Genomic DNA, 72,089 nt, shown 5'->3' on the forward strand with positions numbered 1-72,089 from the left:
ATTTTTTTTTTTTACTCTTTCTTTTTTAGAGAACCATGAGTTCTAATGAGTTTTTTTTTCTTTTCTCCTTTCTCTTTTATGTTGTTCTGTTTAACTAAAAAAGACCAGAAAGGGTTATTGAACCCTATTGCTTGATACCTCACTGAAAACATTGAATATTGAAATCTTATTTCTTTTTGAAAAATTAATCACCACTTTAAGTATCTGCTACTGTTATACTAGAGAATTCATGTATAAGATGATGTGGTTTACTTGCTAAAAGAAGATTATGTAATAATGCCTAATATAATCAGCTATTTACATTCGTTTATTATTTATATGTCATTATACTCTGGGTATGGTTTGGAATTATTGTATATATCACTAATATATTCTCAGTTATGCAGCATAGCACGCATTTTTACCATCATACTGTCTTTGGTGAAATTAATGAGATTTCAGAAATATGTAAACTTATCATTTCAGAGACTAACTTGCTGTGAACTCTGATGCAGGCCCTGGAGAGAATATATGTGCAACAAAAGGAGAGACAGGTATACGTAAGTCCATGGTTTGCTTATGATGGTGACTATGTAGAGCACAATTACTAGGCACAATCCAGTATTCATCCTCTCTCCCTCCTAATTTAACCTAATTTAACTGAACTTATTTATCTTTTTATCTCACTCTGTTGAACTCACCTGTGGCCTAGCACAATCACTGGCTGTCTCAGAACCATGAGATATGGTATGATAACCTTCCCATAACATTTTCAGGTGTCATGAACACATACTAAATTTGGCTTTGATCCAGACACATGGTGGTAAAAAGTGTTACTGATTGCAAAACTACCTCAACCCTCTATTGGAAGTCTAAGGATATAAAGAAGGGAATGTAATGGAATTTACTAATTTGATCATTGACAATGCTATGCTAAGGTTTAGTAAAAATACAGCAATTCAAACAGTTAAAGAAGAGAATCCAGCTTTCCAGACCAGAGTCCAGAATCCAGAATCCAGACCAGAGTCCAGAATCCAGTTTTCCAAACCAGAATCCAGTTTCCTCCTGATGACATCTTACCACTTCAAGAAGACAAGAGAACTCAGAGACTTTATATGAACTGTTTTGCTTTGTTAGTTTTTACTATCTCCTGTCTGTTATAATATTGTTCCGTCAAGGAAACATTTTGTTTCTTGAGGAACAAAAGGGGGGACTGTAATGATTGGAATGACGCCACCTACTGGAGACTTGCTGTGGAGAGCTCCACCATGAGGAAAATGCCTCAGAGGCATTGTGGCTTTTCCTTGGCGTCAGGAAATGACGTTTGCTCATGGGTGCTGTCTATCAAGTCTACCAGTCAATCAACTGGAGGAGCCTCCTATGGTCTGGGAGGAGACAGGAAGGAGGAAAGGGAGCCTGCGCAGAGAGCGCTGGCCTTTTTTGGCTTCCGGACTTGATGGTGGTGGCAGCAGAGGACTTCACAGGAAATTTGAGGAAAGATAGGAATGCCAGGCTGTTAGAATTCTGTTCTCAATCTTTTTCTTTCTATTTACCAATAAACCCTTAAAAACCTAAACTCGTTTTATCAGTGATTTTTAGTCAGTTTCCCCCAAACTGGGGGAACACATTAGAATCCACATTTAGAATCTTAAATTACACAATATATATATATACACACACACATACACACATATACACACACACATATATATATATACTCATGTATACACACATGAATACGTACATATACATATACATATATATGTATATAAGACCATACTATTCATACTCCTATTTATCAGTTCTTTCTCCGAAGGTAGATAGCATCTTTCTTTATAGATCCAAGTCTTTCTATGTTTTTCTAATCAACCAGCTCATCATTTCTTATAGCATAGTAGTATTCCATCACAATCATATACCATAGCTTGTTTGGCCATTCCCCAACTGAAGGGTATTTATCATTTTAGCCAATCTGATAGGTATAAGATGATATCAAAGTTGCTTTAATTTGCATTTCTCTAATCAATAATGATTTAGAGCATTTTTATATGACTATGTAGTTTTGATTTATTTAAAAACTGCCTGTTCATATCCTTTGACCATTTATAAATTGGGGAATGACTTGGATTCTAATAAATGTGACAAAGTTCTTTATATATATTGAGAAATGAGGCCGTTATTTGAGAGACTGTATGAAATTTTTCCCCAAATATTCTACTTTACTTCTAATCTTGGCTACATTGGTTTGATTTGTACATGAACTTTTAAATTTAATATAATCAAAATTATCCATTTTACACATCTCAATGTTTTCTATCTCCTGTCCATGAGTCTGATAGATGATATGTTCCATGTTCTTCTAATTTTCTTAGAATATCTCCCTTCATATTTAGGTCATGTATCCATTTTTACCTTATTTTGGTAGATGGTTTAAGATATTGGTTCATACCCAATTTCTGACAAACTGTTTTTGAGTTTTCCCAACAATTTAAACCAAATAATGAATTCTTATCCCGAAAACTTAAATATTTACATTTGTCAAACACAAGGTTACTATAATCCTTTACTACTGTGTATTATATATCTCCTCTGTTGCACTGATCTACCTTTCTATTTCTTAGCTAGTACCAAATAGTTTTGATATTTATTTCCTTATAATATAGTTTGAGGTCTAGTATTTGGGGGGTGGGTGGGCAATGAGGGTTAAGTGACTTGCCCAAGGTCTCACAGCTAGTAAGTGTCAAGTGTCTGAGGCTGGATTTGAACTCAGGTCCTCCTGAATCTAGGGCTGGTGCTCTATCCACTGCACCATATAGCTGCTAGCATTTCTTAAATAATATTGAATAGTGGCACGTAGTGTAGTTTTCCTGTTTATCTTGTTAATAAAAGACTCCTGGACCCAAAAATAGGGACTCTAAATGAAACTGAATCTGATTCCAGATTACAAAAGCATTTATTGTCTGAGAAGAAACTTCCAGGGGAGAGAAGATTCTGTAAGGGAACAGAGAGGGAGAGGGTTCTCAGCTGCTCAAAGAGGAATGGAAAAAGGGTGAGATAATATAGTTTCTAGTTGGACTGGGAGCTGGAGATGGGGGAGGTTTAAGGGAGAAAACATCTGTAGATACAATAAGCCAGGCAACAAGATGTTTAGAAAGTCCCAAGCAAGGTCTTGAGATGGCAGCTTCTTCTCTAGGTTGCCCTTGAGCTGGTCAAGGCTGGTTCTGTGTTTTCTGGCAGCTACAAACATTTATAAATTCAGCTAGAGTTTACTTGCAAAGGATCACTGTTATGCCAAGCAGCTCTGAGCCTCAGAAAGCCATCTAATTGTTGTGTAACTCCATTGTCTTGCTCTCCTGTGAAGAAGGGAAGTTCTAACCTATAACAGTCATTACAGAGCCTGTGTTAAACAATCTCTTTTAATTAAATCTATTTTAGCTTTAACTTTGAGATTTGTATGAATTGGTGTATAGTTGATTAACTTCATTCAACTCTAATTGGTTTACATGACTGGAGGTGGGTTATACTAAAATAAAGTTCAAAGTCCTTAGCTTCTGAGAACAATACCTTCTTAAGGGCTAGCCAGGTGTTCTTATAACTTGAAGCAGGCTAATCAGCAGTCAATCACTCTCACTTAATTCAATCAATTTAGATTAATCTCCAAGTGGGCCTTTGAGTATCTGCTAAATCCCATTATTTTATCACAGCTATCTAGACCATCTAAGACTTCTTTGTGAGGTTGGGTTGGGTTTGACCCAGATAAATCTTATTTTCAAGGAGAACTTAGATCTTGAGTGCGGGAGGGAGAAAGCACTAAGAAAGAAGGGGACACCTCTGGGTCCCCCAAGATATTGATTATTAATAATTATTGCTCACAATCTGTCCTTCCTGCTAGACCTTCCAGACCCTTGTCATTTGTCCTCCTGACATCTATCATCTGACCTACTGAGGTCATCAAAGGACCTTTAAGTCTTTGTATCCACTCCAAAACTTAACTTCCTTTGGATTGGAGGGAAAGAATTCTGTCTGGTTGAAATTATTATAAAAGTAAGGTCCATAATGGTAATTTAATTAGTGTAAGCATTCCAACCAAGAGTAGAAGAATTATGATACATCTAGATGAAGAAAAATGGAAATTAGAAAATGTATATTTAGGTTAATATAGAGACTAGATAGAAGGAAGAGAGTTGAAGTGAATAAGGGAGAAAGGCACTGTGCCAAGACCTTTACAAATATCTTATTTGATCATCATAACTCAGCAAGACAATTACTGTTATCCCTATTTTACAGTTCTGCAAACTAAGGCAAATACATGTAACCCCTGTCCCAAAGTCCATAGGTATGGGACTATCTCCTTATTAGTTGAGATGAATGCACTGCCTTTTGTAAGGTAAGAGGAGGAATTGATGAGAGACAAGAGAAGCAGGAGTCACCCTTTAAGACTATCCAAGTCATTCTTCCTTTGAGTCTAGCATCCAGTCATTTTCAAGAAAGAAGATAGAAGAATACAACCCCACTTCAGGGTGCTGAAGGAAAAGACTCTGGGAAGACATGTTCCTAGCTTGCTACTCTAGACTTCCAGGAGTTTCTCTTTGGATGAGATCCAACATCCTCTCCTTAGTTAAGCTGAGTTACCTCACTTTTAGAAGGAGAGCTCCTTCGTTTACTCTGTATTGTCTGGTAGATAGTCTACTATGTATACCTTCTCTGAACGGTCTAGAATCTGAGTTGGATTCCATAGGTTATTCCTTGAGCACATCCTGCATCTCACTCATGCAATGAGAACACTCCTGTCCTTTTCCTGAGTTCCAGCCTCAACCTATCCTAAACCAAGGTAATTTCCCAGGTCTCTGTTTGTTGGTAGGTCCAGAGAAGAAATGAAGAAGAAAATGGCCTTAAGAATCACTATGAATATATGGATCACCTGGATTTGATGGAGGTACCTTATTATCCAAAAGGAGTTTTATGAAATCCTGGATTAATAGGAGCAAAATGTCCTTCAACTGAACTCCAGGCTGAGCCCAGATAGAAGACCCTACCTGGTGACTTCTTTTCCCTCGGGATAGTAAATCCCTATCTTATGGTAACATCTGGGCGTCCTCATCCTTGCCAAACCCTTTTTTGGAATCCTGTAGTCTTATCATGATGCTTCTGTATTTCCTCCATACTTGTTATAATTGAAATTGTTAAACTACTTTTTGCTTCTGGGTTGATTTCTGTATCATACTATTGAAACTGACAATGCCCTGTACTCAGTGGACTAAAACCATATAAAATCTCAGAAATGGGGAGTCCTCTGAGCTTCTCTCTTAGGAGGGAAGTCTCCACATGATCGTGTGTCATGTTATCTTTCTTCTTGGGACAATAAAATATTAAATTGATATTATGCTTTTTCTGTCTGTCTCTGATCTGTTTTCGTAGGAGGACAGGTATGTTTTTTCTGTCTGGTTCTGATTTGTAGGAGAAATTAAACATTATTTCTCTGGTCTGCAGGAGACAGGCAGATATATCATGTTCTCTGATCTGGTTCATTGCAGGAGATATAGGATGTTGTAATTTCTCTGATCTGTTTATTAATTTGTAGGAGAGATTAAACATTATTTCTCTGATCTGTTTGTAGGAAGCAGGCAGATACAAAAGCTATATTTTAATATTGACAGACTCTTCCATCTTTTATCTCAAAGCCACGAGGATGCTAAGTTTGAAGAAGAGTCACTTAAAAAGTACTGAAGGGGAACTCCTACTTGAAGAGTCATCAAAGGAGAGACTCACTGAGAACTGAAGCTCTTGCCTCTCACCAGTTCCTTTGCCCCACCCCTTACAAAAGGCAGGGCACACATCTCCACTTATAAAGAGAGAGTCCCATCCCAATGGGCTTTGGGACAGGGGTTACACACAGGTTACACTCAGGATCATACACCTAATAAATGTCAGGCTGAATATGAACTCATATCTTCCTGACTCCAAGTCCAGCTCTGTACCCATTGCACTACCTAAAAGAATTTATGTTGGGCAATGAGTTACTGGAAAGATTTATTTTTATTTGAAAGAAATTGGCTCCTAAAAACAACTAACCTCCTTTCTCTGTAATTCCATGACCACCAAGTAACATTTTGCTTGGTCAGTTATCTAGCTTTCCAGGTTCTTTAATGCTGGAAAAGCAGACAATCTGGCCAGACAACCAGAGAATATTGTCATTTAGCCAATGAAATGATAGTGCCAGACACCCTCTTGTCCCTTTTTATAAATTAATAAATTGTCATTCCTGTTTACAAGTCAATTTCTTGTGGGGTTAGTTACTGTGAATCAATGAGAGGTCCTTATCTTTACTGGGTGAAAGGTCTTAACCTTCTAAAGCATCCCATTGTGTCAGAAAATGCACTGGAGTGTGAGGCAGAAGACCCAGGTTCTAATTCTCTTGTAACATTAACTCTCTCTGAGACCTTAGACAAGTCATTTTCCCTGAATGGACCTCAATTTTCTCATCAATAAAACAAAGTTTGAAATAAAGTTTAGTTGAAAGTTCTCTTTAAGTTCTAACAGTCAGTGAACCCTAAAACTTATGGACCCACATCAACAATAACTTTTGGAGGTCTCATTAAACTGACATAGAGCGATGCTAAACTAAAAGCAGAACTAGTTATATTCAATAAAGCACCTTGCTTTTTTTTAATGGCACTTTTAAAAGTAACCATTTTCACAGTCCTTGCACTGGATGAATACCAGAAACAGCAGGGAAAGAAAACCCTAAGGGCAAGTAACCTGACGGATAAATCTGGGAACAAGACTGCCGTGTCAGAATGAAGTTATGAGAACTAGTAGAGTCATAAGGAAACACTTAGTTCACTTTTCTCCTTTAACTGATTAGCTAATCACAACAGTGGAGGTTTTTGATTGGCTGAATCCAAGAGTCTGTACAGACTGGATCGTGACTTAGCCTTCAGGGACCAGCAAGTCCCAGAGGAGTTACGCGGAGGGTTTTGACTTGCGCTCTCTTCCCCTACGAGCTCACAAAATTTGCCGATTGTACCAGAGAGTATGCGGCTACGTTGAGTTTTTGCTGTCCGGCTTTTCCTGTAAGGTTTGTGTATGAGCTCCAAGTTAGTTTCTTTGTTTCCCTGTGAGAATCTAGCTCTAACCTACTCTCACCTCCTGTCTCGGTTCTCTTCTGATCCTTTCTCTGAGCTTCTTTCTGCAGTTCCCACCTGAAGGATGGGAAGATTTGGGTGCAATCCCTCAAAGGGACTGGGAGGGAGAGACTGATTGTAAAGTTGAAGACAACTCCCCACGCTATCCCCTAACTCTTCTAACTTCTAACCATCTTCTCTCCCCGTCCCCCCGCCCCCCAATTTTTTGCAGGATTCTGCCCTGGATCTTTCCCTTCTAGGGATGCCTAGGATAAATCCCACCATGTGCTTCTCCCTGAATCACACGTCACTCCTTCACCAGTACCTGAGCTGCTACGGAGCTCCGCTCCGGCCGCAGCTGCCCCTCCGCCCCTGTTTGGTTCGGCAGCCCAAGCGCCAGCACCTGAGGAAACGGGTGGTATTCGCTGACATGAAGGGGCTGGCCCTGGTTACTGTGCATAAGTTTTTTGGTGATACTAAAGAGAAACTGCAGCCCTTGAGCAGAGTGCTGCGGCTGGTGCCAGCCTGCCCTATGGAGGTGTCCAGCTATGCCCTTGGTTTCCCTCAGCCCTTGGATGACTACGGTCGCTTCTGCAAGTGCCTGGAGGCCCAGAAGGTGTGCCTGGAACAGTGTGCTGTGCAGGGGCGCTTCTTGCAAGGTACAATTCAAGTGCGCAACGTGGGATATGAGAAGATTGTGCAAATGCGCATCACTTTCAGTGCCTGGACTTCTTACTTTGATGTGCCTTGTGTTTATGTGCCTCATCTTTTCCGAGGTGAAACAGACACCTTCACTTTCCAGGTGGCATTGCCCAGTGGTCCTCCAGGCCCAGCTGGCACCATCCAGTTCTGCTTCTCTTTTCAGTGTGCTCAGCAGATTTACTGGGACAATAACCAGGGTTCTAATTATCACCTGAAGCCCTCAGACTTCCCACCTGTTCACCCTGTCAGTGAGCATAGTCCTGAGTCTCCCCTTTGAGCCTCCACAGATTGGCTGCCTATTTTCTTTGAGGCACATCTAGAGGTTTTTCCTTTGACTAGCATTGCTTGTACCTTGTTTGAAGGCATGTTTTCTTTCCAGTGGTTGCAACTTTTTCTGCTGCTAGAGTTATAGTACGACCAATAAATAGCTGAACTAAATTACTAAGTGGGCATGGAATTAAAGTGTTTTTCAGCCTTCTCCCACATAGCTGGAATTACTTTTCTGGCTTTTGTTCCAGGGTACAGGTACTGTTTCAAGAGGTGAAGCTTCTTTTAGGAAGACACTGGGAGTGCTGTCCTTTTGCAGAATTTTAAGGTTGTTTTTAAAGTGTATGTGTGTGTGGGGGGGTAGATTTCAGTTAATGTTTTAATTATCTGTATACTCTAGTAGAAGCAGCTAGGTGGCTCAATGGGTAGAGCACTGAGCCTGGAGTCAGGAAGACCTGAATTCAAATCTCCACTCAGACTTGGGGGGGAGGAGGCAGTGTACATCCTTTGTCTAGACTGCCCAAGGCTGGGATGGTCTGGGAATAAGAGGGACATAATCAGCTACATCCCTAGCCCCTCATTAGAATAGATCCACCTCATTATAATATTCATTCTCTCATTAATTGTTAACCAGAATTGATTGCCAAATGTCAGGAATACCCTCTCTTCTAGACCCATTAAGACCTGTCTTTGGTTCCCTAGAAATGGCCAAATGACTAGTTCTTTTATTAATTATTAATTATGATCAGTTACCCAGACACTATGTCTCTTGAACTTTTTTTTTTTTAGTGAGGCAACTGGGGTTAAGTGACTTGCCCAGGGTCACACAGCTAGTAAGTGTTAAGTGTCTGAGGTCAGATTTGAACTCAGGTATTCCTGAATCCAGGGCCAGTGCTCTATCCACTGCACCATCTAGCTGCCCCCTCTCTTGAACTTTTTATGTCACATTGCCAAGAAAAATCCCATGGACAGTATTGTTGTGCTATGGTCCACAGAGTCAGAAAGAGTTGGACAAAACTGAACAATAACATACTTTAGCAGAAAGTGCCTTTTGGGAGGAGGGTACTTTCTGGTCTTCATACTAACGATAGAAAAGGCAGAGAATGTAAGCATGTTGAGTTCTCTATTCCTTGTGCTATTACATTTATGGTAATTTAAGATATTTTTCTTGCCCCTAAGTATTCCTTCTCTATCTACAGGAGGATTTTTTTTTTTTTTTGCTGGGCAATGGGGGTTAAGTGCCTTGCCCAGGGTCACACAGCTAGTAAGTCAAGTGTCTAAGGCCGGATTTGAACTCAGGTATTCCTGAATCCAAGGCCGGTGCTTTATCCACTGCGCCACCTAGCCTCCCCACTACAGGAGGATTTAAAAAAAAAATTCAGCTGTTTGTGAAAGGGTAATTTAAATCTGCCTCTTACTTTCATATCTCAACTTTTTGTCTTTCTCTTGATTAAAAGATGTTATTTAAAGTGGGAAAATATATTTAATTTATTCTATTTTTAAAATAATTTATTTAGAGCAGCAATTTATATAATATTCAATAATGGACTTTATGTAATTATGTAATAATGTACTTGGCTTCATTGTGATTCTAATAAACTATCTTGGGCTATTTGAACTCTGGAAAAACTTTTTCCAAGTTTAACCAATGATGTAAGAGCTTTAATAAGTTTTTTTTTCTTATACCTGTGACAACTAAAATCTAATGTGTATGTCCTTACCTGCCCCCACAGTGTGTGTGTGTATGGGGGGAACTAGCTAGGATTTATTTATAACTTAGAAACTTCAGCAACAGTGTTTGGGCCTTAAGCATTTATTAAAGTATATCATAAGTTAGTAAAGATAGAACACATGGAGTTCAGAAAGACAGCCAAAGCCTATCTACGCTAGGGTTCAGAATTGACTCCTTCTTCTCTCAACCACCAACCCAAGGTTCCAGAAGGAGAGGCCAGAGCCAAGGAGCCAGCCTCCCTTCCTACTTCCTGTCTCCCTCCCCCAGAACGGGAGGTCCTTCAAGCTGATTGGGTGAGGGTGGTCTCCTGTTGATGTAGTAGTCCACAGCCTCTGAGAACAACACCCCACTCAGGGCCAGCCAGGTGTGGACTTGATTTAATCAACCTTAAGTAGGTTGTCAGTCAGTCTCGCCCAATTCAATCAGTTCTAAATCTATCTCCAGGTGGAGCCTTTGGGGTCTGCCAAATCCCATTATTTTCTCACATACTTTGTCTGATTACTCGATTTGTCCTATAGCTGCTTGTTTAAATGCTTCATGAATGCAGTTATTTGTAGTTCTTGGGAGTGAAAGTTATGACAATGATGAGCAAGCTGTAATGGTTTTATTTCTCTGACTAAACTGCCCCCAACAGATTTGTTTCCAGTGTTCAACAAGCAACATGCCCAATTCCCTTATTCCTTCATCTCTGCCTACAACTTTCAATTCTGACTCCACTGAAAGAAACTGTGGCAAATTTTGTGTCCAGATTCAAGTCTGAAACAATATTTCATTGTTAAAAGTAATGGAAATAAAAATGTAATCATAAGCTGTTTGCCAGGTTTGGACAGTAAATTTGCATGGCTCTCTATAGTTCTTCAAAGCACTGAGACTTCAGTAGAAACTGTATCTCTTCTGGCTAAAAGCCCTATATTTTCCATAAATTAATTACTTATATATTGAGAAACCATAGTGTGCACATAGTAAAAATAAGATATAATCCTTGACCTCTTGGAACTTTTTTCCATCAGTTTTATTTTTTAAATTAAATATTCTGTTTTCAGTTAACAAGTATTTATTTTTTCTCTTTCCCACCTCCCTTTCACTGGGGGGGCGAAACCCTTTAAATAATCATAGTCAAGTGAAACAAATACCCACATTGATTATATCTAAAAATATGTACATCTTTAGTCTATCACTTCCCTGCCAGGTGCATTCTCCATGACTTGTAGGAACTTAAATTCTAAGAGAAGACAAAACCAACCAAAAGAACTTATTTTGTTCTGCCTTAAAGAATATCCTGGGAGAATATATCATCTTTCAAAATGTAAAATAAATAAATGCACATAAATCACCTGCATTTTGTGCATTACCTACAAAAGTCAGCAGGAGGGGGCAGCTAGGTGGTGCAGTACATAAAGCACCAGCTGTGGATTCAGGAGGACCTGAGTTCAAATCCAGCCTCAGACACTTGACACTTACTGTGTGACCCTGGACAAGTCACTTAACCCTCATTGCCCTGAAAAGAAAAAAAGTCAGCAGGAAGAGATAAAAAGAGGCCCAGTGGAGAAGAGAGGTGGCAGAGGTTAGAAAAGCCCAGCAGGTTTAATGGCAGAAATATGGGGTGATACCCAGTAGGAAGTAAGGTTTAGCAAAAAAGAATAATGTAATGATACTACCACAAAATATAGGCATCTCTGCAGTGTCAGAAATATAAATTACCCCCTCCATGAATGCTATCAACATATGTAGCAGTTTTCTACAATCGTCATATATATATTTCAGTAACAGGTGTCTCCTGGATACATAATACTTTCACCATATTTCCTGAAGCACTCTTAAGGTTGGTTATTAGCTGAATATGCCTGGTACTTCTATGGTTATCCCTTAACTTCTAGATAGCGGCAGGATTATTAACTTTGTGAGTAAGGGAATGATGACTCTTTAAGAATAATTTATGAAAAAGTGGTTCTTTTTTTTTTTTTTAAGTGAGGCAACTGGGGTTAAGTGACTTGCCCAGGGTCACACAGCTAGTTAAGTGTCAAGTGTCTGAGGCCAGATTTGAACTCAAGTACTCCTGACTCCAGGGCTATTGCTCTATCCACTGCACCATCTAGCTGCCCCAAAAAAGTGGTTCTTTAGGAAGATTAATCTGGGAGCAGAACGAAGTAAGAGATATGAGGCAAAGAGGCCAGGTACCAGGCTGTTACGGCAATCTAGTAATAGTACAAACACATTAACAGTCTGAGTTAGGGTGATGACACTAACACTGGAAAAAAGGAAACAGTGAGAGGAAGTTGGGAGGGTTTGATGATGCTATTGGGAGGAAAAGAGAAGTAAAAAATGACAAAGATTTTGAGGCAAGTTTTTAAACTGGTAGTCACAGAAATAGTGAGGTCAGAAAGAGCAAATTGTTTACGTGTAATTGGGGGAAGATGATACTTTCAGGGTAAGACATGTTGAGTTTGAGATGAAAATGGGTTATCCAAGTAGATAACAATTCAGTAGGAATCTATTTGACCATGTCACTTCTTTGATCAAAAAACTTCAATTGCTAGGGCAGCTGGGTGGCACAGTGGCCCTGGATTCAGGAGGACCTGAGTTCAAATCCGGCCTCAGACACTTGACACTTACTAGCTGTGTGACCCTGGGCAAGTCACTTAACCCTCATTGCCCAGCAAAAAAAACAACCAAACAAAAAAACCCTTCAATTGATTATCAGTACCTCTAAGACAGGGTTCTCAGCATCTTTTGTGTGTCATGGACCCTTTTGGAAGTCTAATGAAGCTTTTGTGACACCTCAGAATAATGTTTTTAAGTGCACAAAGTCCACAAGATTACATAAGAAACCAATTATGTTGAAATACAGTTGTCAAACTATTTTATTTAAAGTTAATGGACACCAGGTTAAGAACCCTTGCTCTAGGATAAAATACAAATTTCTCAGCCCAGGTCTTCCAAAATCTGGCTCCAACTTCCCTTTCATGCCTCAACACTATTCCTCTTAATGAAGCCTTTGCTGTAGCCCAGAACCATAACTAGAGGTATGGTGATGAGTTCTTCCCAGCACTGAACTATCTAGCATGATAACTCTCGGAAGCCCTTCATTTCAAAGTTGGAAGAGATCTCAGTAGGCAGCTCTGAGATAGCACCGAAATCTGAAGTACTTCCTCTAGAACATACCCAACAAAGTCATTCATCCTTTGCTTGAATAAGTACCTACTAAATGCAAGACACCATGTTGTTGTTTGTCCTTTGTTCTCCATCTGGTGATGTCATCACTTGCAGTGAATTGGATTGAGGTAAGGCAGGGTCACCAACCTCACTCTCTCCTCCAGAACCATCTGGGTCCAATGGCAAGATATACATCAGGAAGACAGTCAGAGGTGAGATCTGAATTCAGTTCCTCCCAACTTCAGGGCCAGTGCTCTATCCACTATACCACCTCTTTGCCCCAGGATTTACAGGATTTATAGGATTTACAGGATAAATAGAAAATGTTCAACAGAGGGAAGGCACTAGAATTAAGGGGGGTTGGGCAAGGCTTCCTGCAGAAGGTGGGGTTTTAGCTGGAACTTGAAGGAAGTTAGCAGGTAGAGAGATAAGGAGGGAGTGTATTCAGGGCATGAGGGACAGTCAGTAATAATATCTAGAGTTGAGAGATTCAGTGCTTTACTTCAGGGACAGACAGGAGACCAGTGTCACTGGATTGAAAAGTAATGAGGTGGGCATCTAGGTGGCGCACTGGATAGGGCACTGGCCCTGGAGTCAGGAGTACTTGAGTTCAAATCCGGCCTCAGACACTTGACACTTACTAGCTGTGAGACCCTGGGCAAGTCACTTAGCCCCCATTGCCTCACTAAAAAAAAAAAAAGAAGTTGAAAAGTAATGAGGTAAGAGGTTGTAAGTTGTAAGACTGGAAAGGCAGGAGGAGGCTAGGTTATGAAGGACTTTGAATGCCAAAGGATTTTATATTTCATCCAAGAGGTGATAGGGAACCACTAGCATTTACTGAACGAACAGAGGGTGACAGCCACACCTATGCTTTAGGAAAATCATTTTGGTAGCTGAAAGAAGGTCGGACTGGAACTGGCAGGTAAGCCAACCAGTAAGCTAATGCAATAGTCCAAGCCTGAGAAGATGACTCTTGGCAGTACAAAAGGACACTTAGGAGGTGTACTGAGACATGTTGCAACGATGAAATCTACAGACCTTGGCAGCAGATTCAATTGGGAGAGAGAGAGTCAGACCAGAACGTCTGTGTGCACTACTGGAGGGATGAAAGTCTGGAAGAGGGTGGGGTGGGTGGGGAAGGATAATGATTTCTGTTTGGGGCATGCTTAATTTAAGACGTCTGGACATCAGTAGGCAGTTGAGGATGTGAGATGAGGTCAGCAGAGGGGTTACAGCTGGATAAATAGACGGAGAGTCACCAGGATAGAAATTATTAATTGAATCTATGGAAGCTTATGACATCAAGGGCAATAGTACAGAGGGGGGAGACCTGGGCCTACTACGTACAAAGCAAGATATACATGCAGAATGATTAGGGATAATTCAGAGAGAGCAGGCACTGTAAAGAAGAGGGCCCGCACAAGTTGGGATTTTGGGTGGGACTACCTTATTTTCTAGAGAAAGCCAAGGACCCGGGGAGCCAAGGTGACCCGGTCAGGCACGACTTCCTCTAGACAAGCCTGGTCTCTGATCCTTTACGAGACGTGCGGGAGGTGATCTACCTTCTGAGAAAAGGGTAAGCAGAAAGCGACACGGCCCCAAACTGATTGGGACAGGGCTGGAGGGGAAGCCAGGCCTCGCACGTCAATCGCCGCCGCCCGGGGCCGAGACAGAAGCCGGCGTGCGTCTTCCTTTTTTAGCCAATCGTTGCCCCGCAAGAGGGCGACTCCAGCCCTCTCCTCGCGCTCCACTAAGGTAACTTGAATGACGCACCCGCCCGCCGGCGGCGTTGGTGACGTCAGCACCACCCTCCCTCCCCCCGCGCGCGCCCCCCCCCCAGCTGGAAAGAAAAGGGGCGGGGGGCGGGCGGGGCGTCACGTCAAACTAGCGTAGACAAAGGGCGGGCGGGCGCGTGCGCACACATTCGCCACCTCGTCTCTGGCCGGCGGTGGGGGAGGGACTGTGAACGGAGAGCTCCTGAGGACCAGGACCTAGACCCCGGTGCCGCACAGCCGGTGAGTATAACCTGGCCCCGATCCCTGCCCTCCTAATACTGGTAACCGCCGACGGAACAGAGGACCAGACTGGGGAGAGGGAGGGTCTGGGATCCGGCGTGGGTTAAGGGCCGGGGTTAGGTTCTCGGAGGCCTCCCCTGCCCGGTTGTGGAGCTCGGGAGACACCATCGTATTCCTCCCGGGGTTCCCGGCGTGGACCATTCCGGCCTCCCCTTTCCTTCCTGGAGTGGAATATTCCTCTCCCCTGCCGGGGCTGCCGGAGCAGCCGTAGACCAGGGTTCCCTCATCCACGCTGAATGGGGAGGTGCACTCTTCCGAGGCGTCCAATGGGGAAAGGATTTCTCTTCCCCCCGCCCACCTTCTCTCTTCCCACCCTTCCTCCTCCTGATGTACTCTCCTGCTGTCTCCTCCCCATCTCTCTCGGAAATCCTACGCTGTATTGTTCCATTCTACGTGTCCTCGCCCTTCCTCCCTGCCTGCCTGCATTTTCTTTTTCCTTATTCTCTGGTTGCACTGGGGAGAGGGAGGGGGGAAAAAGAGAAAGGAGAGGACACGTTCCGTCCCTTTTCTTTCCTCTGGGCCTTCCAAAAATGATTCACTGCTTTCCACTTTGGCATTTCCTTACTGGGGAAGTCGGGAGGCCCAGTCCAAGATTCTGGGAATCCTTCCGACTGAGGGTCTTAAGTGTGTCCTCAGATTTTATGGCCTGTAGGGCTTTTGCTCTTGGAGATAGGTTTTTACAGTTTGCTATAGGGGGCATATACAGCCTGGGAACGCACTGTCAGATGCTTCACACCGCTTATTTTATTTATGATGCCTTCGTATCCTAGAGTTCCTTTTTTTCTAGCTTGGAGTAGTCATGTTTCACCTGAAGAGTTTGTCGCTGATGGTTAAAACTAAACGTGTATATGTGTTTCTAGCGACACAAATATTGACTGAATATCTTTTGGTTCCTTTTCCTTGTTTGGCACGTCATGTTTCACCTGAAGAATTTGTTTCCTTCACTGTTGAGTTTGCCAAAATTTGGAAGCCCTAAGGGTGGGTACCCTCTGCTTACTCAGTTTCATCACTCACATGAAGAAGCCCTGTTTTTAATTTGCCTATATAAACTTGGTAACAGTTTGTCTTGTAATATTGCTAAGTCTTTCGGTCTTTTCACCCTGACAGTGACATATTTCTGATTTTCCAATCCAGGTTATTCCCAGATATCCTTTTAAACTTAGATAACAGAACTGGAGAAACTAACTCCAAAGGGGAGTAACTAAATCAGAGTGATGGAGGCTTTTCATTCTGGAAAGACAGAGGCATAGAGAAATGATCAGTCTCTCTAAAATTATAAGAATGTGTGAAGAGCAGCTTCTAATGCCAGGAGGCCAGCCTTCTTGGTCTTTTGACTTCCATATAGTGGCTTTGTGACCCTGGGTAAGTCATTTAATCACTCAGTCTCCCAGAGAGAAGGTGCCAACCTTCACTGGTAGACTGGTAGCAGAAGTTCCTCCCTTAGAATCCCATACTGATGAAATCATAAATTTGGTAAAACAAAACAAAAACTTATAAAGGCGTGTTTTGCTGTTGTTTCATAGTCTTTTTACTTGTGTCAAACTGTGAATTCTTTGGGGGTTTTCTTGGCAAAGATACTGAATGAAGTGCTTTGCCATTTCCTTCTCCAACTCATTTTATAGATGAGGGGCAGCTAGGTGGTGCAGTGGATAGAGCACTGGCCCTGAAGGTGGGAGGATCCAAATTCAAATCTTACTTCAGACACATATTAGCTATGTGACCCTGGGCAAGTCACTTAACCCCAATTTCCTTAAACATCTGGGGCCATCTCCAGTCATCCTAATCTGTATCTTGCCACTGGACACAGATGGCTCTGGAGGAGAAAATGAGTGAGGTTGGTGACCTTGTTTCACAGCCCTCCCTCAGTTAAATCCAATTCCCTGGAAGTCGTGACATCACCCCAATGTCATGGTCCTCTTCAAGAATGAAGAACAAACATTTTTTAGCTGAGGAAACTGAAGCAAACAGGGTTAAGTGACATGTGTAGGTCACAAAGCTAGTGTCAAAGACCAGATTTAAACTCAACTTCCTGACTCCATGCCTGGGACTCTGTCCACTGTGCCACCCAGCTGCCCTAAGAAAAATAAATATCTGTAGATGAAATTCACCAAAAATCCCATAATGCTTGAACTAAGGAGCATCACTGGATGTTTTAAAGAATATCTAGAAAGAAATATCTAGGGTCAATAAAAAGTACTATGTTATATAGCTGAAGGTAAAGATTTAGACCTCATGGAGACTTATCTGGAGCAACATAGTCACACAAAGAGCATCCATCCATCAGCAGTTATTTATTAATTGTCCACTATTGGGGAAACATAAGTAGTTACAATATTTATACAAAGAGGATATCAGCAGGCAGTATAGGGAAGTAAATACTAGCCACTTTGGGGATCAGGAAAGGGCTTTATGGAGGAGGGGTAAGCTGATCTTGGAAGGAGGTTTGAGTGCATTCAGTGGCATGAGGAACAGACGGCTTATGCAAAAGCACTGAAACAGGAAAGAAATGGCATGTATGAGGGACAGCCAGGATCCCATTTTGACTGGAGCACACATGAAGGGGGGAAGAGAGTGTGATGAGTCTGGAAAGGTAGGGTGCAGCCACATGATGAATATGCTTTAAATGCCAGACAGAAGAGTTTGTATTTGATTGAAGAGGCAGTAAAGAACCTTTGTCGATTCTTGAGCAGAGGAATGACAGCATGAGAGGCTTGTGCTTTAGGAATGTCTCTGGCAACTGTGTAGTGTGTAGATTAGAGGAAGGAGAGACCAATTAGGGAGCTACTGTTAGAGCCCAAGATAGAAGTGATGAGGGCCTGTGATAAATGAGGATGGGCATGTGAGTGGAGAGAAGGGGATGACTTCAGGAGATTGGCATAAGTAGAATCACTAAGATTTGGCAGCTAATCGGACATGTGTCATGTCAAGGGGAGTGAGGAGTCAAGGATCACTCTAGGGTTGTAGTTTACAAACCTTCCTGATTATGAGGATGGTGCTATCCTTGACTATCAGTCAACAAGCATTTATTAAACACTTACTATATACCAGACCACTGTGCCAAGATCTGGGAATACAAAGAAAGGCAAAAAACTCCCTCAAAACAAAAACAACAGTCTTACCTTTAATGAGTATACCCTCTTATTGGGAGGTGGGGGGCATAGTGGCAACATGTAAATAAATAGGCATATACAAGATAAATACAGAGTAGATAGACCTTACAGGAATAATGTGGAAGAAGGTACTAGAAGCTGGAGAAGAAGGTACAGGAAAGGCCTCCTACAGAAAGTGGGATTTGAGCAGATTATGGAAGGAAGTAGAAATGGGGGGGGGGGGCAGAGCCTTCCAGGTATTAGAGATGGAGCATCATGTTTGAGAAATTGCTGCCAGGGGAGGAAGGGGCCAGGTAATAATGATCCACTGTAAATGCCAGAGGACTTTATATTTAATTTTGGAGGGAGGAATAGGGAGTCACTAGAGCTCATTGGGCCACTAATGGTAGTTAAACCTTGCTTTAGAAGAATTACCTTGGCTGCTGAATTGATTGATTGGATTGGGGAGATACTTGAAGCAGAAGATCTTGCTATTACAGTAATTCAGGCAAGAGGTGATGAGGACCCAAATTAGAGCTATAGCTTTGTGAATGGAGAGGAGACATATAAGAGAGATGTGGTGAAAATAGAAGATTTAACAATGGATTGAGTATGTGGCATGAGAGAGCAAGTGAGGAATTAAGGATTACTCTAAAATTACTAGCCTAGATGACTGGGAGGGAGGATGGCAGTTCTTTTTTCTAGATATGAAGAACATTTTCTATCATGAGTTCTTTGGAATTGTCTTGGATCATTGGATGGTAGTGCTTTAAATAATAAGAGTTTGGGGGGAAAGCTAATGAGTCCTCTTTTGGATATATGAGTTTGAGAGGTCCAAGAGGTAATTGCTTGATGATACTACTTGTGATGCAGTAGATAGAGCACTGGACTGGGAATCAGGAAGACTCCTCTTCCTAAATTCAAATCTGGCCTTAGGCACTTACTAGTTGTGTGACCCTGGACCGATCACTTAACCTTATTTGCTTCAGGTTCCTTATCTATAAAATAAGCTGGAGAAGGAAATAGAAAAGCCACTCCAGTATCTTTACCAAGAAAACCCCAAATGTTGTGACAGAGTCCGATACAACTGGAATGACCAAACAACAGCAACAGCACTTGTAGCTCAGGAGAGAGACTGGATCTGGCATCTGTAGTAGAGATCATTGAACCCTTGGAACCTGTTGATCACCAAGTAAGATAATATAGAACAAAAAGAAAAGGGAACTCAGGTCTGAGCCTTGGGAACAATCACAGTTAGTGGGCAATTACATGGATCAAGAACCAGCAGAGGAAAATGAGGATGGAATTAGACTGGTAAGACAAGAACCAGGAGAGAATATCCTGAAGGAAAAGGTAAATATTAGTGTGATATACTTTAGAGAGGTTAAGGATGAGAACCGAGAAAAGGCCATTTCATTTGGCAATTCAGAGATCATTGCTAACTTTGGAGAGAACATTTTCAGTTAAAAAGGTTGGAACCCCAGATTGCATAGGATTTAGAAAAGAGTGAGAGAGGGGCAGCTAGGTGGCGCAGTGGATAGAGCACCAGCCCTGGAGTCAGGAGTACCTGAGTTCAAATTTGGCCTCAGATGCTTGACACTTACTAGCTGTATGACCCTGGGCAAGTCACTTAACCCCAATTGCCTCACCCAAAAAAAAAGAGTGAGAGGGAGAGAAGTGAAGGCATGGATTGTAGATGGCTTTCTCAAGGACTTTAGCTGGGATAGGAGATGTAGGACAGTAGCTAGTGGGAACAGTGGGATCAAGTGAGGGTTTTTTGTGAATGGCCAAGACATGGGCATGTTTGTAGGCAGCTGGGGAAGGACCCAATAGATAAAAAGAAAAGTTAATTGAAAATGAAGATAATAGTGGAGGCAGTTTTCTAGAGAAGTCGAGAGGGGACAAGATCAAGGGAGCTTGTAAAATAGCTTGGCCTTGGCAAGAAAAGACTTTACCTCATCTGAGACTGGAGTGAAGGAGGATATGGTGGGAGAAAATGTCCCGAGGAGAGGGGAGAAGGGAAAACTCTTGGTGAATGATCTAATATTTTTGGTGAAGTTCTAGGTCCCCAGCTGATGAGGGGATTGGGAAAAGGAGTACCATAGGAAGTTTGAGACAGGCTTGAGCATTCTCTTTAGAGAGTAGGATAGGGAATTAAGAATAAAATGTTTGACAGAAATAGGAAATTCAGAAGGTGGGGTGAATATAGGGGGAAAGGTAATGAGTTCAATTTCAAATATATTGAATTTGAAATGCTTAAAGGAAATCTGGTTGGAGATATTTTAAAGGCTTTTGGTGAGTTGAGACTGAAACTCAGAAGGGAGACTAAGACTGCATATATTTAATTCAATAATTCAATGAACATTTATTAAGTGCCACAAACTGTGCCTTAAGTACTGGGGGTACAAATAAGAAAGACAGTCTGACCCTCAGTAAACAGTAAACCCTCAAAGGGTTTACAATTGAATGAGGGAAGATAACGCACAAAAAGAAGCTGAAAAGTAAAGGAGTGAGGGGACTCAGGGACTTTGAATGGTATGATGTTCACTCAAGTCAAAATCAAACAGAACTGCGGGGGGGGGGGGGGGGGGGGGGGCGGATAAGGAAGGCTTTGGAAGGCATTTATTGCTCTACCCTCCAGTTCTGCAATCAGAGGAGAGAGAAGGCAACTAAGGGAGTTGAAAAGGTGTTGAATATCAAAAAGAAAGCTTGGTAATGAGATTTCTGTTGATCATCTTATGGATGAGACATGACGTTCCAAGGAGCTGAAACACAGCAGACTAGTGATGGAAAATGCAGAGTTGTCACAGACAAATATTTGGGAAACATCTGTGTAGATTGATGCCAATTGAATCAGTTATGAAGCCACCAAAAGAGAGATTGTAGAGAGAAGAGAGTCAAGCACAGAGTTTGGGAGTATACCAGCTAGTTAAGGAGCAGGAAATGTGTTATGTCTTCAGTAAAGGAAACTGAGGCACAGACAGGTAGGAGGAGAGAACCAAGGGAGAATTGAATTGAAGAAAAATATATTAATATAGGGCAATGAATGTTAAGTGACCTGCCCAGGGTCACACAGCTAGTAAGGGTCAAGTGTCTGAGGAGGCTGGTTTTGAACTCAGGTCCTCCTGAATCCAGGGCTGGTGCTTTATCCACTGTGCCACTTAACTGTCCCCCCCCCCATCCTGAAGATTTCTATAAAGAATCTAAATTGAATTGAAGGTTTTTCTCTCCAGCTGAGAAGAAGATATTTCTTCAGGTGGACTCTGGTCCATTCCCTTTGGGGAGAGAAGAGATTGGCCTTTGATTCATTTTTCCAGTGTCTTTTTGTCCTCAACCTTTCACCCACCTTTCCAAGGGGCTTTTCCCAGAAGTCTGGAAAGAACTTTAGAGAAAAAAAATTATTTCATAATATTTCTAGAGAAACTAAAAAGGAGAGTTTTAAAAATATGCTTCTGCTTGTGTCAGGGCATGTTTTACAGGCAGGATTTAAGTACAGGTTTTCTTGAGTCCCAGCCTCAGCCACAGCCCACTAAGATTGAAATTATAAATTGGATAAAGAGATTATATCAATGAATATTAGATGATAAAGTAACTTTTATGAGATGCCTAAATAAAGGGCTGGCCTTGGCCTGGGAGTCAGGTAGACCTCCAGTGAAGTCCTGACTCTGCCATGTGCTTGCTGTGTAATCCATAGGCTCACTTAACCTCAGTATCCCCAGCATGTTAATTCTCTAAGACTGCAGAATACAAATACAGGTACACTTATGATCTTTATCAATGGAGGCAGTTTCTACAAGAGTTTTTCTTTTCATTAAATCACATGTACCAAAAGGGAGTTATTGATCATAGATTTAGAGCTGGAAAGGAGCTTAGAAGCCATCGAGTTTGACTCCCACATTTTAGGCAGGAGGAAACTGAAACAGATTAAGTGACTTGTCTAGGGTCACACAGATAAGGAAGAATTTAAGTTGAGATTTGAACTAAGGATTCTTGACTCTACACACTGCCTCATAATGATTATTTTAATGATCTAATATTTGTTAATGTATGCAAATTGCTATCCAATTCATAATTTCAATCTGATGCTTAATATATATTTCCTATTGAATCCTTAGTGGTACTCTTAACATGATTCTCAGTGAAAATTAGATCATTAATGGTTTTAAAAAAATGATTAATTCTTCCACTGAAAATCATGCTCAGATGATATGTGACCTGTATTTTAAAAATATCTTTTCCCGCAGAGTACCAGATCTAATATGTTCTAACCTGGAAGAACTTTAAGGCCCAGCAGTGAACTGTATCATATAAGCTGGCAGGTAGAGAGGCAGCTGGAGGTGAAGCCGATAGAGCACTGGGAAGAACTGACTTCAAATCCAGCCTCAGACACTTAGCTGTGTGACTCAGGGCAAATCAGTTAACTCTGCTTCATTTTCCTCAAATGTAAAATGGGGATAATTAATAGTACCCTCTGGGGTTGTTGTGAGGGTGAAATGAGATAGTAATGAACAGGGGGTTTTTTTGTTTTGTTTTGTTTTTAGCAACAAACATTTATTTTTTCCAGTTACATGTAAGGGTAGTTTTCAACATTCATTTTCATAAGATTTAGAATTCCAAATTTTTCTCCCTCCCTCCCTTTACTCCCTCCTCCACAAGATCGCAACCAGGTTATATATGTACAATCCACAAGTGTTCTTTTTATCAGTTCTTTCTATGGGGGTGCATAGTAAGCTTCCTCATTAGTTCCTTGGGATTGTCTTGGATCATTGCATTGTTGAGAGTAGTTAAGTCATTCACAATTGCTCATTGAACAATACTGCTGTCACTATGCACAATGTCCTCCCAGCTCTGCTCACTTCACCATACATCGATGTTCATTAGTCTTTCCAGGTTATTCTGGGATCATCCTGTTTGTCATTTCCTGTAGCACAAGACCAGTCCACCACAATCATATAGCACCTTCTTCCATCATTCTTCAGTTGATGGACATTCCCTTGATTCTCAATTCTTAGCCTCCACAAAGAGTTGCTATAAATATTTTTTGTACAATTTTCCCCCCTTTTCTCTTTCTCATGATTACTATTGTTAACTGTTTCCCTTCCATCCTATTCCCTTTCCCATCTTCTTCCATCCTATCCCTCTTCAAAAGGGATTTGCTTCTGTCTGTCCCCTCCCCCACTCTGCCCTTCCTTCTTTTGCCCCCTCTCTCTTACTCCACCCAATTGAGTGTGTACATTATTCCCTCCTTGAGCCAATTCTAATGAGATTGAGGTCTTTGAGCCAATTCTGTTGAGTGTTAGGCTCATTTACTGCCCAGATTAAATAGATTACTCCACCCAGTTGGGTGTGTGTGTGTTAGTCCCTCCTTGAGCCAACTCTGATGAGTTTAGGGTCTTTGAGCCTTTTCTGATGAGTGTAAAATTCAGTTACTGCCCTGCTCCTCTCCCATCTATCTCTTCCCCCACTCCATAAGCCTTTTCCTGTTTCTTTCATGTAGGATTTCACCTCTGCCCTTCCCCCTCCCCCAGTGCATTCCCCATACCCCACAATTTAGCCCTAAAGATGTCATCATAGGGCAGCTAGGTGACGCAGTGGACAGAGCATCACCCCTGGACCCAGGGGGATCCCAGCCACAACCTGGCCTCAGACACAAGATAGTCACCCCACTGTACGACCCCAGGTATGTCCCCCAACTCCAATTTTTTATGGTTCTCTGGGGTCTTGTATTTGAAAGTCATATTTGCCATTCAGTTCAGGTCTTTTCATCACAAATACCTTAAAAGTCCTCTTTTGTAATGAACAGTTTTTAGAACAATATCTGGCACATTGTAAATTCAGTATAAATTTGTGGGAACACAAAAATGAGATCATTCCTGCCCTCAAGCCCTCAAAGAGGGTGTTCATGGATGAGTAAATGCAAGATCATTTGGGGCATCATCCTCATCTCTTCACTGTCCTAATTTCCATCTGTTGTAAAGCCCTCTCAATTCTATCATCTTTCCCTCCAAACCCTTCCCCCTTCCAAACTTCTCTGTTACTATTTCGGGCACCACCATCCTCTCAGTCCCCTAGGCTTGCAGCCTGTATGTCATCCCCACATCCTTACTGTCTTTCAAACTAACCCTACTCTCATACCCAGTCGGTTGCCAAGGCCTATTGATTTCACCTTTGCACCATCTTTCTCTCTTGATACTGCCACTGCTCTGGTGTAGACCTTCATTTCCTGGCCCTGGGACTATTGCAATTCCTCTGTGACACACAAGTCTCTTCCTATTCCAGTGCATCTTCCATTCAGACTACAGTGTTTTTCCTAAGACACAAGTTTGATGATGTCATCTTCCTACTTAGTAAACTTCTTTATTACCCCCCAGGATCAATACAAAAAATTCTCTAGTTTGGCGTTCAGATCCCTTCCTCATCAAATCCCCTTGCCTCCCAAACAGACCTTTCCAGTCATCTTACACCTTATATCTCTTCCCCTGTCCCCATACTCTTTGATCTGGTGATATCCGGCCTCCTGCCTATTTCTTGAACAAGACACTCCATCTTTGTGCTCTGGCCATTTTCACTGACTGTCTCCATGCTCATAATGTTCTCCCTCATCTCTGCTTCTCAGCTTCCTTCAAGTCCCAGCCAAAATCCCACCTTCTACAGGAAACTTTTCCCAATGCCTTTTAATTCTTGTATCTTCCTTCCTGATTATTTCCTAAATTTGGATCTGGAAGGGATTCTACAGATCATCAAACCCAACCTCTTTATTTGACCTTTGAGGAAGTTTAATGACCTGCCCAAGCAGGTACCGGAGTTTGAGCTCGAGCTTGCTCCTTTTGAGTTCATCCATTGCATCAAGATAACAGTAGCACTTGCTATATATCTGCCATGGTGTTAAGTGCTTTACAAGGATCATTTCATTTGATCCTTACAGTAACCCTGAGAGGGGTGCCCATTTTTATAGGTGAGAAAACTGAAGCAAACAAGTTTAAGTGACTTGTCCAGGGTCACATAGCTATAAAATGTCTGATGTTGGATTTAAACGCAGATCTTCCTGACTCCAGGCTCGGTGCTTTATCCACTGCACCACCAGCTACCCAATGAAAATCTGGTGGGTGCCATAATAGCCTCCTATTCAACTGATTGGAAATGGGGGCAAGGGAACATGAAATCAAGTAAGTACTAGACTGAAGGCAGAAAGATATGACTGACAGTTTTTGAGGGAGGGAGTAACATGGTTAGATCTGTATTTTGGCACCTTTGTGGACAATTGATTTGAGAGGGAATAGAGACCAATTAGGGAGCTGTTAATTCTAGTCCAGAGGAAAGGTGATGACCTGACACTAGGGTGGCTGGCTGTGACTGTAGAGAAAGAAGTCAGATATCAGAGATGTTGTAGAGTTAGAATCAGCTGGTTTTCAAAGGACTGAAATACGAATAGTTAAAGGAGAATGGGTTTAGATGAATTCTATTTAGAACACAGTGAGTTTAACTTGGCCTTGTAGGAGGAGGGACATCAGAACATCCAAGCTAATACTTGATCTTTAGCATATAGCTATATATTGATGAAATCATAGTATTTTAAGTGTTGACATATGAAAAGTAATTTCTTTTTGTTTGTTTTTGGTGAGGCAATTGGGGTTAAATGACTTGCCCAGGGTCACACAGCTAGTAAGTGTTAAGTGTCTGAGGCTGGATTTGAACTCAGGTCCTCCTGACTCCAGGGCCGGTGTTCTATCCACTATGCCATCTAGCTGCCCCCAAAAGTAATTTCTTAATGGAAAGTAGTATATTACGGGAGAACATCCCTGACTTCTTGGTATTGGCATTAATGAGACAAAATTTCTTTTGGTGCCACATATAGACAATTCTTTTAGACTGGTTGGTTTAATATTGCTTAAGGAATCAGTCAATTACTGCGACTAAATTACTGGCCCCTTAGTTTCCTCACCTATAAAATGGGAACAGTTCCTATATCATTTTACTTCACATGACTGCTTTTAATAAGAAATTCTGTTAGCATCATTCAACTCCATTGGTTGACATGACTTGAAGGTGGTCTACATTAAAATGAACTCTATGGATGACCTCAGGGAAAAGAATGCAAAAGACCCTCACTCAAGTTGCTTAGGGCAAAGTCCATTATCTAGGTGTGGTTTAATCAGTCCTTCACCCATCTTGACTTTGTCCCAGATGAGATTTGATGAAGTTTCTCAAGAAGACTGGATTTTTTGGAGTGGGGGAGAGAAAGGACTGAGAAAGTGATCTCTGGGTCCCCCAAGAAATTGATTCTTAATTATTTTCTCACAACATTCATGTACCATAATTTGTTTAGTCATTTCCCATTTGATGGGTACTCCTTTAGTTTACAGTTATTTGCCAACACGAAGCTGCTCTAAATATTTTTGTATTTATGGGTCCTTTCTTTGATCTCTTTGGTGGGGTATAGGACTCATTACTAGGTATCATTGTTGGATCAAAGGATTTGTACAGTTTAGGAACTCTTTGATTTCGCTTTCCAGAATGACTGGACCAAGTCACAACTCTACCAACAGTGCATTAATTAATGTCCTTGCTTTCCCTATAACCTCTTGAACAACTGTAATTTTCCTTTTTTGTCAACTTTGTAAATATGACAGAGTAAGAATAGAACTTCAAAGTTGCCTTAATTTGCATTTCTTTAATTCTTAGTGCTTTGTTAATAGCTTGGCTTTCTTTCTTAGAAAACCACCTATTCATAAAGAAGCTTATCTTGTGTGAGAGACAATATATGTATTTAAGTGAAAGAGTATTGATAGATTATATACAAAATTGAAGGTAGGTACTATCTTTTTGCCTTTCTTTGTATCCCCTGTGCCTAAAACCTAGTAGGCACTTGATAAATGTTTATTGACTGACCAAAAAAATTAATTTTGGGAGAGGAACTTGGGAAACCAGAAAAGATTTGATGAAGAAGGTAGTGCTTGAACTGTCTTAAAGGAAATGAGGAATTCCCAGAGTTGAGGGCGGGTGTAGTGCCTGGAAAATGGTAGATACCATTTTGATACCGAATTGATATTCTTAATACTATGATATTCTTAATATTATTCTTAATACTTAAGACTATGTTACTTCCCAAGAAGCTCTTTTGTCTTCCATGACTATGGGAACAGATATTTCATCTTTACCTCATCCTTTTTTTTTTTTTTTTTTTGCGGGGCAATGAGGGTTAAGTGACTTGCCTAGGGTCACACAGCTAGTAAGTGTCAAGTGTCTGAAGCTGGATTTGAACTCAGGTACTCTTAAATCCAGGACCAGGGCTTTATCCACTGTGCCACTTAGCTGCCCCTACCTCATCCTTTTAAAACTTCTATTTTTTGTATAAATTTCACAATGCATATGATTATCATTACAGTGGTGCATATGTATAATTTACAAATAACATATGTTAGGAGGGTACATCCTCAAATTTTTTACTGGTAGGAGTGTGCTATCCAAAAAAGAAAAAATGGAGGCCGCTAGACTAGTTCATGGAGACATCCTTCATGCACGTACAACTGCTTCTGGGAAGGTAAATAATTTCTCCTATAAATTACATATTTATTTCTGAGTAATGTGGTGTTGTCTGTTTCTGGCAGGACTGATGATGTTCTTTTGAATACTTCCGACAGAAGTGTAGCCTAACGTGCTGACTGTTTTCTGTTCTTAATTATAACTGTTTTTCACAGGCTTGTGCTTTCCTTTAAATGTCTGTTGGCTTCCAGTGACTGAAGCTGAAGAATACTTGATCTTGGTTGCATTTGAACACTATTGAATATTTAGTGCTTCAAGTAGAGTTCCATTATGGTATTTCTTTGGTAACATCTTGTAGCAATGCAATATTTATTTTATGGAATATATTGATATAGTCTGCCACATAATGAATCTGTGGTACCATGAGATCTGTTTAAAATGTTTTTCTCCGTTCATGCTGCAGAAAGATGGGGAAAGAGAAAGGATTGTGTATATGATTTTCCCCAGGAGATAGTTGTACATATGATGGCTTACAATTTAGATGCTTAGAGAGAGGGATATAGTCACTATTGCTTAGCTGGGACAGAAAAACAGCATTTTCTTTTGCCTGCTGATTTGTCATTGTATTTTCCTGGTACCAATGGAGTTTGTGGTTATGGCGCATAACCTTCCTTTTTGGTATTTTAGGACCTCTTTTGTGTAGGATTAAGACTTTTGTCAACTTTTGGACATGGAACAAGAAGAAAAGCATTATCTTTTCAGTAAGAATGTTGTACAGGTTGATCTAGTAGATCTTGCTTGAATAATTTAACAGTTTCTAGTTCTTTTTTTCCCCTTCAGTTTCTAGTTCTTAAAAAAGCTCATTTTGTCACCTGTATAAACTTGCTTAAATTTTGTTTTGACAAGTAACTGCTTACTTATAGTTGAATCCTAATCCCCACCAAACAATGAAGTAAAACAGCATAAAAGTGATTGTGCCCCATATTACTTATATGCAGCCTTATGTGTTAGTTTTATTAAAGAAAAAATTGTAGCAACATTGTCCACTGTTTTAAATATGAATCATGTTTAAAGTTACCTTTTTATTGTTATAGTAGTCTTTTGATTGTTTTGTTTACTCATGGCATCTTTATACACTTTTTCCCTTATTTCTTTGAATTCTTCATATTCATCCTTTATAAAACTGTATTACCACAGGCTAAAAGCCTTTTCCATTTGTTGGGACACGTGGTTAGTTTGGGGGAAAGGGGATTGTTGGTTTTTTTTTTTTTTTTTGGTGGGGTTTTTTTGGCCACTATAAATAATTTTGCTAGGAATCTCATAGAGGTAAATCTTTTATAAGGTATCTTGAAAAATTGTAAATTGTTTTCTACCAGTTATAAATTAATATGCCTATTTTCCCACATCTCCATTGTTTACCATTTTTGTCAGTTGGATGAGTGTGAGATGAAACTTTAAAATTTATTTAATTTGTATTTCTATGAGAGGTTGCCCTGGTAGAGTGGATGGAGAGCTGATCTTGCATCCAGGGAGACTAGAGTTTGAGTTCCCTCTCCTACATATACTGGGTGACCCAGGGGAAGGGTAAACTTTTTCCCTAAGATTATAAGTTGCAAAAAAGATGCCTATTTGCATTGGTAGAAGGAATTTTTTTTTCTGACCGTTCTCTATGTACACGAAATCATAGATCCATTCCAAATTTTATGATTATCTGTTTTGAGTATCTTTTAGGTTGTTATTTATATTTTATATAACTTCTGTTGTAAATTGTTTTTCTTTGAAATGTGGTCAAAGACATATTTTTTACTTTTTTACTGCACATATATTGGGAATTGGCTTTTCTGGCATAAGTCCAATTTAGCCATAATGAGAAAATTTTGGATGGTTACCGTCATCTCTGCTAGAATTATAGTATGTATCAGTATTCGTTAGCAGTATTGATCTGATGTTTACTTTATTTCTCCTTGATTTGGTAGCAAGTTTGTATTAGAATTTGATAGATAATAATAATTTCCCCCTTTTTTTCCTTATCACTTATCTTTATTTTTTAAAATAATAAACATTTTTATTTATAGTTTTGGGTTCCAATTTTTATCCCTTTTTTCCCTCCCTCCCCTCGTCTCTTCCTGAGGCATCAAACAATCAGATATGGGTTATACATGTATGATTATGTAAAACATTTGTCATTTTGTATTTTTCTCCTATTTTGAAAACAGTTTAGACCACATATTCTTAAACTGTGGGTCTTGACCCCATATGGGGTCACATAACTGAATGTGGGAGTTGCAAAAAATTTGATAGTAAATGTTTTATTTTTTGGATGCCTATTTTATATACCTATTATATCTGGTGTCACATAAAAATTTCTCAGGTGAAAAGGGGTTACAAGGGGAAAAAGTTGAAGGCCTGGTTTAGACCATAGTTATTGTTTGTTCTTTAAATATTTCATAGAAGTCACTTGTTTAGAATTGGAAGTTGTTTCAAATTTTTTTTAATGGGTGTTCATTTGTGGCTTTCTCAGTTTATTTTTCTGATTTGTTAATTTGGTCATCTTATTTTTTTATAAGAGGCAGTATAGTATAAGCATGGTCATGACCACTCACTCTACCATCTAACTAGATGTGAATTTTTTTTTTTTTCATTTAGGTACATCAAATACTTAAGTATATAAAGATCATGGATCTCTTAGAGCTGGAATAGATCTTAGAAGCCATCTCTTCCAACTCCCTTGCTTTGCAGATTAGGCATCCTAGGCCTGAGAGGGTAAATGACTTGTCCAAAATCATGCAGATAAGTGGCAGAAATAGGATTGGACTCAGATTGTACTGATTCAAATCCAGCAAAAATGCCAGATTTTATTTTGACCTGTCAAGAAGCAGCTTTTAAAGGGGTGGCTAGGTGGCGCAGTGGATAAAGCACCGGCCCTGGATTCAGGAGTACCTGAGTTCAAATCCCACCTCAGACACTTGACACTTACTAGCTGTGTGATCCTGGGCAAGTCACTTAACCCCCATTGCCCTGCAAAAAACAAAATAAAACAAAAAAGAAGCAGCTTTTAAGTTGGAAATTAGAGTGGTTTCAGTTCATCTTTAGCCACATCAAATTAACACTTTGGAAGTTCTGAAATGGAATTGTTCAATGAAGGCAGAGTTGTATGGTGGAAATCATGATGGATTTCCAGTTAGAAAAAATGAGTTTTGATCTAGCCCTGCCAGTTGTCTGACCTTGAATAGTCAGTCAATTAATAAAAACTAGTTAAATACGGCTATATGCAAGGCATTGTGCTTAACTCTCATCAGGACTTGTAATCTCTCTATTCCCCAGTATGCATATCTGTAAAATGAGGAGGTTGGACTAACCTGTAAATTTCCTTATTTTAAATTTATGATCCTACAGTCTCACCAGTGTAATTCTACAACTTGTAGACTTTGATGTTAAATTTGTGATTTTATTGTTGCTCTTGTTGAGTTGTTTCAGTTGTGTTGTACTCTCCATGACCCCATTTGGGGTTTTCATTGGCAAAAATACTGGAGTGGTTTGCCATTTCCTTCTTCAGCTTATTTTACAGATGAGGAAACTGAGGCAAACAGGGTTAAGTGACTTGCCCAGGGTCATAGATTTGTGATTGCTTTATATTATTTTGGGGTATACATACAGATCATGGTAGTACATAGTTTGTTCCCAATTTCAATGTAGAATTTTCTGAAACCAGAAAAGTCTTCGAAAATTTTAAAGTACAGTATAAATGTGACTTACTCTCTCCTGGTTAGAGTGCCTTTAAGAAAAGCTCTCTCCACTGGTAAGTTGTATCCTATCTTTGCCTTCCTCAAATTAATTTTTACCTAAAATTAATAATCTCCCCTTCCTTTGTCTTAGTACCTCTTTCCTGTTCTAACCTTTCTATGCTGAGTGCTTAATCTCTCCAGGAATAATTTATTTTTCCTCATAAATTCTAATTTTCCCCCTCAAGTAATTTCCTTAGATTCTGTATCACTTTCCTCCGAAACACAATATTGAATTCAACTTGACTTTTACCCTCATGTTTTTCTTGACTATAGGAGTCCTTTGGATCTTATACCAAGTTGTTTTGGAAAATACATAGATTGTGGGAATCAAAATGTGAATGAAATTATATTGTGAACAAAATTAGCATTGAGGGCTTCTAAAGGGCTATTTGGTCCTTAAGTCAGCCCAACCAGATGAGCAAGTTGATTGCATTTTCTCCATGATATATGATCATAAAGAAGTGAGAGGCAGTTGTGTGTCAGTGAGAAGAATCTTAGCCCTAGACCAGTTAGTTGTTAGGAAACCTGACTATTAGTTCTGGTGTTGGCAAGAATTAGATCTTGGACAGGTCAGTTCCTCTTTAGGCTTAAGTATATATAAAATTGAAACTATAGCTCCTGCCACTTAGTAGGCACTGTATAAATGTTTATACTTATGTTTCCATGGGTAAGCCACTTAATATCCCTGGATCTCAATTTCTTCATCTCTAAAATAAAGAGATTAGACTATATAGCCCTCTGAGGTCCTGTCCAGCTCTGAATCTTCAAGCCTACAATCTTGTGATCCAAGCCCAAGACTGGGCAGATTAGACAGGAGAAAATTTAAGCTAGCCTGCCCTACACTTGGTGTTTAGGACTAGGATTAAGCAAAAATTAGCATTACATAGCCTTACTTTTGTTGATGACAGTCTTCCTTTCCCCCTTTCTCTCTTTTAATGCTTTAAAACCTAGAAGGTGACTGTAATGAGGGCTGGAACCAAGGTGGTGGAATAGTAAGAAATACAGCAGGATTTCCCCCTCCATCCATCCAGATTCCCTCTAAACAGATCGAAAAAGTACACCAGCCTGAATACTGATTAGGAAATACAAGGGAAAAAATCACAGTGAATCACACTTTCAGCCCAAGTTGGCAAGAGATGGAGAGGTCTTTGAACACTAGGCATGGGTCCAGCCATATGGGCAAAAGGCTAATAGCACTCAAGGATTGTGCCTAAAGGCACAATGAGATTCCAGAGATTGAATTGGGACACCTCATGCAGGGTGTGGAAACAGGTCAACTGGCATTTTTGTTGACCACTCCCCACATCTGGGTCATAGATTCTGGGAGGACTGAGGAAGGTACCTGCTCCCAATGGTGACATTCCAGAGTGAGAAGTTGCAGACCCTAGCCTATGTACTGAGTAAGGAGGAAGTTCAGAAACAAGCAGTGGCAGTGGGGCTCAAACCCACAGGTGAAACAGGGTCTCAGGTTTAGCTTCTAGCCCAATCTAAACCCTACAGAGAAATAACCAGGGCAGGAAGACCCCCCCAAAAAGGGAAACCTACAGGTCTGTCACTCTAAACCCCCAGAGCTTTCCAGGTGTCTGATAGCAGGATTCAGCAGCAGGTTTCTATTGTTGAGGCATCACTGAAAATTTGAAAGTCCCCAGGCTGAGCTGTTTCTGAGAGTCTAGAATAACGAAACATTCCCAAGAAAGTATCCACAATACCAACCCAGAACCTCTCTACAGAAGTGCACAGTTGCACAGAGCCTGACCTTTACTAATATCAAGTCGAAAGTCAGAAAGTAGGCTGAAAGAATGAGCAAAGAAAACATCCTGGTATAAAAAGCTGTTATGGTGACAGGGATCTTGACATAAATCCAGAAGAAGAGAATAAATTGAAAATATCTAGAAGCAGAACCTCAAAAACACAATTTGGGCACAAATTCAGTTAGAATTCCTGTAAGAGATGAAGCAAAAGTTTAAGAAAAATTTTAAATGTTTTTATAAATAAAATGAGAGTGGCAGAAGAAAAAAATGGAAAAGAATTAAAAGCTTTAGAAGAAAGAATGGGAAAGGGAATTAACGTTACACAAGAGGTATAAAACTTTTACCCAAGCAACAGACTCCCTGAAAATTAGAATGGACCAAAGAGAAGCCAATGTCTCCATGAGACAAGAAATAAGAAAAAGAAACAGAGAAGGAAAACAAATTATTTCATAGCAAAAACAACTGACAGAAAAGAGAAATCTAGAAAACATTTAAGAATCATGGGACTATGGGGGCAGCTAGGTAGCGCAGTGGATAAAGCACCAGCCCTGGATGCAGGAGGACCTGAGTTCAAATGTGGCCTCAGTCACTTGATACTTACTAGCTGTGTGACCCTGGACAAGTCACTTAACCCTCATTGCCCCACAAAAACAAACAAACAAAAAAGAATCATGGGACTACCTGAGCGCCAATACTAAAAAAAGCAGTTTAGATCTCTTAGAACCAGGGGACAAATTAGAAAAAGAATCAATGACTCACCTCTTGACAGAAATCCCAAAATGAAAACTCCCAAGATCATTAGAGCTAAAAATCCAGAGCTGCTAGGTCAAAGAATTCAAGTACTGAGGAGTTGCAATGTGGAGAGCTTGAAATATGATATTCCAGAAGAGAAAGAATATAGGCTTACAGCCAAGAACAATTTACCCAGCAAGACTACAGTGGAATTAAAATGAAATAGGGGATTTGCAAGCATTCTGATGAAAAGACCTGAGCTGTGTAGCAGCTTTGAAATTCAAACAAATTAAAATAAAAAAGTTAACACAAAATAGTAGCAGTTTAATCAATGATAAACTGCTTACATTCTAACATGGGGAGATAATACATATATCCCCTCTGAACAGTCTCATACATCTGGGGTCATAGAGTCTAGTGAGATAGAAGAAAGCCTAGGGGTGGTTCTGCTATAAGGTGATCTTAAAAAGAACAAAAAGAGAGACAATAAGGAATGGGGGGGTGGCACAAAAAGGAAAGTATGGGGAAATTATCTCATAATCAGATGCTTAAAGAAGTCTATACAAACACAAGGAAGATGAGGAATGTTTGACACTTGAACCTCACTCTCATCTGAACTAATCAAAGGAAGGAAGGAAAAATACAGAGTTGGATACAGAACTACATTTCACTCAACAGGGAAATAGGAAAGAAAAGGAGAGACGGAGAAAGGAGAATTAGAGGAAGGGTAGATTGAGGGAGGGATTAGTCCTGAATAAAACAAACTTAAGGATTTACAGAAATATTTACTATAGCTCGTTTTGAGGTGGCAAAGAATTAGAATCTGATTGATGGGTGCCCATCAGTCGGGGAATGGATGAACAAGATAGAACATAGAAGTGTGATAGACTAACTATTGTACTGTATAAGAAAAGATAAAGGGGATGATTTCAGAAAAACCTGGGGGAAATTCTGTGATCTTGGGCAGTGAAGTGCACAGAACTAGAATAATTCGTACAATGACAATATTGTAAAGACAAAGAACTTTGAAAGACTTAGTAACTCCACTATAATGATGAGCCACAATTCCAGAGGACTAATGATGAAAACATGCTGCCCTCCTTCCTGATAGAGAAGTGAGAGACTTGGTGCAGAATGAGACATAGGAGACCTAAGTGTGTGTGCATTTTTTTTCCTTTTAGACATGGCCAATGAAGAAATTTGTTTTGCTTGACTAGACATGTTTTTAATAGGTTTTATTTTTCTTTCATTGTCATTTGGGAGTGGGGAAGGAGGAAGAGGAGGAAATGAAAATGAAGGATTTTTGCTAATAAAAAAGAAAATTTAAGTTAGAATACCAAGAGGGTGGTGTACTGCTCTCCAGGAGCCAAGGGGAAAGAATGGGGTTCCTCAGGTTTGGGGAAATGAGTAAAGGCAAGTAAAATCATTGTCTAAGGGCACAAGTAGCTTTTGTCCCCAGCTTGCCTGACACCATGAGGCCAGGTGGCCAAAGGAGCTTGAATCTGGTGAGAGTTTGATAGAATTAATGAGTATTCCTGCCTTCTTTTGTTTATTAATGACTCATCATAGAACTAGGTGTCTTAGATTTGGTAGTTACTTGAAGAAAATATCCCTTTCTTAGTGGAATGAATAGTTGATTTAGACAGGAATTGTTTTTGGTAGGGGAGTCTGCTGAAGTTAGATTGGAGAAGAAAGTGTCCTGGTATCTGCAAACCTTTAAGACTTAGCTGAGTTATCAGAATTTGCCTTGGATGGTCATTCCAGTACCAGTTCTGATTTTTAATGAGTGTGTTTCCAGTAGAATAAGATATTCAAGTCAGAAATTTAATTAATTTGTATGATTGACATTTTTCCTCCTTCCTGAAAGGCCACATTAGACTCCCAGTAGTGTTGTTTAGATTATTAATCTTGACTAGTGCAGTTTTATATTCTAGAGTCTGGGACACAGAAACAAAACCTGGGTTGGAGAAGTAAAAGAAAGAGGATTCACTGTCTTCAGCAAAGTGAAAACAAAGAATATTTTGAAAAATTAATATCTTGTCAAATTTGTTTTCTTTGGGTTGAGGGGGACAGGGGACAGTTAGGCCTGTCATAACTTCAAGGGCTATGGACTAAATGAAATCAAATCAATAGGGAGTGACTCAAGACCTGGAATGGGGACCAGAGCCAGTGTGGTCTTTTTTCTGACTCCCAACTGGTGTGAACCTTCTTGTGTTTTTGATTCTTCTTCTCTACCACTTCCCCATTTCACACTTCACACACCCATCCCCCACACCTAGTATGGGTGCTTCTGTAAATACGTTTTTTGGAGTTGGCTGGAACTATATAAGTGACTGTTGGAGGAATACAGTGAGTCAAGCAGCTTTTTGATTTGCTGAATTTGGCTCCCTGAAACATCTAATTTCCTGAGGCACTGATGGGGTGCAGCTAGAAATATAGCATGTACAGACAGTTGGGTTCTTCTAAGTTGTGATATGCAAACACAGAAATATGCTCAGATTTGCATTGTTTCAGGCTGTTCTTTACCCAGGAAGTACAGCAAAGTCACTCTTAACATTAGAGTATATTCTATGTATTTTTTTCCAAGATGAAAGTCTTGTTTATCAAGGATATAGGAGGTCAGAAACAGAAGTTGTTATTTGTGTCACTTAGCGTAGTGTACTAATTCAGACTTGGTGATTACATATCGTCCTTTTGGACACAATAATTTGTTTCTTATTTCAGGTGTGTAAACTACGAATTCTATTTGGATATTTGAAATGATGAAGTCAAAAACCAGTGCTTTAGAGTTAGAAAATCACTTAAAACATCTGTATTCTTGTCCACTCTGTCTTTTTTGCTTTGCCAGATCCTCAAGCTTTGATAAGCAGAATTACTGAGCCTGCCTCAGGAACACCCAAACAGTCCCCCAGCATTCTGGGGGGAAAAAGAAATTGATGTTTCTTGATTTGCTAGACTGACTTTTGTTTCTATCTTCTCTTCTAGCTCTTGGCAGCACGTGAGCAGCTTCTTACCAAGAACCTAAGTCACTGAAAGGGGACCCTAGAAGGAAGATTCTTCAGTGGAGACCAATGCCAGAAGGATCTGGAATTTCATTCTGTGGAGGCAGCATGAGAAGTTTTTTTCCAGTATCTGTGGCCTGTTGGCAAGGACTGTAGCTCTATAAAGGAGGGTCCTGGAAGCAGAGAGCCCCAGGAACCTCTCTTGAGGAAGAATGGAGTCAGACATGAACTCACCCTTGTGAAGACATTCTTTTCATCCTGTGAAGGGATTTTAAGTAAAACATTATTTAATTTCCCCATTTTTAACGTGAACAGTCTTCTATATAAAGTGCCAGTAGCCCGCTCAGGAATTAGCTGAATGTTTCTGGCACAAAGTTGCCCTTTTTCTGGTGCCATTCTAGCAATGACATAACAGCTTGGTGTGTATTACCAAGAGAGATTCATCTGCCAAGTGCACTTGGATGAGAAAGAACTTCTGAAATCAATGTAAGGACAGCAGAAGCAGAAGTCTCTCTGCTCACTCTCCTAGAACTGAGTCTGGACTCTTGGATGATTTTGTTTAATATTTATCCCTTATTCATCTCCAAAGTAGATCTTTCCTGGGTGGTCTGGAGTCTTCAGTTTACCATTTGTGGACCACTCCTTGTAGTTTTTTACTCTTCCATACACAGATGGTGAAAAGATGTGAACTTTGGAATGGAGTTGGTTAAACTTTGGGAACTTAGTTCCTTTCACAGACTATTACTCTCAGAGAGGACAGTTTAAAAGTTTCAGGGCCTGCAGGGTTTCTGTTTTGGGTGAAGGTCATTGGCCTTGTCTGGATCCACCACCATGTTCCTGCTGCTGCCCTTTAACAGCCTGATTGTCAACTTGCTTGGCATCTCCCTGACAGTTCTCTTCACACTCCTTCTGGTTTTCATCATTGTCCCAGCCATTTTTGGCGTCTCCTTTGGTATCCGAAAACTCTACATGAAAACTTTATTAAAAATCTTCGCGGTGAGTTGTGCTATATTACAAATGGTTGACACATGGTGAAGGGAGGCATATAGCTAGCAGTTATTGACATCTGGTTTGTTCTTCCCTGATACATGGAGAAAGCTGTTGGGGAAGGAAGTGGTGTTATTCAGAGCAGATCAAAACTTCCACATTTATACTAGTTGTGAAAGCCTTCAGGACTCTTGTTTTATTGAATGTAAGGTTCTTGCTAGTATTTGATTTATCCTAAATAGAGGGGGCTCTATTACATTATACTAGATCGTGTATATTCCATAGACAATGGATCTATGAATTCTGTTTTTGTTTTTTAATTTAAAAAACCAAGGACAAGACATTGAACAACATAAAATATTTCCCCCAATTTTTGCTTCTTAGAAGCAATATCATAGAGCTGCCACTGACCTTTGCCTCCTTCTCAGATGAGAATAATATACTTCTTCTATCCCAACATATGTCTTAAGGCATTTGCCAACTTGTATCCTTTGGGTTTTTTTGTGAGGAACATGAAAATTATGTATATTTCAAAATACTTGATTGTGGCAATTATTCAATATGAAAATAAGCTCTGTTATGTTCAGACTTTCTCTGTTTTTGCTCTATAACTAGAATTTAATAGCAAACTGATTAGATATGAGGGATGAAACAAACAGTATGTAGTTGAGGATAACACTGAAGTTTGAATCTGGGTGACTGGGAAAATAATAGTGCCTTTAACAAAAATCAGGGAAGTTTAGAGGAGAAGGGCAGGTTGAGAGGAGAATAATGAATTCTATTTTGAACATACTATGTTTGGGATATCTTTGGGACATCCAGGAGAAGCCCTATCTAGCAAGCAAGGGAAATGGGTTTTACAAAATCCTTTTGTAAGGCAGTACTACTGTTTGTCAACTAAGAGGTAAGAATGGAGGACATAGGCGAGATACTTTATGCAAGGGTGGTGTGGCACTTGAAACAATTTTATTTGATATGTCAAAATCATAGGAAGGAAGGAAAAGAAGGAAGAAAGGAAGGAAATAATTTCTTAATCACCTACTATGTGCCAGGAACTTATGCTAAGTACATAGCAAATACCAATCAATAAATAAACATTTATTAAGCACTATGTTAAGGGCTTAACAAATATCAATCAGTAGACCTTTAAGTACCTACAATGTACCACGTGCTATGCTAAGCACTGGGGATACAAAAAGGATAAAAACTGGGTAAAGGACAGTCCTTCTCAAAGAGCTTACAGTCTAAATGGGGAAAAAGTATGAACGTGTATACATGTTCATGTCAAACAAGCTACATACAGGATAAATAGCAAATAGTTAACAGGGAAGGTATTAGGATTAAGAAGGGTTAGGGAAAGGCTTCTAGTAAAAGATGGGATTTTAGTTGAAACTTACCAAGGAGGTCAGTAGTTGGAGTGAAGAGGGCAGAACATTTCAGGCGTGGGACAACCAAAGGAAAAATCCTGGAGTCAAGCTGAGTGTCTTATCCATGAAACAGCTGGGAGACCAATTTCAGTTGATTGTTGGAGAGTAAGGTGTAAGAAGATTGGAAAGGTAAGAGGTCATGAAGGACTTTGGATGCCAAACAGAGCATTTTGTATTGGTTCCTGGAGGCAATAGGGGGCCACCGGAGTTTATTATGTCAGACCTGTGCTTTAGAAAAACCCCTTTAGTGACTGAATGGAGGATTGATTAGAGTGGAAGCAAGCTGACCTACCAGCAGGCTGTTACAATAGTCCAGGCATGAGGGCTGCACCAGAGTAGTGGTAGTGTCATAAGAGAAAAGGGGTTGTATACAAGAGATTGACTCCTAGGTTGGGAGCCTGAGGAACTAGAAGGGTAATATTGCCCTTTACAGTGATAAGGGAACGAAGGAGGAGGAGAGGGTTTGGGGGGAAAGATAAGTTCTTTTTGGGGCATACTGAGTTTAAGATGTCTAGTGGATATCGAGTTTGAGGTGTCTGAAAGTCAGTTGGAGCTGCGAGATTAGAGGTTAGCAGAGAGAATGGGCAGGATGGGTAGATTTGAGAATCATCAGCATAGAGATGATAATTAAGCTGATGTTGATTCTTACAACCATCCTGAGAACTAGGTACTATTATCATCTCCATTTTACAGTCAAGGAAACTGAAGCAGAGGTTAAGTGATTTGCCTAGAGCCACACAACTAGTGTCTGAGGCTGGATTTGAACTCTGGTCTTCCTGACTTTAGCCTAAGAACGTTATCCACTGTACCATCTTTAGCTGCCTGTTTTGGGAAGTTTCTACCCAAAGGCTTGGGAATTTGTGGCATCGATTTCTGAATCTTTTGTACTCAGAATTCTCTTTCCTGTGGTTCTTAGACCACCATTAATTTGAGAATAGCATTCAGAATAGTGCTTTACATTTTTGTCATAGTACTTTACAATTTTCAAAGTAATTTCATATGTTTTCTATGATATGATCCTCCAGACAACTCTGTGAAACAAGTAGAGAAGATAGTATTACTTCATTTTCCCCACATATGAGGACAGTGAAGATTAGAGAAAGTGAATTGCCTTGGGTCACACAGCAGCTTGTGAGTGGTTAAGAAAGGAGATCCTGTGGAAAAGGTTACAGATACTCAGTTCTAAGTAAATTTAGTATAGAAGGCAGATGTCATGCAATGATTCTGTGGGCACAGTAGAAAGAAAAGGTGTTTTTATATTTGATTCATCTGATTAGAATTTGTGTTTTCTTTTTCCTGCAGTTAAATCCTTAAAGGGAAAGTGGTTCTCAAAGTTTTATCCAGGGACTACTCAATGGACAATGTAGTTCACTTTTGGTTTATCTTTTATAGTAAAATGCCATGTACTGTTGTCTCATTTTTTTTCAAACTTCTCTGTACTTGTAAAATTTAAACATATCAGAAATCCCTTCCCTATCTCTTCCCTCTTGTGCAGAAAAACAATCACTAGAATTAGTTGAGATGATTGATGTTATATGATAATAGTGAGAATCATTCTTGACTTATATTTATATAAGAAATTGATGATTAATTCATGACTGGCTAGTTTCTTGTTATAAAAGACCAGCCTATGGACTTACACATACTTTTCCTGATGTCTTAGGCAACTCTAAAGCTCCAAGTTGCCCAGTAGGTAATTGCACATCTGCATTATCTGCATTGAAAGAGTGATAGTTGCCTACACCAGTGAAAATGGCATGGTCATGAATGTTCTTAAAATGTGCTCCATTTCTTCCTTGTAGAAGAAAACAGAGACAGTGTGAAGTGATAGTTTTTCAATTTGGGGGAGCAGAGAGGATGTTCATACTCTGAGAAAGGAAGTACCTAGGTTCCTGCTTTTAGGATGATGACTTTTCTTTGATATTTGACTACTATGCCCTCTTGAAATGACAATTGAAAGAAAGTCTTGTTTAATATTGGAAGATTTGAGCTCTTAGAAAATTTGGGCCAAAGCTCCCAAATGGTTCTTAACAGTTGCTGAATTACCAGAAGTTTATTTCTGGACGTTAGGGGCCCAGGAACTCTTAGTTCAGAAAAGGATCTTTGCTGTGGTAAACAGCAAGCTAATAATGGGGCACTAGGTTGCCCAGTGGATATAATGCTAGCCTTGGAGTCAAGAGGACCTGAGTTCAAATCTCACCTCAGACACTTACTAGCTGTGTGACCACAATTTCCTTAAACATCCAGGACGATCTCCAGTTGTTCTGATGTATATCTTGCCATTGGACCCAGATGGCTCTGGAAGAGTGAGGTTCGTGATTTTGCACACACAGCCCTTCCTCACTTAAATCCAGTTCAGGATAAGTCATGACATTGCCCCAGTGTCATGGTCCTCTTTAAGAATGAAGGATAGTGTAGGGACAGCTAGGTGGCACAGTGGATAGAGCACCAGTCCTGGAGTCAGGAGGACCTGAGTTCAAATACAGCCTCAGACACTTGACACTTACTAGCTGTGTGACCCTGGGCAAATCACTTAACCCTCATTGCCCTGCACCAAAACCAAAAACCAAAAAAAAAAAAGACAAACAACAACAATAACAAGCTAATAATAATTATAACTATCATGTTACATCTATTTAATCTTTCTAAATTTCTTTACATACATTTTCTCACTTGATTTTCATAGTAACCCTTTAAAGGTGTAAGGGCTATTACAAATAAGGAAACTTATCCTGAGAAGTGTTATGAATTTGCTTGAGATTATACCATCAGTAAATTCCCTTTTTACACCCACTGGTTTATTTCTGAGGAAGTATTGGAGCCTAGGCCTTACCACTTTCGAAATCTGATGTTCTATATGTGATGCCATACTGCTTGCCTCTATTTGCTGAACCTTTTTTTTTTAATGAGCCTTTCCAAATCTGTACCAAGCTGGATTATTCTAGTTCTGCCTTTAGCCTTCTTCATATGTTCACATGTATTTATGTTATATTTATCTGTCCCTATATATTCACAGTACATTTAGATCACAAAAGAGACTTGCTATTTCCAGGATTAAGGAAAAGAAGTCAGAGGAAATGGCCAAGTTTTTAAATTCAATTATGGGACTTTGTGTGTAGGTGCTTTTTTAAAATTTTAGGATAAAATATTATACTTCAGTTCTGTTTTGTAAAATTGAAACAAACTTTGTTGAACCCTTATATTTCCTGTCCATTTTAGTCTGGTAAGAGTTACCAGAGTTTTTTTTCCACATAGACTTTTGATTTCATTTGTCTCTGAAATCTCTTTAGAAGGACAGTTCCTTAACTGAAAAGTAAAATAAGGAATCAAACTGCAGTAGTGTGTCTTATATCTTGTACATATCATAGAGTTTCTTCTAGTTTATTTAATAGTATTTTTCCCCAATTACAGGTCAAGACAATTTTTAGCATTCATTATTACAAGGTTTTGAGTGCCAAAATTTTCTCCCTCCCCTCTTGTGAAAATGGTAGACAAGGGACAGCTAGGTGGTGCAGTGGAAAAAGCGCCGGCCCTGGAGTTAGGAGGACCTGAGTTCAAATCCAGCCTCAGATACTTGACACTTAATGGCTGTGTGACCCTGGGCAAGTCATTTAACTCTCATGGCCCTGCGGCCCCCCCCCCCCGAAAAATGGTAGACATTTTGATATAGGTTATACATGTATTATCATTTAAACATTTACATATTAAGAAAAAAACACAAAAGAATAAAGTGAACAAAAAAATGCTTCTATCTGCATTCAGGGTCCATCATTTCTGTATCTGGATGCGGATAGCATTTTCCTTAGTGAGTCTTCTATACTCATCTTATATCATTATGTTGTGGAGAAGAGCTGTCATTCACAGTTGATCATCACACAGTGTTGCTGATACTATGTGAAGTGTTTTCCTAGTTCTGCTCATTTTGTTTTGCATCAGTTCCTACAAGTCTTTCCAGGTTTTTTGGAAATCTGCCTTTTCATCATTTCTTATTGCATGAGATATTCCATTATATTCATATACCACAGCTTATTCAGCCATCCCCCAACTGATAGACACCCCCTCAGTTTCCAATATTTTGCCACCACAAAAAGGGCTGCTACAAATACTTCTTCCCTTTTTTATGATCTCTGGGTTACAGATCTAGTAGTGGTATGGCTGGATCAAAGGGTATGCACAGTTTGATTGCCCTCTGGGCATAGTTCCAAATTGATTTCCAGAATGGTTGGATCAGTTCACAACTCACCAGCAGTGAATCAGTGTCCTAATTTTCCCACATCCTCTTCAACAGTTATCATTTTCCGTTTTTGTCATATTAGCCAATCTAATAAGTGAGGTGGTACCTCAGAGTTGTTTTAATTTGCATTTCTCCAATCAAAAGTGATTTAGAGCACTTCTATAGATAGCTTTGATTTCTTCAGTTTTTTCTAGTTTCAGGGAACCAGACTCTTACGTTAGGGCAGTTATTTAATATGTCTTTCTTCTGTAAGATTTCTTAAACCAAAAGGAGTCACTGAATACATATCTGGTGCAGAAAACAAAGTGTGTTAAAGTTTTCATAATTTGAATCTTGTTGCTGTGTATTTGCCTCTATAAAGTGCCTGGTTTCTCTAAAGAGCCTAACTTCAAGGATTTAACTAGACAAGGTCAGATCCTTGACCAGATAAATCTGTTGTCTTCTTTTGACCTTGTCTGTTGAGGTTGATGTTCCATTCAGACTGTCATATATCTTCTGTCAGATCATATTAGATAATTTGGCTTGACTAATCAAGTATCCTGCTAATAACTGATGTTTTGTTGGCAAACCCCCTGGTATATATCTGGCCATATAAACTTTTGTTGTTCCATAGAATGGTAGGTTCCTTTCCTAACCTGCATACAAGTTGAGATACTGTGCTGGAGGGAGGAGGGATTTTACTCCCTATTTACCCCTTTGATGCTCTCCAAAGAGATGTTTGTGGTTTTGTTTTTGAATTTTGCAGTGGCTTACCCATCCTCTCAAAGATAGAAGGGGAGGAGTCTTTACTGAAAGTTTATGGGTTGATCCTTAAGATATAACTTCTGTTTTATTTCTTTTTAAAGGATATTAAAATAGGAAGGAAAGCTAACAATTCTTAACCATTCCTGCTTTTATTTGTTCCATCTAAAATTAAGATGGAACAAATTAATTATGTCTAATTGGAGTTAATGCCATCAACTTATGTGGAGCCAGGACCAGACCAGATTGCCAACATCTTTTTGATGCCTCCCTGCTGGGTTTTTTATTGTCATTAGGCAAGAATTGTAGATGTAGATTTAGTTTCTGGGCTCTACTGAAGAGACCTTACTAAGAAGGTGAATAGATTGTTCAGGAACTTGAGGTTAGAAAAATAAGACAAGCTTAGAATGGATAGTTGTTTTTTAATGTACTTGCTACTATTGTGATAGATGATTCCTTGGTCTTGTACAAAGTACTGAGTGGGATAGAAGCAACTTATTAAATTATAACAATCCTTATCCCCTCCTTATATTCCCTCACCCATTTTTTTAGTGCATAGTCTATTGTCCTTTTAGGATTTAAATTCCAGCCATATAGGAGGTGATAAAGGAAAAGAAGAGCTATTTGGATGGAAGCTATGAGTGGTCTTTTAGGCTGTATGAGATATAGCTTCTGGGAACTTAGAAGTAAAACTTGCAAGTACATTTTTTTTAAAGCGGGGCAGTGAGGGTTAAGTGACTTGCCCAGTGTCACACAGCTAGTAAATGTCAAGTGTCTGAGGCTAGATTTGAACTCAGGTCCTCCTGAATCCAGGGCGGGTGCTTTATCCATTGCGCCACCTAGCTGCCCTGCATGTACATTTTAATAGAGGAGAAGAATGAGTGTCATTCTTTCCTCATTTGATACTTTCTTTCAGTGGGCCACTCTAAGAATGGAGAGAGGAGCCAAGGAGAAGAACCATCAACTTTACAAGCCGTACACCAATGGTAAGAACTACCTCAGGGCTCTTTAGGTGCTAGAACTTACCCATATAGGTCCCCTTGAACTTGCAGCTTTTAATTCCACACCTACTTCTCACCCCATTGGGCATTGTGAGTGCTTTCATTATGCTTTATCACAGTATGCTGCTTGACAGGAAGGGTCTCTTTGTTTCAGGAATAATTGCAAAAGATCCCACTTCACTAGAAGAAGAAATCAAAGAGATACGTAAAAGTGGGAGCAATAAGGCCTTGGATACTCCAGAATTTGAGCTTTCTGACATTTTCTACTTCTGCCGAAAAGGAATGGAGACCATTATGGATGATGAAGTAACAAAGAGGTTCTCAGCGGAGGAGTTGGAGTCCTGGAACCTGCTGAGCAGAACCAATTATAACTTCCAATATATCAGCCTTCGACTCACTGTCTTGTGGGGGTTGGGGGTGCTGATTCGCTATTGCTTCCTTCTGCCACTCAGGTGAGGGCAGGAACTGATATAGGAAAAAAGCTTAAATTAGTCCTGCCCAATCCCAGTGTATAAACATGACTTATATCTGATCCTTTTTTCAAGAAGGGGGGAGAAAAGTAGTATTTGGTCTATAGTAGTTAGTTTTCTCAGTGATTCATCTGTTACTTAGAAGAGCTGATTGACTATTCCTAAAATCTCTTAGAATCCCTTCATTCCATCATCTTCTTTGAGATGATTAAATTTCTTGTAGCTGGGCTGCTTGTTTGGGTGGAATAACCAGTGGGGGACATCATGTTCTTATTACCACCCCTCCATGGTCATGGCTTTCTTAGCTTTTTCCTTTTAATGTAGACATTTAAAAAAAAAATTTGACATCTTGTTATCTCGACTTATCTTTGTTATCTTGACTAGATCTTGAACCCAGAGGGTAATTAGAGAATATCCCTAGGCTCTGACTTCCATTAACGAAAGCAGATGAATTGATTCCCTCCCTGGGTTTAAAGCCAGAAGGAAGGGGTAGGCAGGTGCCTAAGGGAGGGAGAAGAATTGATAAGTATGTCCTTGGAGGTAATGTCACCTGAGATTTGAATCCACAGTGCATGGACTAGTACCTAGATGTCCTCTGACCCTAACAAGTAGTTGAAATTTTTTATTTCAGGCTTTGGGTAATCAGATCTTGGTGTGGTGGTTTTCATGAAAACACAGTTATTTCCATGTACCAAGTTCATCATTTCCAGGTGCCAGTGATTGGTTTGTTGTCCTCTAACCTTTTTTCCTCTTACAGGATAGCTCTTGCCTTCACGGGGGTCAGCCTTTTGGTGGTGGGCACAACCATGGTGGGATATTTGCCAAATGGAAGGTGAGCAGATTTCTGATGTCTGCGTATAAAGGGAATGGGGATACTGGGTAAAGGCAGCAGTTATTGACACAGTATTGTCTAGAGACTTACTGGAAGGCTGATAAGTTAAAGAGATTAGTATCATTTAAAATAATTTTCTTCTTAACTCATGAGCCCAGATCTGTGTAGCATTCCTAATTTCCCCTGTATGAAACGGACTTCATATTCCCTCCACTTGGAGGCATAAGGTGAGGGAGAGAATGTAGTTGTATGAGAAAATGGAGAATTAAATTGAGATCGATTTTAGCTGATTTTACCCAAGTCTTTAGTCTTGCTTGTCTGCTCTAGGGATACATTATGAGGAGTTAAAGGAATGTAGTCTTTGAAGAAGAGTGGGGCTCCTTTTGGGGAAATCCCCTGGCTAGCAGACCTCTTTTTCTTCTGGCCAGGCTGGCGAGAGGGTTTGACTCTCTGGTTCTTGCCCTGCTTTGGAGAGTCTCCTCTGGCAAACATGTGGCTCTTTGGGGCAGGGATTGATTGGGGAGGAAGAGGATCTAGGAGACAGCATGGTTCACCGAGACTGCAAACTCTGGGGCTGTGAGTTCTAATACACGTTAACTTGCTGTGTGACTTTAAGTCACGTCATCTCTTTCTGTGCCTCAGTTTTCCCATGTGCATAATGGAGATACTAATACAATAATACTAAGACCTTTCACAGGGTTTTTAGGAACAACTAATAAAAAGTCATATGTATATAATATGTCATATATACATATGTAACATGTGTATGTATATACATATATATTTTTTAAAACCACTTTGCAGACATAAAGGCTAGTAAGTAGTAATAGTTGAGTAGCTGGAGTCATTGGCTTTTCTCATTCCTTCTTATATATGCCTTTGTCTTGGTTGCTGCAGGTTTAAGGAATTCATGAGTAAGCATGTACACTTGATGTGTTATCGGATCTGCGTCCGGGCCCTAACAGCCATCATTACTTACCATGACAGGTGAGAGTTACAGAATTTAGGGATGAAACAAGATTAGTGATCAGAAACATAGGTAACAGTCCTGCCAAAAGGTACCACTTCTTAATGACTAGCAAAAAGGAGATTTTTCTGAGCCTTTTAGTTAGAATCACTATAGCTCATGTAAGGTAGCAGAGGGATTAGCATTGAATTAATCATTTCATTCTAGTTGAACAAACTATTATTAAGTTCCTGTTGTCTGTGTGCAGTGAGTGTAAGGGATATGCAGATACGTATGCAGATACAAAGATGAGCAAGACAGTTCCGGTCAGTCAACAAGTAATTATGAAGCACTTGAACTGTGCTAGAATAAGGGATCTATACAATGCTGAAACAATCCCTACTAGCAAGGAGTTTACATTCAAATTGGAGACAACAAGGACATATATAAGTATATAGAGGGACTAAATATAAAGAGAATAAATCCAAATAAACATAAAGTCGATTTATTGGAAGTTTGAGAAGGATCATTAACAGTTGAAGGGAATCAAGAGAAGCTTCATATAGAAGGTGGTACTTGAGCTGCATCTTGGAGGAAGTTCCTCGAGGCCCAAGTGAAGGAGTGTGTTCCAGCTATAGGTGCACTTTAGTTCAAGCCCTCAAGTATTGGGGGGAAAAGCAGGAATATTTATAACCAAGTAGAATGTGAACAGTGCACAGTAGTAGTACCAAGTGCTATGAGAGTGCTGCTTTGTACATGTATAATTTTGTATGTTTCAAACCAGGGAAAACCGACCCAGGAATGGTGGTATCTGTGTAGCCAATCATACCTCTCCCATCGATGTTATCATTCTGGCCAGCGATGGCTACTATGCCATGGTAAGAGGTCCTCTCTCCATTGCTTTGTTTATGACTTAATTATTTTAATACAGGCCAAGATTGGGGAAATACTAGATCCTAAGGTAGTTTTTGCAGTGTCTTTTCAAAAGCACATGCACATATATATACCCACACACCAGTTTGGATTACCTCCTTCCAAGATGCTTTCTTTGTCCCTAGGGCTTTAGCGACCACTTTGCAACCTTGTTGGTGACATTCTGAGCAGAAACTGCCCCAGGTTGCTGAGGGTGTGGTTAGAGGTTTCACTTCATACTTCCAGGTAGATCATGGAAAGGGGTGAAGGGCAGGGAACGGGATATTTGAAAGGGATCTGAATTCAAGGGCAGATGGGATCATACTGTTCAGGGTGGGGGTGGGTTTCACTCAAGATAGACATCACTCTAGTCCTGTGGGATTCAGCCGTGTTTGTAGCGATCCTTCACTGGTACCACTGATTCCAAGAAGACGTTTAATGCTCATGGGGCAAGGACAAACCTGATGTGGAATAAAATGGAAAGAGGGTGAGTGGTTGGGACACTGACCTTATCTTTAGAACTAGGACTTTCTTAGTATTAAAGAGCCATATCCTGGCACTCCAGAATTTGTGTGAGGACAGCTTCACTAACAAATCTTCCTTGGTCTGAGAATAGGTGGGCCAAATTCATGGGGGACTGATGGGTGTGATTCAGAAGGCTATGGTGAAGGCCTGCCCTCATGTGTGGTTTGAACGGTCAGAAGTGAAAGATCGCCACCTGGTGGCTGAAAGGTAAGCATTGCTATAGCTAATAAGTCTCCTGGGTGAAAGGCCCTACTACAAACTTAATTCAGTAAACATTAAATATCAACTATGTACAAAATGCTGGTGAGATCAAAGATTTGATATTAGTGAAGAATCAATGTGTATGGGGATTTCTCCCATGGAGAGATAGTTATACCTTTCCACAAAATGTTACTTGATATCATTAACAAAGAAATCATGGGACCAAGTAGATTATAGATCTGTTTCATCATATTGATTTAAAAAATACCTTTTTCTTGATGTCTTTTATTTTTACATTATCTAAATTTCCTTCAGTCTATTTCCATATTGATTCTTATATCATCAATTGATTAACTAACAAATATGTATTGTATATGCACTATATATGTGGCACTATGTTCATTAACCATCCTGCTGTTTAGGGTTACCTCTTGATTTGCAAAAAATGTTCATGCAGCATTTAATAGGCATGTAAATTGAGTATTTCATTTCTATCTTTCTTACCCTTGTCAGTGTTGTCTGTCTTAGGTTGAGCCCTCACAAATCATGAACCATATATTTATATTATCTACTGTATCAAATGCATATAGGTCCTTAATACATGTATTTCAATAATATAATAATAATGATAGAGCTAGTCTTTCCTAAGCTTTAGTTTTTTCTTTTTCTTTATCTGAAGACTGACTGAGCATGTACAGGATAAGAGCAAGCTACCTATCCTCATTTTTCCAGAAGGTAAGTTAATAGGGGAAAAGGGATAGGGAATGGAAGGGAAGAAAGTAGACATCAGGTGTGAGTGATGAATAAAACAAATTACTTTTATGTGGGGAGACCATAGAGAGAATTCATATATCATGATCCCTTTAGGGTGAAAATCACTTTTCCTTGTCGACCTTGGTACTAGTATTTATGGTATATCTTCTTGGCTTTTGTTTTCTCCTATCCAAGGTGTTTAATAGAGTTTTCTTAGAAGAGATCTTAATAATCATTTAACCCAACCCATTTCTTGGTGCAGGATCTCTTTTCACAGTTTTCTTGACAAATGGTCATTCCAGTCTCTATAACATTTCTAGTTGAACTATTTGGAAGTCCTTGTGAACTTTCTAAACCTTCCGAGTCTCTGACTTTCCAGTTGCTAGTGTTGACATGTACTGATTGGGAAAAATAATCTTCCTATGAAAAGAGTATAGGAGGTAAAACAGTGTATTTATTTCTATGTTGCCTGTAATCTGTCAATTGAGAGAATAGTAAGAGTATGTAGGATTTATTTTCAGGAATTTTTCTCAATTGAAGAGCTCTTTAAAGAAAGAACAGGAGAAAGCTTTTCCTGAAAAGTAGTACTACTAATTGTGTATTCCTTCTGAACCCATGATCTCTAGAGTACAATTTATATACATTAAGAAGAGAGGAAATATCATTTTTCTCTTATTTTCAGGAACCTGCATCAATAACACATCGGTGATGATGTTCAAGAAAGGCAGTTTTGAAATTGGAGCCACGGTTTATCCTGTTGCTATCAAGGTATAAAACCTGCCACCCATGAGAGAGCAGTCATTTAACTCTGAGCCTGGTATATAGTAAAAGAAGATGGCATTAAGGAGCAAGGGTCACTAATGACTGGGTTGATCATTTTCCAGTAGAACAGCTTGTTGGGTTGGACTGAACTCATTGTGCCTAGAGTACTAGAGGAGAATGCTTAATTGTCCATAGTGTGGACAGAATAAAGAAATTCTCCAACTCCTAAGCTACATAATTTTTCCTTCTCCAGACCTGGGGAAAATGGTAAACCTTTTTAGCATTAGTAAATTTTCATCTGCACTTTCTATTGTGTGTCCTCCCTAAACCTCTTCCAGAGAGCCATCCCTTATAATACAGAATTTAAAAGAGAGAAGGGGGAAAAGTTCAGCAAAAATAAGCAATATATTGGGGAGGAGAGCCTGATATTTCTACACATAGTTGTATCTATTGTTTCTACACCCATAGGAGGTATCTTTTCATAGCACTTCCCTGAGGCCAAGCTTTGTCAGTATGGTTTTCAATATTCCATTTTGGTTTTTTGTTGTCGCCTCATTCCATTAACATTGTTGTAGTAATTCATTATTTATGTTGTTTTCCTAGTTCTGCTTCATTTTTTAATATGGAAGTCTTTTCATCCTTTTCCATTTTCATCGCATTGGTTATTTCCTACAGCAGAGTAATATTGTGTTTAGTTATTGCCCAATCATTGGACATTTATTTTGTTTCCAGTTCCTTGATACTACAAAAAATGGTACTATAAATATTTTGGTATATATGAGGCTTTTTCTTGTTATTGACCTTTTTGGAGTATATGCCTAGTAATAGGATCTCTGGACTTTGCAAAGGATATGGACATTTAGTCACTTTATTTTCATAATTCCAAAATGCTTTCCAGAATAGTTAGACCAATTTGCAGTTCACCCGTGATGAATTGATGTGCACATCCTTCCACCACCCCTTCCAGTATTACCTGTTACCATCTTTTGTTATCCTTGCTAATTTGTTGGCTGTATATGGAACATTTGGTTATTAATAGTTTATAGTTCTTTTGAGAACTGTTGTTTGTATCCTTTAACCACTTAACTATTATAGAGAAATGGCTTTTGGTCATATATATTTGTCAGTTATCTACATATTGGATTTCAGACCCCTGTCAAAGATTTTGATACTTCTTTTCCCAATTGCATTTTAATTTTGTTCATGCAAACTAGCTTTTTTTCCTCCAGATTACCTCTTCCTTTATAGATAGCTTAAATATGGAGTATAGTGTAATGCCCAACTAAATTTAAAAAGATGGACCTTCTGCAGTGGGTTGTGAAGCTGTTATAATGAGGCCTTTAAAAGGTGTTTCAGATTGGCAAAAATCGTGTGTGTGTGTGTGTGTGTGTGTGTGTGTGTGTGTGTGTGTGTGTGTGTGTGTGTGTGTGTGTGTTTTAGGGCTTAAGGACTCACGCTAATGTCCCCATAACAAGTAAGTTACAGTTCTATGCTGAAAGCCCTTTAATAAACCTGTCAACATTTGTTTTTGTTCAATCACTTTTTAGTCATGTCTGTCTCTTCATGACCCCATTTGGGTTTTTTGTTTTGTTTTGTTTTTGACAAAGATACTGGAGTGCTTTGCCATTTCCTTTTCCGTCTAATTTACAGATGAGGAAAATGAGGCAAACAGGGTAAAGTGACTTGGACAGGGTCATATAGCTAGTAATTGTCTGTGGCCAGACTTGAACTCTATAAGATGAATCTTTCTGATTGGAAGCCAGGCCCTTTTTCCATTGCACCATCTAGTTGCCCATGTTAATAGCACCTTATCTTGCCCTAGCCTAGTAGATAGCCATACCAGTTGAGCTTCCTAAATCCATCTGCCTTTTGAGGGTTCACATTGGTTTATTGAAAACAATGCCCTGGTATTCTGGACACACTTCCACTTTTTTTAGTAGATTGGTAGCATCAGCTTTGATTATCATTGTTAACCAAGTGAGGGTAGCTGCTGATTCTTGTCATCTTGACTTAGACAAGCAGGGGTAGAGGAATCTAAGCCTACATTTCCACCTATCACTTAGTCTTATTCTCACAACCCATTGGTGAGAAACTCTTGCCTATTTTAGATTTTTGTTCTTTCTCTCTGGTTGCCTGTCCTTCCTGATAGAGAAGGTGAGAAGGATTCTGCTTTTTAAAAAAATATCATAAGGGGCAGCTAGACGGCACAGTGGATAAAGCACTGGCCCTGGATTCAGGAGTACCTGAGGTCAAATCTGGCCTCAGACACTTGACACTTACTAGCTGTGTGACCCTGGGCAAATCACTTAACCCCAATTGCCTCACCCAAAAAAATTAATTAATTAATTTAAAAAATATATCATAATGTCTACATAGGGAGACGTGACATAGTTGGACAGAAACCTTGGAGTCAAGAAGCCCTCTCTGACACATCCTGGGTATATGGACACTTAGCTTCTCAGTGCCCCCAGACAACTCCAAATTACCAACAAATTACTAATCTACAACAGGGGATTTGGTTTCCACACCAGAAGCCTCTTTTCCAAACTGGTAAAATCATAGGTCAGGACTAGACAGACATTGTACATATTTATTGATTTATATTGTTACAATATAATAACACTTGGGGCAGCTAGGTGGCACGGTGGATAAAGCACCAGCCCGGGATTCAGAAGGACCTGAGTTCAAATCCGGCCTCAAACACTTGACACTTACTAGCTATATGACCCTGGTCAAGTCACTTAACCCTCATTGCCCCACAAACTCCTCCCCCCCAAAAAAAAAAACAAACAAAAAAAACCCCCAATATAATAACACTTTAGTTTTAACCACATTAACTACTCTTTAAGTTTTCTCTCTATCTGGCTTTATTATCTTCTGTGGATAAAACAAAATGTCTTCATTTCTAAAGCTTAAGCAAACACCAGAAACTCATTTAACAAAGGTTGCTCTATTTATTCTGTCAAGTGACACTTGTGAACTAAACTTATATTTTTCAGTTGATGAGTGAACATGAATTACATGACTATAGCCATAATCTCCACAAAAAGCTAATGGTTCTTTTAAATATTTTTTCTTTATTGGAGCTGTTGAAAAATGAAAGAATTTAGGCTAGGCTACCTCCATTGATGGAAAGTTTGAGATTGATTTAGACATACCTGAAGAAATACAAGTGCTTGATATATTAATTTATGAGTGTTAATGGTGTGACAGTGCAGAGAAAAGAACAAATGAAAATGTGTGTGTGTAAATAAAAATTTCTGCTTTCTCTTATTTTGGGGGATATGTCTGAATAAAGGATGATAACCAGATGTATGTGTAATTTTATAAATGAGTGATGTATAGATGAGTCAAGTCAACAAACATTTATTGAGCACCAGTTGTATGTCAGGTGCTGTGCAAAGTGCTGGGGATACCAAGCAAAAAAAATGGTACCTGCGACAGCATGCAAACAACTGTGTTACAAAAGGAGAAGCCTTCAAGGGATATTGGGAAGGCTTCTTGATGAAGGTGAACAAAGGAAGTTAGGGAGGCCAGGAGACAGAGAGACAAGGAGAATGAGAACCGAGAAGGATCGCTCCAATTTTATAGAGAGGAAATGGATAATAGTAGTGGGGAAAGGATTTGTTCAGCCAAAGTCCTGGCTGAGATGCAGACTTACTCCTCAAGACTGATCTTCCAACATTACATTGAGCCAGAACGAGCCAAAGACAGGCTGATGGTACTGAGGGCATACAACTACCCAGACCCAACTTCATGATTTCCATTTTGCAGAGGCTTCAGGACCTCCATCGTAACGTTCAAAAGACAAACAGGGACCATAGAGGCCTAAACAGTTGCTAGGGGTCAGTGACTTCATATCACCTAGTTTTCATTTGACTTTCAGTATGACCCTCAATTTGGAGATGCTTTCTGGAATAGCAGCAAATATGGGATGGTGACCTATCTTCTGCGAATGATGACCAGCTGGGCCATTGTCTGCAGTGTTTGGTATCTTCCCCCCATGACCAGGGAGGTGAGCACCTAGAGAGAGTTTGTTTTTATTTGCCTTCTCATGACTATGAGCCAGGTTTTGATTGGTAGTAATTACTTTTTTCCTCACAGGCAAATGAAGATGCTGTCCACTTTGCAAACCGCGTCAAGTCAGCCATTGCCAGGCAGGGAGGACTTGTTGACCTGTTGTGGTGAGTGAAGCAACCAGACTTCCTCTGGCCCTTCAATGAGAGCTTGGGCTGCTAAAATGGGATCACTAAACCTAGTTGTAGAGAAATGAGGGTGTCCTTCCAGCTAAATGGAGCAAGTAGACTAGTTTGACTCCTGTATGTTCTCAAGGCTGAGGCAATGCCAGACAAAAAACTTACCATCCTGTGTGGGGGAAAATTGTTTTGGTCTCCGCTTAGCAATCTGGGCACAGGCTCTTCGGCCCAGCTTTATTAGCCTTCTTGCTGTTGCTCATGCAGGAGGCCTCATTTTCCATCTCTGGACTTTTGCATCAACTGTCTCCTGTGCCTAGGATTCTCTCCTTCCTACCCTCCACCCCTTAGGAGTCCTGACTTCCTTTAAGAAGCAGGTCAGGTGCCACTTTTTTGGTAGGAGACCTTTCTCAGTCCTCTCAGCTGTTTCTCTCCCTCTAAAGAGATGAGGATGGTAGTAAGGGGGAGTACTTCCCACCAGCTCTGTATATATATAAAATGATTTTTATATATGTTACCTCTTCCTTTAGAATGTAAGCTCTTTGAGGACAGGGACTGGTTTTTTGTTTGTTTTTATCAGCACTTAGCACAGTGTTGCATCAAATAAATGTTTTATCAATGCTTAGTGATAGTCATAGTCACCCAGCTGTTCAATGACCATCAGGATTCAAGCTCAGGTTTCCTTGCTCTAAGTACAGTGTGCTTCCCAGAGGAGTTTGGACTTGTTGTAATAGGGAATCATTATACGAATTTGTTCCTGTTTCCAAGTATTTAGGCAAGTATTTCAGGGTTTAGATTAGTGATAGATTTAAAAAGTCACAGGGGGCAGCTAGGTGGTGCAGTGGATAAAGCACCAGCCCTGGATTCACGAGGACCTGAGTTCAGATCTGACCTCAGACACTTGACACTTACTAGCTGTGTGACCTGGGCAAGTCACTTAACCCTCATTGTCATCCCCGCCCCCCCCCCAAAAAAAAAAAAAGATTTGAGAAGTCACTTAATGTTGACACGTAGTCCAGCTCCTCATCTGTAAAATGAGGTTGACATGACTCGTATTTTTTTTTTCATAAGATTTGGGATGAGTATGAGTGGGAATATAAAAGCATTATTGTAGGTACTCTGAGGGTGTAAAGTACAGTTCTGCTACTGGAAACCTGAGGCAAGAATAAGTACTGGAATTGAAAGGGGTGGTTAAGCTAATCCTCAGCTAGTTTCCTGGCCATCTTTTTTTTTTCTTTTTTTTGCGGGGCAGTGGGGGTTGAGTGACTTGCCCAGGGTCACACAGCTAGTAAGTGTCAAAGTGTCTGAGGCTGGATTTGAACTCAGGTACTCCTGAATCCAGGGCCAGTGCTTTATCCACTGTGTCACCTAGCTGCCCCCCTGGTCATCTTTAATGAGAGTCACTTTTGGTTCTGACTGGACTTTTTTTCTTGATTCTGAGTCCCTAGTTGCATGTACTTACTAAGCAAGAATGAATATCTCAGTTGGGCTTCTTCCTTACTCTTACATCCACTCCACCTTCTTCTCAGGGATGGAGGCCTAAAGAGGGAGAAAGTGAAGGATACTTTCAAGGAAGAGCAACAGAAACTGTACAGCAAGATGATTGTTGGAAACCACGAGGACCGGAGCCGTTCCTGAGCCCTTGCCTCAGCCTTGCTGGAGCCACTACTCCCCACTCTTGATCTATGAGCCAGCTGGAGTCCCTGCTGCTGCCACTGCTGCATTCTCCTAGGCTCTGGAGCTCAGTCAGAGCTGCTCCTGAATTCTTGGACTCGAGCTTCTTCAGAGCCACACCTGGATCCTTCAGGCTATGGTGTCGCTTGCCCCTTGGTTGCCTGGAGTGAATGCCACTAGGTTTTGCTGCCCAGGAAGAAATGCCTTCTTGTTTCTGTTACAATTAAATCCATTGGAGGAATAATATTAAAGTGAACTCTACACCTGTGCACCTTGTATGGAGCTGTGTTTAGAAGAAATTGGCCACATTCCTTTCTTAGGGAGAAGTCTGTTACCAATAGCCATGTGCCAGGGTCACTTTTGTGGGTTCTGTCCTGCTCTTCAAAGAAGGATGACTGAAGCAAAACATTGTTTCAGCATAAAAAGTGTCCCTAGTCCTTGTATCTCTGCAGAAATTTATAGTAAAGGTAATGGTGGTCTTCAGGTTGTTCTCCACCCCTCCCCTATCCCCACCCCCCCACTCCCAATGAAGTTTTTAATTCCTGTGACAAATCCACAGGATTTCACCAAATGAGACTGAAGAGGCAGCATAGACCATCATTCTGTGGTAGGGGCCAAGGGTCATTTTAAGTTCAGAGGCTGGTTCTGATCCTGGACTCTGCTGCAGTTGTCAATCTGTGCCTCAGTTTCCCCGTATGTAACTTGGGGGTGATGATACCTACCTCACAGGGGTGTTGTGAGGACTAAAGTGCTAATGTGAGATGTATGAAAGATGCTCAGTGTTATAAGTCAAGGTCCATTGACTGGCAGGATGTGGTCTGAGCTCAGAGCTGCTGCCCAGGGCTTTGAATTTGTTTTTGTGAGTAAATAAAGTTGTCTTGGCTGGTGAATGAAATGATGGGTTTTCTTTCTTGTCCTTTTTTGCTCCGGGTTGCAACCCTGAATGGATTATAAACATGCTTCTCCCTCATCCTTTAAAAAGAAACACCATACACAGTTCTTTTATTTGTAGGGTAACCTTGGAGCTTAAAGGGATCTTGACTGTCTCAGAGTGTGAAGCAGTATTGCCAAGAAAAAGGCAAACTGGAGCCTTCTTTGTTCATATTAGTACAAGACTGCTGAAATTTTCCAAGTTTGTCCCAGAACATTGGGAACAAGGTTGGAAGCCACTCGTATTCTTTGAGGGAACAGTATAGGATTTAGATAGATGCAGGGGTTCTAAAACTAGAGTCTGTGAACTTGGTTTATTTATTTTTAATGTATTTTCTTTTTCCAATTACATGTAAAGATAGTTTTCAACATTCATTTTTGTAATGTTTTTGAATTCCAAATTTTTCTCCCTTCCCACCCTCCTCTGAAGACAGGTTGCAATCTGATAGAGGTTATAAATATGTACAATCATGTTAAACATATTTCCATATTGAACTTGTTTTTTTTGTTTGTTTTTTGTTTGTTTTGCAGGGCAATGAGGGTTAAGTGACTTGCCCAGGGTCACACAGCTAGTAAGTGTCAAATGTCTGAGGCCGAATTTGAACTCAAGTCCTCCTGAATCCAGGGCCAGTGCTTTAGCCACTGCACCACCTCACTGCCCCCGAACTTGGTTTTTAAAAAACATTTTGATAACTCTCTTTCAATCTAATTGTTTTCCTTTGTAATCCTCTGAATTTTATGTCTTTAAAAACATTCTGAGAAAGGGTCCGTAGTCTTCACCAGACTGCCAGATGGGTCCCTGACCCCTAGGGTAGAGAGGGAAGAATGGCAAGAAACCAATCAAAAAGGTGGCTTGGACCTGGTGGAATTCAGGAGAAGGTTTGTGGGTAAAGGAAAACCTTTAGAAATGTTCTCTATGTAAAGAAATGTTCCCTAAGAACATGGTGGATTCTGCAAGATAAGATTAAGAAATCCAATGGGATTTAAGAGGACACAGCAGGCATTGTGTTCTTTAAACTTTCTCTTCAAGCTGAAAGTGTCATTTTCTGATTTTTTTTTTTTTTAGTTTACTCATTTACAATGAGGCAAAATCCAAAGTCAGTTTATTCTTGTTGCTACCCTGAGTCAGTGCTCGGGCTGGCTAGGGTCATCCCTTCCTCAAATTCATATCACTTTCAGGTCAAGAATTGGCCCCATGGCCTCCTCTCCACCTGAATGTAGAATGTCATCCATAGCCATCCAGAGGCCATGGTAAGTATGTAATCTCTGGATTGGGCTTTTTCAAGATGGTAGAAACATGGCTTCTTAAATAGATACTGCCACATCAGTCTTTATTTTATACCCAGAGGGCCTTTGCTTCTTTGGTCCCATGGCCTGGACCTCTCAATCTTCTGAATAGCCTTCTAGATATTCCCAGAGAAAACTTAGTCCATTATCAATCAGTTAATAATTTGCTTTGCCCCATTTGCTTTTTTCTTTTACTAATAAACCTACTCTGGTTTACAACAGCAACTTCTTTTGGACCCTATTTTAGGAAATGTTTTAACAGGAAAGGGTTCATTCTCAGTCTATAAATGTGACTTTTAAATTTTTTCAGTTCCTTGGGAAACCTCTATTTAAGCTGATACCCTAATATTTTTCAAATTGGTCAAAGGCTTTTGAGATCCTTTTTCTTTTTAAAAAAAAAATCTAAATTTTTGAAGCACTCATATATACCAAAACAAGCCATACATACATACATACACAGATATATGTATATATACACTAAAACCACACACACACACACACACACACATATATATGGTTTGCTTTAGTGTATGCTGATTCTTAGATACAGGGGTTTCTTTTTTGTTTTCCCCTTTTCTAATGAACACGATTAAGCCTGTGGCTTTTGATATACCAAGAAGCTATTAACAACCTGGAGCATCATTTATAACTTGTATTGGAAACAAATCAGTGATTTCAAATCCCATCTTGTTCTTGGACATCGAGGGGTGATTCTTTGTATATGAGAGCAAGGTGATGTGGTCATGTTTTGCAAAATAAGGATGTAAAGTGATTATTTCATGGTTTAGAAGAAAGTTCTCAATTATACCAAAAGAGAGCAAAGAAGGTAGGATACTTTCTCAGAAAAAGGTACAGGCAGGAGAAGCAGGTGAATGGGGAAAAGCCAAAATAATTTCTATATGATATTGTAATGCATTTGTACAAACTCATCTGCCCAGCTCCCTTGTTGTTGACTCCTGAAGGCTCCTTGTTGTTAACCCCTGAAGGATTGTTCAGTTTATTTCTTTGGAAACTAACATAATGAGTTCCAACTGCTTATTAATATACCTCACTGAAAGAATGAACGATCATACAAATGAAAAGTGATAGTCCCTGCCCTCAAGAAATTTGCCGGCTACTAAAGTGCATGATATGCCCACAAATAAATAGTAGAGTGCAGATGGTGATATAGGGGTGAAGGTGGAATCCAGACAAATAATGTACAGGATCACTTTTATAAAACTGGGTAGTTGGGGTGGAGGAGAGCAGAAAAGATTTCATGAAGGAGGTGATAACATGTGTGATGCCACAGGATGCTGGAAGAGTTTGAAAAAAAAAATACATAGGTCCTGTGACCCCTGCATCTGTACCCAGGTTTAGAAGTGTGGATTCATTCACAAGGTTGGTTCTTAGCTCTTGAGCCTAGATGCCAACCACATACCCCCGCTAACGGATTTCTTATCCTATGTGAAAGGGTATATATGAATTGTTTGGTTCAAGTGTCTAAAGAATATCCTTTCTAAGATGGTTAAGGGTACCACTGCCCTTTTTGAACTATGGTTCCTACAATGGATCCCTGAAAGTTGGTTTTTCATTTTATTAGCTAACATAACTGGTAAAAGCACTTAAAATTCATTAGAGAACCACAACAACTTAAAAAATGTTTCTGCAAAGGTGCCATTCTCATCAACCAGCACTGAGTTCATTGTTCTTGTCCTATACCTTCAGGTAACATACCCCATTTCTGTCCATGGAAGATTAAAAGGAAAAAAAAATGATAGGATGAATAGTGAAACACCAGCCTACAAAGCTTTGTGTACTGAGCTAGGTGAAGGTCGAGGGACCTATCCCCTTCAAGTCCTTAGAAAATCCCTGCCAACAGTGGGTACTAACCTTAGTTCCTTTGGAGTCTGCCCTGCCCACAAATCCTGCCATCTTGTTCTGAGAATTGACCACAAAACCAAGACCCATTACAACCTGAAGAATACTGCTGTCTGCTGTCCCCTGAAGAATTCTACTCTTGCTCAGACAGCATCTGTCTGCTCTCATTTTTGGGTGGTCAGACTTGATTTCTCCACTTAGTGTCATCCCAAATGGCTTCTGATGTCAATGCCAGAAGGGCAGTTGGACACACACTGACTCTTGGACAGGTTAAGAGCTGACCATCCAACCATCCATCTTCTGTTGCACTAACACCCCCCTCCCAGCCCACCCCCCACGAGTCAATATGTCTCTCTCCGATGGGAAAGTTAATAAATTTTGCTCTAGATTAAAAGTATCGATCATTTCATTTGTAAACGATAAATAAAAAGGGAGAACTTTTCATTGCACCAGGGGTAGCGTCTGGTGAATTTTGCTGGTGAAATTGCGCTGGCTAGGGGGGTGGGCTTCTCATATGCATTCTGGCTGGCTGGCTGCATTGATTTCCTATTAGTCTCCCTGCACCACCCAGTAACACATCATTTCAGTACCTGCTATTAATGGCCTTTTGATAAATAATCACTTGTAAGTCAATAAATTTTTATTAAACAGTGTGGCTCTTTGATTTATTAAAATCCGACCGTGTTTGTCTGGGAGAAAAGGGATGCCGAATTGAAGTGGGGCTTTCCATACATCTTCCTGACGCTGAGCAGTCACCGCACACTCTGGAGAAAAACAATTGCATTTTAACAGAAACAAAACAGCCGAGTTTGGAACTTGGGCCCAGGGAAACTTTATCTCCGTCAGCCAGAGTCACACTCTGTAGGGAACTGCTATGGGCCTGAGGGTGGTACAGTCAAAACTTTTTTTTTTGTTGTTTCAGAAAGTGGTGAAGGGTTCAGGCTGGACATTCTTTTGCAGTTACCCTCTGGGATGCCATTGATCCCTCTTTGCCCACCCAGAAGAGTCCCTATCAGGTCTGATTCAAGTTGAAAGGTTCAGCCTGAAGCAGGTGTTCTTTGCAAACTAACCTTTGGGACTGTGGAGAAAAGTTGACCTATGGGGCCTGTTTGCTCTCTTCTTGGCTTCACATCTGTGCAAAGATCACATTAAAGCAAGCTCCAAAGGATTGTCCCAACTCTCATTTGCTGGAATTTGGTTATATTCAATGTTGCCTGTACTAAGTAGACCAGTGGCAGGGGCTTAAAAGTCTTTTGTCATTTGGGGATTTGATTTGTATTGGGGGGAGGAGGGGGAGCCTCATTATTTTATCGGTAGAGGAAACCCTAGTGAGGAAGCTTCCTCTTCCAATACTGATCAGTGCCTGTTCTGCAAATTTCAGTCTTAGAGAGTTGCTTCAGACACTGATAGATGACTTGACTAGTGTCAGAGGCAGTATTTGAAACTTCCACCCTGTAAATCGCTAGTCTGACCAATTCACTCCTGAAGAGGTTCTAGCTCACTATCTCCTAGATCCCGAAGGCAAGTTGCTGGGGTTTCAGACAAATGCTTCGACACTTCCAAGATCCAAAATGTAGTTAAGCATTTCCACTCTCTCCACTGATGTGCCTCCTTGTCTGAAAGAGTTGCTGTGGCCAAGGGAAACTTGGAAGCTTGGTGATGAGTAAATAACTTCAATGAATAATCTGAAGGTATGCCACCTCGTTACTGGTATTGCTTATCTATACATTTCATACTGTCTGCTTCTCAATGTCTGACAGTATTAAGCATGAGAAGCCGGGTGAAAGCTCTGTCTGCCACAAGAAATTTTGGACTGATTATGTCTTTCAACCTACCTCCCAGTTGTTGTATGACTTGTTAGATAAAAATTCCCATCACTTCTCAAAAATGGCTATAACCAAGTGATCCGGCAAGTGAAAAGTGTGTCCCCACACCCCAATTGTACTATTGCAGAGGTGTGCATAGTACTTTTTTTTTTTTTTTTTTTGGTGAGGCAATTGGGGTTAAGTGATTTGCCCAAGGTCACACAGCTAGTAAGTGTTAAGTGTCTGAGGCTGGATTTGAACTCAGGTCCTCCTGACTCCAGGGCCAGGAACTCTATCCACGTGCAGAGTACTTTGTGAGAAAGCATCACATCTGTTGCCACTCCATGCCCCGTGTTCAAGGGTTGGAGCTGATCCTCTCCCACTAACTGATGTACAAAGGATTCTTGTGCTCAGTGATAACCAATTGGTTGGCTTTCAGGGCAGTGGATTCAGATGAATGTAACAAAAGGCACAGTGGAACAAGTACTGTCTTTGGGATGAAAGGACATAGGTTTGAATCCTGGCTTTGCCACTTACTGCTTGGGTGACCTTGGTCAAGACCCTTCATCTCTCTAGGCCTTGATTTCATCTGTAAAATGAAAGTATAGGATAACCACTGAGGTCATAGATTCTATGTTGCTTGGAGAGGCTGCCAGGTAGTAGGGTCATTACTCTCTCTATTCTGTGAGGCAAATGGACAAACACACTTCACCTGCCAAGGTTTCAGGTTGTGAAAGAGCCTCTCTGATTGTAGACGTGACACAAGGATCTTGCAGGAGTGTTTGGGGTGTTGTCCTCTCCTGTCACCTGACAGGTGGCTGAATTCTTACCACCTGTTGATGCAGCAGTGCAGCAAAAAGCTGACAGATTGGCTGATTTGTTATAATATTCTGGTTTTTCATAAAGAGATGGACAGTCTTCAGATTCTAAGGGTTTGTCTAAGTTCTTTTGTCCTGAGATTTGGTTATATGCTATTAAAAAACAAAAAACTAAGAACGCTGGTAGCTGGGGCTCCAAAGTATTTGTTGTGCTAAGCTTCCCCTGTAGACTTGAGGAGGAGGGGTGAACCTTTCTGGATGGGTAGTTGTATTTTTAGAAATGGGGGTGATGCAGACACATTTTTTCCTCCTTAGGAATGACCTGATGCAGTCTAAAATGCATCTAGATTACACAGAATTTTGTCTCCTGAAGGGTTGGAACAATGACAGAAGCTCAACTGGTCTTGTCATTTTGTGATCTTTTAAGGTATAAGAAAGTATTTTTAAGCAACCCTTTCACCCCACTTTCTTCTTTGATATTTTTCCCTGAGTACATGGACTCCTTCAAAGTAAGGAATAAGAGAAAGGACTCTTGAAACTGGGGCCCCAAAGTTGCTCCAAAGACATTCACCAATGCAGGAGAGGCCTGGGGAGATGCCAAGCCTCCTCCTTGAGGTCCCTAAGCTTCTGTTAGCAGCTTTGGGGTTAGGGAAGTGCAAGCAGCCTTCAGATTGATCCACCAGCTATGATTTGTCATTTCTCCAAGGCAGGCGCTGTTTTCTCTTGCTTCAGGAGGCCCCTTCGACACCTGCTTTATTTTTCTTCCTGCGCTGACGTGACGGGAGACAGGTGTTAAACTACTTAATCACTTTAAAATTGTTTTAATTTTCTGTTTTTTATTGATCTCTCCAGCACCAATTAATCAGCTCACTGGACCAGGCAGTTAGTACATTAAAAATTGTCAGGGAGGCCGTGCATCTTGCAAAATGTCTAAAAAATATTCGGCTAGCAAATTTCGTTTTTCTTTAGCATGCAACAGTCCATGGACCATGGACCACCCCTTCACAAAGAGGCTCTGTCTCTGGGGCTTGTGAGTCAGGGAACATGAGATGCTCGGGATCTAGAAGAAGCTCTGGATTTCAAGGTTTGGGGCTGGTGGGGATGACTTCTTAAGGAAGGGTCAAATAGAAGCCAGTAGGAAGGACATTGATGTGAAAATATTTTTTGACACATTGCTTGCTTCCTTCTTTGCTTTTTGGTCTCACTCATGCATCCTTGATTTAGTCACCTTTTCCTAAGTCTTGGGAAACTTCAGAGGAAGAGGTAGTTTTAAAAGCATTATATTGTGATAATCACAAGTGCAAGCCCCTTGTTTGTGTTTGTGCAGGCATGAACTAAACCCCTATCTATGCTTTTTTTTTCTTTCTCAGACTCAGGATTTGGAGTTCCTGACAGTGTGGTTTAGGGAAAGAATGTAGGACTTGGGTTCAAATTCTACCTCTGACATCTAATACCTGGGTTCATAGGGCTAGTTGTTTAACCTCTCAGGATCCTCTGAAGGGGGTTCTACTAGATGACCTTTAAGGTCCTTTCTAGCTCAAGATCAATGCCATGATCTATCTTGTTTGGATGCTCAGCAAACTTAGCAAAAACTATCTTCTCTCCACAGGCAAACTCTTTTGCAATTCTGGTCCCCTGGATGTCAGTCATACTTATGGTGACTACCCTGGTGCACACAGACTCTGCTTTCTGCTCACCTCCACCTGCCTTGTGATTTTAGTCACTGATTGCAGTGCCCCCTGGTTTGTCTTTTGCCATCTCCCTGGGAAAGTATTTATGAATTGCTCGGTCACATTTTTTAATGTGGCTGCTAACCAGGATTTTCAGGCTCTTCTTGTTGTAAGGGAAAGAAAAAAGAAAAAAGAAGAACAATTTTCCATTTCTCATTTCAGCACATTTAGAGAATAAGCAAAACCTAGTTGTATACAGTCAAATTTAACCACGTTGCAGCCTCTCTGCACATCTGGATGGCTCTCTCCCCATCATCCTTTCACCAAGACCTTTCTTCACTATCCTGTGGGGCTCCCCTCTCCTCTCTCTTCCACTCCCTGTACCCAATGGAGGGGGCACTAATATTATTTTTCTTCAACTACTTTTTTTTCATGACTCACAGCACCCCCTCCTCCATGCCACTAACCTCCCCCCTCCCACTTCACACAGGGAATCAAGCAGGACATAATTGAACTAAGGCATTTTTAGATTTAAGGGTAACAGCCTCTTGATTCTAAGGGAGCCTGCAGGGGTAGAACCCAGTCTGATGGAAATGTTGAAATATTCTGAAACTGATGTGGCTCAGTGTCAATTTCAGCTAGGGTGAGTCAGCTGCAGAGCACCTAGTGTCAATTTCAGCTGGGTGAGTCAGCTGCAGAGGATTGTGTGTGTCGGATGGGAAGGTCTCATTATCATCCAGGAGGTCCACTCACTCACTAATCAGCTCCAGGATCAGCCGATCTCCCCTGGTGCTGGCTAGCCCTATGGCCAGCTTCCATTCTGTGTATCTGTCCCCCACCTCCCACCCCCAAGACCCACCTGCTCTGTATTAATTGGTATATGATTGGCCCAGAGCACATAATCTGGTATCGATTTTCTCTTTGGACGCCACTGCCTTGTTTGCTCACATCTGCTTTGTGTTTAATTGGTGCTCTGCTTTGGTAACAGAGAGATCTTATCAGACTGTTTGGTTTCTTTTCCTGGGCCACACAGGCATGCACACACCCAGGAGATTATTCACCAAGGGTTCTCCCATTCACCCCACATGCCCTACCTGCTCTCCCAATCCTTCCACAGGGGGGCATTCCCCAGGATGGAAAATGCCTCTGGAATACCCTTCTAACAGAATCCTCCCTTTACACTTCACCTTCTCCTTGCCCCTGTGGATGACCCCTACTGGGGTGGTAGTTCTTTGAATCAATCAAATAATCAACATGCATTTCTAAAGGTCATACTATGTGTGAGCCTCTGTGCCAAGCATTCCAAATACAAAGAAAATAAAAGCAGTCCCTTCCCTCCAGGAGTTTACATTCTAGCAGGGAAGATATGCACATAGAGGAAACATAAAGAGCCTCAGACACTTACTAGCTGTGTGACCCTGGGCAAGTCACTTCACTTTGTTTGCCTCCATTTCCTCATCTGTAAAAAGAGCTGTAGAAGGAAATGGCAAACCATTCCAGTATCTCTGCCAAGAAAACCCCAAATGGAGTCATGAAGAGTTGGACATGACTGAACAACAATAACAAAAGAGTAGATGGAAAGTGACCTTAGAGAAGTCACTAGGAGTTGAGGGGATCAGAAAGGGCCTTCTGCAAAAGACAGCATTTGAGTGACTCTTGAAGGAAGCTGGTGATTTTAAGAGACAGAGCTGAAGAGAGAGCAGTCCAGGCAAGGAGCTGGGCCAGTGAAAATGCAAAGAGATTGAAGATGGAGTGATATGTCTCAGGAACAGGAAGCAGGTTACTATGGTGGGACTGTTGAGTACATGGAAGAGAGTAATGTGTAGGAAGCCTGGCAAGATAAGAAGGGCTCTAAATGCTGAACATAGGAGTTTATATGTGATCCTGAATGCAACAGAGTGTTCAGGAGCAGCTACACAAATAAAATACTGTGTGCATGTTTGACATATGATAGGCTATGCAGGGGATCATATAATCAAAGTCAAGTCAACAAGTATTTCTTTTTTCTTTCTTTCTTTTTTTTTTTGGTGAGGCAATTGGGGTTGAGTGATTTGCCCAGGGTCACACAGCTAGTAAGTGTTAAGTGTCTGGGGCCGGATTTGAACTCAGGTCTTCCTGACTAGTGCTGGCACTCTATCCATTTCACCACTTAGCTGCCCCTTGACAAGCATTCCTTAAATCCCTACTAAGTGCCAGGCTTTATGCTAAGTACAGCATCACAGATTTAGAACTAGAAGGGGTCAAACTGGACAGCTAGTCCAACTCTCTCATTTTATATCTGATGAAGCTGGCCTAGAGAACTGAAATGATCTACCCCAAGGAAACACAGTTAGAAGAAGAGGTGGGATTGGAATCCAGGTATTTTTTTACTATAAATTGAATGCTCTTACCAATAAGCCATGTTATTCCTGTTCCCATGTGTATACTTGAAAGAAAAAGTTCTCTTACAAATGTCCTTTCCTCAAATGTAGAGGTGTATTTTTTGTTTTGCTTTATTTTTTGTTTTTTGCAGGGCAATGAGGGTTAAGTGACTTGCCCAGGATCACATAGCTAGTGTCAAGTGCCTGAGGCCGTATTTGAACTCAGGTCTTCAGGGATGGTACTTTATCCACCATGCCACCTAGCTGCCCCCGGAGATGTATTCTTTTTTTAAAAAATAATGTGTTTATTTATAACATACATTTTTTAAAAATTTGAGTTCTGAATTATCTCTCTCCATTGAGTCCCTCCCCCACCCCACTGAGAAGGCAAGCAATATGATATTGATTATACAGGTAAAATAACATAAAACATTTCCATATTAGCCATGTAAAAAAAAGCAAGAAAAATAAAGTGAAAAAAATTATACTTCAGTTGACACTCAGAGTTTATCAGTTCTCTCTGTGAAGGTAGATAGCATCGTGAGTCCTTTGGAACTGTGGAGACATGTAGTTTTTATTTTGTTTTTTAAATCTTATTTTATTTTTAATTTGTGGAATAAAACAACATTTCTATAAGAGTAGAATAAAAAGATAATTGCACAGGGAATTGTAAATCTATTCTGTACAACTTGCTATTCCTTTTAAATATAGAACAAAGTTAAAGATGCCGGTTCTAGTAGGCTAGTGTTAATTTCATCTTTGCCTTCCCTTGGCTCTCAGACGAGGGGGGCCATGTTCCCCTACACTCTGTGCTGCTGTTCCCTCTCTCTGACTTTCTTATCACAGCCCACTCAGTCTCCTTGTTGGAGCACTTTGGCAATCCTTTCTTTCAGCTACTGAGCCAGGGGTAACCAGCCCTCAACCCATTTGAGTCCCCCCTCCCCACCTACTAGCCATTGACTCTGTTGCCTTATCTCTTCATTTCTTTTGCTCCCATACGTAGTGTTTGGCCAACCAGCCTGCCATATACAATACAGTAAAAGGAGGGTATGAGGGACAGAGGTAAACAGCAGTCTCCTATTGACATTGCATTAATTCTCTTGCCCAGACAGGTGAATATGCATTCGCTCACTTTTCTAAGATAAATGATATTTGTTTGCTTGCTAATGTGTTCCAAAGAGGGACCTAATGAGGGACTTTTGAACTAATGGCTTTTGGGTTGGCCACAGAGTAGGGGACAAGAAAAATGCTGTAAGAGGGGACAGAAACGAACCCCGCCAAAATACGTTCCCAGCCACTTTTTAAGGCAGCATTTCTATCCTGTTATCTAGTGCTTTTTTCTCATGAAAAACGTGGAAGCTGAAGAAACTCTTGATTATTCCAAAGCTCTCTGATTTCAAAGACTGTTTTGTTTAGTCTCTGTTCCCTTGGAATCTGACCTAGTACCTAGTTCACAGTAGGGGTCTGGAAAATACCTATTGAATTTGAAAGAGTGTGTGAACAAATTTTCTCATTCTCCCAGTGGTCAGCATTGATTCTGAGACCTTCTTTGCTGATGATGGCATCCATTCCTGTAGGCAAATTCCCTTTCTGCCTTCCTTTAGCTCCCTTTTGGAGATGCAGCAGAAGCCAGCCCGATACACCTCCCACTCCTCGTCTTGTCCTATCCCCAGTGATTTGGCTTCTATTGCACTTGTGACTGTTCTCATAGGCAGGGGCAAAGCTTTTGATGGGTATTATTGTTGCTATAATTATTTATTGCGATTATTTTTTTGGTCAGAGGCAGGGATGGGCTATTTAAGGTCAAAGGCTGTAAGACCAAGGATGTGAATGTAGCCAGAGGAGATTATTACTGAGTATCAAGGTACTGGTGACTGACATGGTCATATGCTCATTAGATTATCAAGTTCTGTAAATAACACTATGAAGTTAGCTAGGTTGTTGTTTAGTTGTTTTCAGTCGTGTCTGACTCTCCATGACCCCATTTGGGGTTTTCTTGCAAAGGTACTGGAGTGTCTTGCCACTTCCTTCTGCAGCTCATTTTTACAGATGAGGAAACTGAGGCAAACAGGTTGAAGTGACTCACCCAGGGTCACACAGCTATTAAGTGTCTAAAGCTAGATTTGAACTCACAAAGATGAAGCTTCCTGATGCCAGGCTTGGCATCACTGTGCTACCTAGCTGCTCAAAGTTAGCCATAGTTAGCCACTATGAAATGATAACAGCATCTCATGTCTGTAGCCTTCCCAGGGCTAGGAGTTGTGATGCCTGGAGAAAGAAGAGTAATAAGGCAGGTGGGTGTAGGGGTGATGGGAAGAGGCCTCAGGGAAGAGAAGGGTATGGTCCAGGACTAGAAGAAACTCTTGTGATGTAGGAACTTCCATAGCCCACACCAGGAGTTTTGTGCTAAGGCTGGCTTTTGAGTGAGCCACTCATGGTCAAGTATAGTCATACTAAGGGAGGGCAAGTCTAGCACCTACCTCTCAGGACAGTCTACCCTAAAGTACCAAGGCATAACCAATGATCCCTGACCGTTCTCCCTCACCCCCTCCCTGACATCCAATAAGAAGGGAAGGTTTGAAGGGTATGTGAGACACTGCTAGATACTGCAAGCAGTGTTTGAACCAAGATTTATAATTAGTGAACTTTCAGAGATCTTTAAGACTAGAAAAGAGAGGTCATTTACCCTAGTCACATAGTATTACACAGAACCACCCCACCCCTAAGCAAAGATGTCCATGACTTCAGTCGTAAGGGAGCAAAGAGTGGAAAGCAAAACTGGGTGCCAAGGTGGTAGGGCAAACTGATAAATTATTATTTTTTTTGAGGCAGTTGGGGTTAAGTGACTTGCCCAGGGTCACACAGCTAGTAAGTGTTAAGTGTCTGGGGCCGGATTTGAACTCAGGTACTCCTGATTCCAGGGCCGGTGCTCCATCCACTGCGTCACCTAGCTGCCCCCAAACTGGTAAATTATAACCCATATCTGGTCACTTTCATTGTACTTGTTTTCATAAAACTTACTGAAATTAAGGGAGGGCTAAAGGTTATCTATTCCCTAAAACCATTCCAGAGGAAGGTGTTCCAGAATACAGAGCTTCATACAACCAAGAGTTAGGAAGTTTCATGATTTAACATCACCAGTGTGTGGTAAATGCTGTAATTCACAAAGTAAATGAATACACTTTATAGTTTTTTTTCCCCTACAAGATAGGCCTGGACTCCTTTCTAGCTGGGATGTTTCTGAGCCTATCTATCTAAGCAGTGTGGCGAATTGGGAATAACACTAGATTTGGAGTCAGAAGACCTGAGTTTAAATGGAAAGTTCTCCCTTGTTAGCTGTGTGACATTTTACTTTGTGGGACTAAACAAATCACTCAATCTTACCCGGCCTCAGTTTCTTCATTTGTAAAATGAAGGGGGCAGGGTGGATTTGATGATCTCTAAGCTTCTTCCAACTCTAAATGTGTTATCCTCTGATTTGTTTTCTCCTCTAAAAACAAACGGAGTTTGACCAGATGTGTTCTAAGGTTCCTTCTAGCTCTGACATCCCATAGGATGGAGGCACCTAGTAAAAGACCAGGATTATCCTAGTCAAAGGAGGATGCCCGGTCATCTGGATGTAAACACTGTAGCCCTTTTGGAGAGCACAACCTTGTCAAGGGGAAAGAAAAAGAAAACTCCCAGCAGCCGATAAAATATCCTTATCAGCCTTTCCTTCCCAGACCTGCCACTGTCAGAGGAATAATGTATCTGACAGCATCTAAAGAATGCAGCCAGCTTTCAGTCCATTAGGTCCTCCGTCCATTTCATGGAAAGCTGACACCTTTTGCTTCTTACTCCTTCTCCTTTTGGTCCTTCTCCTGCTCATTAGTATCTCTTTCAGTCAGAGGAAGTAAAATCCTTAGTGGAAAATTCCGTTCCTTGTCAGAATCCCTGGAGTGACCGGATTAGATCAGGGAGGGAGAAAGAATGGGGGGGGGGGAGTGAGTTTGGGTGTTTTGGAGGGGTTTTTTTGCTTTTTGTTTTAAAAAATTGTGGATTTCATTTTTCTGTTAGGACAGATCTTTTATCAGTGTTGGAAACTGAAAGGTGGCTAACAGTAGTAAAACTTAGTTCAGTGCTGTCTACCTGGCCTCATTTTGCCCTCGCCAAAAGCCTTGAATTAGGCGAGTAATAGCACCCCTATTTTCCAGATGAGAAAACTGAGGTTCAGAGAGATTAGTGACTTGCAAAGGTCTCACAGGAAGTTAGCAATGGAGCCATACCTACCTACTTTAGATGACCTTTCCAGGAAATCAATTAATTAGTCAACATTTATTAAGCACCTACTATGTGTCAGGCACTATGCTAAGCACTGGGGGATAAAAGAAGCAAAAGACAGTCTCTGTCCTCACAAGGAGCTTACAAGCTACCGAGGGAGACAGCATGCAAACAAATTTGATTAAAGCAAACCAAGGGCAGCTAGGTGGTACAGTGGATAGAGCACCGGCCCTGGAGTCAGGAGGACCTGAGTTCAAATCCGGCCTCAGACACTTAATACTTACTAGCTGTGTGACCCTGGGCAAGTCATTTAACCCTAATTGCCTCACCAAAAAAAAAAAAAAGGAAAAAGAAAAAAATGAAGATTAAAGCAAACCATGTACAAGATAAATAGGAAATAATCAAAAGAAGAAAAGTACTAGAATTAAGAGGGGTTGGGAAAGGCTGCCTGTAGAAAGTGAGATTTTAGTTGGGACTTAAAGGAAGCTAGGGTGGTCAGTGGCCAGAGCAGAGGAGGGAGAGCAGTCCAGGCATGAGATCCAGGAGAGGAAAATTCCTGTTCATGGA

The 72,089-nt window shown here is 40.5% G+C and overlaps 2 protein-coding genes across 2 annotated transcripts; both read left to right on the forward strand.

The window, feature by feature from the left end:
- The first annotated feature begins 6,940 nt into the window (after positions 1-6,940).
- On the forward strand, positions 6,941-8,082 carry LOC122739253 (protein phosphatase 1 regulatory subunit 3C-like). Its single transcript, XM_043981061.1, has 2 exons — positions 6,941-7,057; positions 7,336-8,082. The coding sequence occupies exon 2, from the start codon at positions 7,366-7,368 to the stop codon at positions 8,080-8,082; it is 717 nt and encodes a 238-aa protein (XP_043836996.1). The 5' UTR covers positions 6,941-7,057; positions 7,336-7,365.
- Positions 8,083-14,858: 6,776 nt separating this feature from the next.
- On the forward strand, positions 14,859-57,427 carry GPAT4 (glycerol-3-phosphate acyltransferase 4). The gene is made up of 13 exons (XM_043986202.1): positions 14,859-14,972; positions 36,858-37,870; positions 45,180-45,249; positions 45,419-45,716; positions 46,492-46,566; positions 47,464-47,553; positions 48,297-48,390; positions 49,041-49,156; positions 49,830-49,885; positions 50,586-50,671; positions 54,552-54,680; positions 54,770-54,849; positions 56,388-57,427. The coding sequence occupies exons 2-13, from the start codon at positions 37,706-37,708 to the stop codon at positions 56,494-56,496; spliced, it is 1,368 nt and encodes a 455-aa protein (XP_043842137.1). The 5' UTR covers positions 14,859-14,972; positions 36,858-37,705; the 3' UTR covers positions 56,497-57,427.
- Positions 57,428-72,089: the final 14,662 nt, after the last annotated feature.

Source organism: Dromiciops gliroides, chromosome 2, assembly GCF_019393635.1.
Source record: "Dromiciops gliroides isolate mDroGli1 chromosome 2, mDroGli1.pri, whole genome shotgun sequence".
NCBI lineage: Eukaryota > Metazoa > Chordata > Mammalia > Microbiotheria > Microbiotheriidae > Dromiciops > Dromiciops gliroides.

What these genes read in the sequence shown, in the direction of transcription:
- LOC122739253 (XM_043981061.1), top strand. Translation starts at nt 7,366, where the DNA reads ATGCCTAGGATAAATCCCACCATGTGCTTCTCCCTGAATCACACGTCA.
- GPAT4 (XM_043986202.1), top strand. Translation starts at nt 37,706, where the DNA reads ATGTTCCTGCTGCTGCCCTTTAACAGCCTGATTGTCAACTTGCTTGGC. An exon ending in CTTTATTAAAAATCTTCGCG is followed by an intron (nt 37,871 to 45,179) that starts GTGAGTTGTGCT and finishes ACTTTCTTTCAG; the next exon opens with TGGGCCACTCTAAGAATGGA. An exon ending in CGCCACCTGGTGGCTGAAAG is followed by an intron (nt 49,157 to 49,829) that starts GTAAGCATTGCT and finishes CTTTATCTGAAG; the next exon opens with ACTGACTGAGCATGTACAGG.